This window comes from Amphiura filiformis, chromosome 10 (genome assembly GCF_039555335.1).
Source record: "Amphiura filiformis chromosome 10, Afil_fr2py, whole genome shotgun sequence".
Taxonomy (NCBI): Eukaryota; Metazoa; Echinodermata; class Ophiuroidea; order Amphilepidida; family Amphiuridae; genus Amphiura; species Amphiura filiformis.
The window spans coordinates 19,979,752-20,051,840 of NC_092637.1; the positions used below are offsets into that span (position 1 = coordinate 19,979,752).

At 38.7% G+C, this 72,089-nt stretch overlaps 2 protein-coding genes across 2 annotated transcripts in view; one reads left to right on the forward strand and one right to left on the reverse strand.

Annotated features, from left to right (window-relative positions):
* The window catches only part of LOC140162623 (histamine N-methyltransferase-like), a 10,915-nt gene extending 3,190 nt beyond the window's left edge, over positions 1–7,725 (reverse strand). Inside the window, exons 1-2 of the mRNA XM_072185894.1 lie at positions 7,374–7,725; positions 925–1,245 (exon numbers count right to left, since the gene is read on the reverse strand). Coding sequence (XP_072041995.1) covers positions 925–1,245; positions 7,374–7,605 — 553 coding nt within the window. The 5' untranslated portion in view covers positions 7,606–7,725. The remainder of the gene's footprint in view (positions 1–924; positions 1,246–7,373) is intronic.
* Positions 7,726–30,999: 23,274 nt separating this feature from the next.
* Positions 31,000–60,393, forward strand: LOC140162624 (biogenesis of lysosome-related organelles complex 1 subunit 1-like). Its single transcript, XM_072185895.1, has 5 exons — positions 31,000–31,187; positions 46,456–46,528; positions 49,705–49,837; positions 53,668–53,752; positions 56,309–60,393. The coding sequence occupies exons 1-5, from the start codon at positions 31,106–31,108 to the stop codon at positions 56,320–56,322; spliced, it is 387 nt and encodes a 128-aa protein (XP_072041996.1). The 5' UTR covers positions 31,000–31,105; the 3' UTR covers positions 56,323–60,393.
* The last annotated feature ends 11,696 nt before the right edge of the window (positions 60,394–72,089 follow it).

Sequence of the window (72,089 nt, forward strand, 5' to 3'; positions counted from 1 at the left end):
CCTGCACATGTGGAGGGAGCGTAACCAAACTGGCCGCGTAGGAGACTAACTCTGAGGCCGCACTCGCTGTCCTAATCCAAATAGTGCGAGATGTTTCGAGTGATAGAGCCTAGAGGTGAAGTTTATGATGTTGTTCCTTTGCAAATTCCCAATGTTTTTCGCGTCCAAATGTATTGGGAACTTTCATAGTGATTGCATATTATCATTTTAGAAGAAAAAAAGAAAAATCTAAAAATTTAAAAAGATCGTACATTAAGGCTTTAACAAAATATAATTCCCGGCACTCCGCCCATATTCAAGGTTAAAGGTCAACACAGTGGTCACATTTCAAAGTTGCTCAAATCTGACCACTCAACTCGAGAGCGGTATATTGCAGGTAGGTTAAACTATACTTTTTCTGAATCCTTGCAATGAGAGGAATAATTTGGTGTGCTTGTTAACTTTGAAATTTGACCACTGTGTTGACCTTTAACCTTGAATATGGCCGGAGTACCGGGAATTATTTTTTGTTAACTTCTTGAATATGTTATAGGACTATAAAAGGAAGCTAAAAAAGATGGTTTGGTAGAGTCCTGGGGGGGGGGGGAGGGGTCATAATTAAAACCAAAACTCGATCGGCACTTGGACCGCCGGTTCCGACCGGCTCCGCCCGGTTGGAGTCAGTTTCTATTGTTTCTAAATAATGGAACGCGGTTCAACCGCCGGTATAACCGATAGTCAACTGGCGGTCGAGTTTTGATTTCATCCCTAGGTGGGTCTGTGCAAAAAGAATAGAAAGTAGGCACCCGACACGCTGAACGCTTTTGGATACCAACAAATTATATCAGCATAATGCATATCGGTAGGCCCTAAGTTTTTCTTCGCCTGAATTTCAGACGGCTTTAATGTACAGCTTGGTCCCAACTCCCGGGGTCTTACTCTTACCCGTAGCAAGTATCATGAATATCACCCCTCCAGGAATCAGTAGTTCTTGCAAGTTTCTGACGGCCTCTTCTGCATCACCCATAAAATACATGGCTTCAACAATGGTGATGAAATGGTACTTCTGCTTTGCCGATCCTGTGGATTCCATATACTGTTGGAAGGTTTGGTTATGCCACTCATAATTGACTCCGCCCAAATCACAACTTTTCGCGACGGCGTCTTGATATTTAGTGATCTGTTCTGTACTAGGTTCAAGGACGGTTGCAGATATTTGAGAGAAGTTGGATTTCAGTATCTTCATCTGTATCCTTTCTTGGTAACCTGTTGAAATAAAATCCCGAAAAACAAAAATACGAGCATTTTAGGTAGAGTATACGGTTATAGCTTTTTGGGTTACTTCCCCAAATATGGCCCCAAATTAAAACCAAAAAACCGCGAAAGAACGCCAACAACCGCCGCTCAATAGGGATATCTAGCTATATTGCACCTCATGGCTGCAAAGAACCACAAACCGCGAAATTTGGATATCCAACTAGATTGCCCCGCAGGGCTAATAAGAACCACACACCGCGTAAAATGGTTATCCAACAAACTTAAGCTATAAATTAGCTCCCGATAGAGGGCAAGGTTTGAAGAATGAGGGAAATAAAACCACAAACCGCGAAAGACCGCCAACAACCGCCGCTAAAAGAGATATCCAACTAGAATAGCCCGCAAGGCTACAACGAACCACAAACCGAAAAATTTGGATATCCAACTAGATTGCCCCCATGCCACAAAGAATCAAACCGCAAAATATGGATATCCAACAAATTAAAACCACAAACCGCAAAAGACCGCCAACAACCGCCGCTCAATAGGAGTATCCAGCTATATTGCCCCTCTGGGCTGCAAAGAACCACAAACTGCGAAATTGGGATATCCAACTAGATTGCCCCGCAGGGCTACAAAGAAACATACACTCCGAAACATGGTTATCCAACAAGCTAAAGCTATAAAGTGGTCCCCGATTGAGGATAGGGCTTGACCAAGTTTTGAAACTTGATCCCATTTTGAACATCAACAGCAAATCGGTGTTTTTATTTTATTTTCAACAAAATACAGCAACAATGCAAGATATAACGTTTTAACAATAGCATCACTGCCATTGCATGCCTACTTGTTATTCGTTTAATTCAATCATTAATCATGAAATTAATATTATGAAACAAAACATACATATAGGATATTGGCTTACCATGCAAGAACAAGATAACAGAATGCTTACATATTAATTCGTCACATTACAGATAAATAACACTTCTGGAATGTTTTAAGTTGATAATATGATCAATTTTAATTGGTACATTTTACAAATGTGACCAAGTTTCAAAAAGTGAGCTGAGGTGGGGTCTTTTTAAACTTGCTGCTTTCTTTACATTGTCAACGTTTTTGGTAGATAAATTGAATACCTGAGTGAAGAAGGGCCCAAATCCATCAAAACTGTTTTTGAGATATTAAGAAAAAACTTAATATTTGGAAAAGTTTGATAGACATACTGTTTTCATTTTCAGGGGATCTTTAATACATGACCATACAGTATTACATATATTCGAAATCATATATGATGTTTCCATGGCAACGGTACAGGTCTTATTACGAGCTGGAGTTGGGGCCTTTTTCCACTGATATACTGCAAGTGCCAGTTCCGTAAGCAGATGTGTTATAAATAGCTACAAAAATTTGGAAATTATCCATTAATTTCACAAGTAGAAGCATGTAACTAATATGTAAACAAGAAAGTTTATTGTAGTGAAAAGCAGATTGCATGGATTAACAAAATTCCTCTTTAACCCAATTTGTGGAAGAAGGGCCCAACTCCATGGAGTTGGGCCTTTCTTCCATGAAAACCATGATTAAGTGTACGTGGAAGTCTATTTAGAGAGTGGATTTTGGCTCATCTTTCACAAATAAGGAAGAACAGTCTGCTGGCAATAAAATGCTTGGTCTAACTCATTTTTGTAAAAAAATGGAGTTGGGCCCTTCTTCCACTCAGTTATTCAATTTATTCTTCACCTATGGTATAATAATGTATAACGTAATTACCGGACGTCCGGACATACATCATGTTTAAACTGACATCGAATTCATTACGCGTCAGTAACAACGAATGGCAGGGATTCCCCGACTGACGAAATATCAAAATCATGAAATCGTAAACAAGCCCACGCAATACAACACATCCATGACAGAATTAAATATTTCCTAAATAAACCTGATAAATTAAATCTACGAGTAGCAAACCTCTTTGCATGACAATTAAATGGGAAATTTGATGACCCAACGCACGGAAGCATTACAATTTAAGGGAGGGGACGCATATATTTGTGCCGGTGCTGTCGTACGAGATCGAATTTACTGAGACATTTGCGCCCGAAGCACGCAAAAAGCAATAAAATGTCAACTTAACAAAAAAGGAAGATGCACAGGGCAATAATTATTGCTTCAGTGTTTCGCCAATTAGGAATTTTAGGAGAGGTAGTGAGAATTCCAGCACAAAATATCTAGTCACGAGTCTTCACTAACATATTATTTCCTATTTTCATAATTTATATTCGTACAGGCTATTGTTATGGTCTGTTAGGTCTGTTCGGGGAAAATCTGTATCTTCAATACGAAAGGTTAAAGTTTTCAATTGATGCACGGCTTTCCCTCCCAGTTACATACGCTGTAAGTACATATCATTAGATTTTCAAAGTTTACTTCGAGGACTGTCAGGGACCTACATATCAAAAATTAAAAATTATCAATTCTTAATCATTTGACATAAAAATTTGTATTATATCGCGAATTAAAAAAAATGATGTGCTCTCATGTCCCACAAAATAAACTGTGCAAGCGTTGCTATCCGTTCCCTTAAATATCTTCTATTATGTTAGAATATTTTGCAGTAAGTTGCGGTAAATCCTTTTAACATGTAATCCGACGTTTTGACTTTTCGTATTGAAGATATACATTTCCCCCAAAAGACCTAAAAATTGTAGGTTTTGGGAAAAAATGTGTTATCTTTAATACGAAAGATTAAAATTTTCAAATGATGGACGGCTTTTTCTCCCAGCAACATACAGGTACATAATTATCATTTATAAAGTTTACTTCAAGGACTGTTACATATCAAAAATAAAAACAATATCAATTTTTAATAAATTGCTATAAAATTTGCACTATACGGCGAATTTCAAAAAATCTTTTTTTATATTTTATATCAGAAGGACATTCCTCGTATTCAGAATGAAATTCGATATGTCTGATGTGCTCTCATGTCCCACAAAAATACTATGCAAACGTTGCTATCCGTTCCCTTAAATAACATTATGTTAGAATATTTTGCAGTAACTTTTCAAAAGTATTAAAAAACGTTTTATACCCTTTTAATATATAATCCGACGTTTAAAGTTTTCTCACAATCTTTCTTTTGCGAATATTGTCAAAAACGTTCTGTGTTTGCTAATGGACTGTAGAAAATAAATATCTCAAAGCTAAGTCAAATATAATTTATTCTTCACCTATGCTATAATAATAGAGAGCTTGCGAAATGACGTTACTTTAACTTTAACTTTCACGTCTAGAGGATGAGGATTATGTATTCAAAACCACCTTGGTTTTGAATACATAATCCTCTATAATCCTCTAGACGTTAAAGTTAAAGTTAAAGTAACGTCATTTCGCAAGCTCTAATGTTACGTAATCACTGGACGTCCGGACATACATCATGTTTAAACTGACATCGAATTCATTACGCGTCAGTAACAACGAATGGCAGGGATTCCCCGACTGACGAAATATCAAAATCATGAAATCGTAAACAAACTTATACGCAATACAACACATCCATGACAGAATTAAATATTTCCTAAATAAACCTGATAAATTAAATCTACGAGTTGCAACCCTCTTTGCATGACAATTAGATGGGAAATCTGATGGCCCAACGCGGAAGCATTACTATTTAAGGGCTGGGGTATGAACGTTTGGACAGTATTTATTTTGGGACATCAGAGCACATCAGACATATCGAATTGCATTCTGAATACGAAGAATGTCATTCTGATATCAAATAATTTTGATTTTTTGAAATTCGCAATTTAATACACATTTTATGGCAAATCATTAAAATTGATATTTTTGATATTTAACAGTACTTGAAGTAAACTTAATAAATCTGATGATTTATACTTAAAGTGTATGTAGGTGGGATGAAAAGCCGATCAATTGAAAATTTTGACCTTTCGTATTGAAGATATGGATTTTTTCCCAAAACACCAAAACAAATTAGGTCTTTTTGGAAAAAAATCCATATCTTCAATATGAAAGGTCAAAATTTTCAATTGACCGTCGGCTTTTCCTCCCTGCTACATACACTTTAAGAATATATCATTAGATTTATATAATTTACTTCGAGGACTGTTATATATCAAAAATTTGAAAATATCAAATTTTTATAATTTGTCATAAAATTTGTATTATATTGTGATTTTCAAAAATGAAAATTATTTGATATCAGAAAGACATGCTTCGTATTCAGAATGCAATTCGATAGGTCCGAGGTGCTCTCATGTCCCACAAAAATACTGTCGAAACGCAATAAACGCTCATTTTAGATCCCTTAAGGAAGGGGACGCATATATTTGTGCCGGTGCTGTCGTACGAGATCGGATTTACTGAGACATTTGAGGACGCAAAAAGCAACAAAATGTCAACTTCAGCAAAAAGGAAGATGCACAGGGCAATTATTGCTTCAGTGTTTCGCCAATTAGGAATTTTAGGAGAGGCGTCCCTGTGAGAATTCCAGCACAAAATATCACGTGTCTTCGCTAACATTAATAATATTTCCGATTTTCATAATGTATATGAACAGATGTCAATGTTTTAAGAGAGAAGAGTGTGAATTTACGTTACCATATGTTTACAAACCTACAGCACATGTTTTGGGGAAAACCCTTTAAGAGCTTTAAGAGGCCGACATTCCTGATTGGTTTACATGTGAATTGATTATTTTCAGGTGCTGATTGACCCGGGTGATTGGCTACTCTTTATCACACGTGATATCAAGATAAATCAAAGGAAATAAATGTGCAGTTCCGTCACACAGCCTCTTGCTGGCTTCCTCTGTCAGTTACGGTGGTGATGATGTCGGGGTGGGCGGGGAGGGGTGGCAGGGGTCACTCTCACACAAATGTGCTACCCACCCGTGTCCGACAACTTCGCACTGAGACAAATTTTGACTTAGTGGTTTTGAGACTTTAATTTTTGACCACTGTACAACTTAAAAATTAATAACTCCGCAACCACAGGTCGTACATGCGCAAAATTTATATTTCTGTAAGCCGTACGACCAGGCGGGTAATTTGATATGCTTTTGAGTGAAATCGGAGCATGTTTAATTTTTTACCCCTATTTAACCATATGGATGGGGTTATTTCGGGGGGTCATTTTGAGCGAAGTGAAATAGGCTCAAAATAACGCTCGTTAACCCCAATTATTTGGATTCATTCAAACAGTCTTAATTTACAAATACCTAGGATACCAACTTTTACTCATAAATGCTTTAACAACAATTTTATACGAGGGTCATTCAAAAAATTCTACCTCCATCGTCCCATCTCTGTTATCTTACACGCCAGGAAAAGGAAATCACTCATGATTATACTCTTAAATCTTGGCTACAAAATAAAAAATTATTTGATGAAAATGTGATCTTTGGTTGTGAAGATGTGTTGGTTAAAACGAATACCATTTGGTACATCGGAAATGGTTGAAAAACTGAAGCCAAAAGTTTAGTATGCATCATCTTGTACATTTGGATAATCTCCATAAAAATGTTTTTAAGATGTGGTTGTCCAACTGCTTACTCGGGATAAATATTTTGTTCCTATTTGAGTTCCCTGATATGCCTTCGGACTTCAAAACAATATAAAACATGTTTTATATGAGAAGAAAACATCATAGGGTCCCGGGTGAATTTACTGTGTCGAGAGGAGCGTTGGACCGGGCGCAGGATATTATGCATTGGAATAGCGAGGTGACCCATTAGAGCTTGGTGGAAGACTGAGATTCTTGTAGTCATCGTACGTTCTTCGAGAGGCTCCCAATCAAGCTTGTCTTTCACGCTACTATACTTTCATAATCGGCCATTGCAAATCTTGCGGCCCGATTTTGCACCGCTTCAAGCTTCTGAATGAGTTCCTTTGTATTTGGATCCCACAGTCCTCCATCCCTGGACGAATTTTGTAGCCTAGAATTAAGAGTATAATCATGGGTGATTTCCATATCCTGGCATGTGACGACAACAGAGATGTGACGATGGAGGTAGAACTTTTTGAATGACCCTCGTAAATGATACAATAAGGCCAACATTAAGCTCTCTTAGTCTAGCTTATGCATGCAAACAAACATACAAACATACATACCTTCACCACTACCAACACCAAGTACTTGCAACGGCTGGTCCTTAATTTGATCACCAAGCCTTTCAGACAAAATCTTCACTATCTTCAATTCAAAATTGTCCTCAATCCATTTTTCGATTAATTCGTTTCGGTTTGAATGTTGCCAATACGTACTTAAAGCGGACCAATAGTGGTCTAAGCTGAGGTGGTTTGGTTGTGGTACTTTGATTCGTTGGGAAGTTGGTAACGACATGTCGTTTAAGTAATTTTAATCTTAGCGAGTGTGTGTATTGCTTGAGATCGTGATCGTGAATGTGATAAAACAATGAAAAACACGTTCATAAACCTCATAAGGTTGCGTCATCTTAGTGAAATCGAAGATGAACATGATGAAATCATGCATTGCATGATCAGACATGTTGGATGTCCAAAGAGAAAAATATGCTTTTTGATATATGATTTCCCAATTGAAACGGGGATTTCCCTTTACACCACATGCCCGGTTACAATGGTCATATTGTGCAAATAAAATTTGAACTAAACCACATATCCAGGATCTGTGACTAAACTAAACAATATGCATTTAGCGCTGCATATACCTATTCGAAAATGTACAGAAAATCTCCCCAAGTTGCGCAATCGGCATTTCGTGATCAGACATGCCTGATGTACATAGAGCAAACATGTTTGAGTTTGACATGTGATTTCCCAATTCAAACTCCCCGTAACATATCAATTTCTAAGCGCTCTTTATTCAATGAATTAACAACTGTATGACAAAACAAGCGAAAATAGTAACTTTTTGCACAAGATTTGCAATTTAAAGAGAATTGGCTATTGGTTATTGCAATGAATCTAGTATATATACACAATATAAGTGTACTCTTTCATTTAATGACATAAAATTTGCAAAATATTGTAAGGATCAACCGGGGTTTTGACTTTTAAAACCTATGATCTTACCACATTCTCCTTGCTATAAACATTGAATTGCGTCATCTGTTGATGTAATGAAAAAGAGTTTTTAGCGGGAAGTGTTAGCTTAATTCGTTCGATACAAAAACTTTTCTGATTGGATGAAGGAAACTATCGGGGTTTTGACAAAACCAATCATAGATGCCGTATTTTCCACTAGTCACCAGCTAGAAGCTCACAAATCAGCTCCTATGATGCTATGCACTCCCGGTATGCACTCAACCGTGTAGTGTAAACACAGCTTGATTGTGTAGAGACAATGCATTGCCAGACTCACAGTGATTGGATAAATTTGTGTACTAGCTTGTACTCAGGTATATCGAGGTGGAAACTGTGCATAGATGCATTTATAAGAGTATTGTTTTGTAGCCAAACCTTTCGAGTCTGAAGAACGAGGGAAATTACGGGGAAAATATTAAACGGAATAAAAACAATGTTGTTCAAGGTTGCCCGGTAGGGTTACAAAGAAACAATAGTGCTAAAAATAGCGATCAAGCTTAAACTATAAATTAGGCCCCCTTCAATCAAGGGCAGGATCTGAAGAATGAGTGAATTTACAGGGAAAATAATAAACGGAATAAAAACAATATTGTTCACGGTTGCCCAACAGGGCTACAAAGAATAGCGCTCAACAAGTAGTAACAATAGCGATCAAGCTTAAACTATAAATTAGCCCCCGATTGAGGGCAGGCTTTGAAGAATAAGGGAAATTACGACATGTCTGAAGAATGAGGGAAATTGGGTAAAATATTTAACGGAATAAAATGCATAATCATAAAATTTATTTATGATTTATACTGTTAGAAAACTGCTGTATTTCATCGTTGGAGATCATTTGAATACCTGAGTGGAAGAAGGGCCGAACTCCAATTTTTTTAATTAAAATGAGTTAGACCCAGCATTTTATTGCCAGCAGACTGTTGTGAAAGATGAGCCAAAATCCACTCTATAAATAGTCTTCCACGTACACTTAATCATGGTTTTCATGGAAGAAAGGCCCAACTCCACGGAGTTGGACCCTTCTTTCACAAATATTGGATTAAAGAGGAATTTTGTTCATCCATGAAATCTGCTTTTCACTACAATAACTTTCTTCCTAACATATTTACATGCTTCTACTTGTGCAATTAATGGATAATTACCAAATTTCTGTAGCTATTTATAACACATTTGCTTACGGAACTGGCACTTTCAGTACCGGTATATTAGTGGAAGAAGGGCCCAACTCCAGCTCGTATTAAGACCTGTACCGTTGCTATGGAAACATCATATATAATTTTGAATGTTTGTAATATTGTATATTCATGTATTAAAGGTCCCCTGAAGATGAAAACATTCTGTCTATAAAACGTTTCCAAATATTAAGTTTTTTCTTAATATCTCAAAAACAGCTTTGATGGAGTTGGGCCCTTCTTCCACTCAGGTATTCATTTGTAATCTGACCAACACCACTCCAATCCACTGGTCGCCACAGTCAAGATTCGTCAACTCAAATTTCTCGGCCATATACTGCATCTTGAAGACGGCGAGCCTGTGAAGAATATACCCAAATTATATTCCACCACATGGGCAGAGGAAACCGGGATGGCCGCACACACTAGTACTTGCAGTATGTCCAGCACCTTCTGGGAGATGCTGAAGGGATGCTGAAGCCAAACAAAATTGTTTCGCTTGCCCAAGATCGCAATAGTTGGAGAAAGCTTATAGTCGCCTGCTCCGCAGCCGACTGATGATGATGATGATGCAATACGGCAGCTTAGTTGGGAGTGAGACCAGGTTGGATACTATTACACTATGCTTAGGCCAAAATAAAAGCATGTTTGTTTCCTGTACCAGGTCAAAAAAAGTCAAATGCGAAATGCGGTTTTTTTATTTATTTTTTAAAACCCTTTTTTTTTGCTGCAAATTGAAATTTACACACACATACACACAAAATCATATTTTTTCATATTCAAGAACAGAATTTGTAAATGTTTACTCCAGTGGTGCGATTTTTTTCCGTTTGGGTTTTTTTTTCTTTGTAAGTGAAAATTTTTTTCTAATGCCTAAAATAAGTCGTCAAAAACGTAATGCGCGCTACAGGAAACAAACTTTGTTTTTGTTTTTTTGGCCTTATACTATGCTTTACATACTCATGACATGTATTAGGAAATTGTGACTGAGAGTGAAAGAAAGAAATGGAAGAAAGAAACGTGGCACTGTTGACATGGTTGAGGACGGTGCAGTGCCAGTTTGTTTTCTTTTTTTTGGCCTTTATTATAATTTCGGACAAAAATGAGGAAATTATTCCAGAGATTGGAACGAACTTTGAGACAGAAGCTTGGCACACAGCCACAGGGCTGGTGATGAAGTTGAACATTGCACATATTTCATGGAAAATTGCGAAATATTTGGGAAATCAAATATTTGTAGGTTTAAGTACATATTGTTTTATATCATGCACCAATATGTATTTATTCATGCACCAATATGTAAGCTTTTAAAGCTGAGGGTTTGGTCATGGCAGTTTCATTTCTTGGAAAGTTGGTGACGCCATGTCGTTTAGTATTTAAATCTAAATAAGCGAGTGCGTTCACTACTTTCGTATGTAGCACTATTAGCCCAGTCAAATTATGAAATGACCCACCACTAATTGCAACAGCCTCCAATTCACATGCATTCATCTCCCAAAAGCTCAAACTAAAACATAATTATCAAAGGTCCCGGTAAATCCACGCCTATTTTGGAGTTGCATGAATCCAAAATGGCTGCTTAAAAACAGGGGTGAAATTTAAAAAAAAGTTGGTAAGTAGTAAGAGGGTCTTTTACGACATTCCCGATGGCCTTTAGAGACATTTCGGATAGCTACGGCATTTAGAGACATAACCGCTATCTACGGCGCGGAGTTTTTCGAAATTCCGTAAATCAAATTGTAAGACCTTTTACATGTTTTAAAAGGTAGTTTTATGCAACTTAGGTTTATTATACGAATATTAACATGTATAATTATGTATCAGACTTTTTGGTTGTTGTTAGGTATGATAATGATATGTTTGCTTTTATTTGTCACGGCTTGTGTGTTGCAATGTCTGACGTCTGTTTTCAGTTTGATGGTGTCAATACATTAGTTTTAGTTTCGTATTTTGTAATTCTACCCGCATGCGAAGCATGGACGGTATATTCCCATCCTATGGTTTCTTATACCCGCATGCGAAGCATGAACGGGTATATTGCCATTCTATGGTTTCTTCTCCTTCTCCTTTTCCTCCATCAAACACATCATTCTGTCAAGGCTAGCGCTAAAACTACAAAGTCCACAGGGCCCATATGTGGTACACTTATGGGCCCTACCCCGTAGATTTATCCTTTGCCCATCTTGGCCCCAGAGGTCAAGGTCACGGCCCCAGGGGCCCAAATGTAAAAATACAAAGTATGCCGTTTCTCATCAAATGAAGCAGCCTCAGGGCCCTGAGTTGGTACACTGATAGCCCCAGGGTACTCTATATATACAAGTATACATGAGCCCCATATGTCATATATTATGGGCCCCAGGGCCCCAAATGTTAAAATAAGGGCAACAGATTGACAGGGCTAGCGCTAAAACTACAAGGGCCCCAGGGCCCATATGTGGTACACTTATGGGCCCTACCCCGTAGATTTATCCTTTGCACATCTTGGCCCCAGAGGTCAAAGGTCACGGGCCCCAGGGGCCCAAATGTAAAAAAATACAAAGCATGCTGTTTCTCATTAAATGAAGCAGCCTCAGGGCCCTGAGTTGGTATACTGATAGATCCAGGGGTACTCTATATACAAGTATACATGAGCCCCACATGTCATATATTATTATGGGCCCCAGGGCCCCAAATGTTAAAATAAGGGGCAACAGATTGACAAGGCTAGCTAAAACACTACAAGGGCACTAGGGCTCATATGTGGCACATGTATGGGCCCTAAGTTGTAAATGTGCCTTTTGCCCATTTTGGCCCCAGATGGTTTAGGCTAGGGCCCCAGAGGCCCAAATGTTAAAACAAAGGGCCCGTCGTTTCTCAGCAAATAAAGTAGCTACAGGGTTTAGATTTGGTACACTAATAGGTCTTCAGCATTATATTATTATATGTATACATGAACCCCACGTGTCACATAATATGGGCCCCAGGGCCTCAAACGCTAAAACATAGGGCCGGCCGTTACTCAGTAAATAAAGCAGCTACAATGTCCAGCTTGAGTCTGCTGATAGCACTTGAGAATTATATTTCAACATATGCACATGAGCCCCATAAGTCAAATATTATGGGCCCCAGGCCAAATGTTAAAGCAAAGGGCCGGCCGTTTTTCATCAAATAAAGCAGCTCTAAAGCTCAGAGTTTGTACACAGATTGCACCTGAGAAATATTGTTATATGTACATACGAGACCCATATGTCACAAAATATGGGCCCCAGGGCCCCAAACGCTAACACATAGGGCCGGCCGTTACTCAGTAAATAAAGCAGCTACAGTGCCCAGCTTAAGTCTACTGATAGCACTTGAGAATTATACTTCAACATGTGTACATGAGCCTCATAAGTCAAATATTATGGGCCCAGGGCCCCAAATGTTAAAAAAGGGTCGTCCGTTTATCATCAAATAAAGCAGCTTCAGGGCTCAGAGTTTGTACACAGATTACACCTGAGAATTATATTGTTAATAACACCCACCCCACCCCATTCACAGAAACAATAGCGTAATTATAATAATATAGATGACAGAAACGTTAAGGCTGTTCCAGTTAAATTACATACCCATTGGCTGTTCTATTTAATTTACATACTCCCTCTGAACTGGCCACAAAATAGGCTGTTCCATTTAATTTACATACTCCCTCTGAAATGGCTGTTCCATTTAATTTACATACTACTTCTGGAATAGCTTTCCCTTAATCAAATTGCATTATTATAGATGATGATAATTGGAAATACCACGTGTGAAGCGTTAAGGCTGTTCCATTCAAATAACATACCTTTGGCTGTTCCATTTAATTTACATACTCCCTCTGAAATGATTCCAAAATAGCTGTTCCATTTAATTTACATACTCCCTCTGGAATAGCTTTCCCCTAATCAAATTGCATATTGTGAATTTCAATCTATCAAATTGCATAGCTTCACTGTGAATTAGAGAGACTGACAACAGCAACCTAAGTCCTCAGCAAATAAGGACTGTAAGTTTGTGTAAATCGATAACATGCGGGTATAGCCGTATTTGTGTACAAATATATAGCCTTCTAGTTCTCCTCCTTCTCCTTTTCCTCCTCCATCAAACACATCATTCTGTCAAGGCTAGCGCTAAAACTACAAGGGCCCCAGGGCCCATATGTGGTACACTTATGGGGCCTACCCCGTAGATTTATCCTTTGCACATCTTGGCCCCAGAGGTCAAAGGTCACGGGCCCCAGGGGCCCAAATGTATAAATACAAAGTATGCTGTTTCTCATCAAATGAAGCAGCCTCAGGGCCCTGAGTTGGTACACTGATAGCTCCAGGGGTACTCTATATATACAAGTATACATGAACCCCATATGTCATATATTATGGGCCCCAGGGCCCCAAATGTTAAAATAAGGGCAACAGATTGACAAAGCTAGCGCTAAAACTACAAGGGCCCCAGGGCCCATATGTGGTACACTTATGGGCCTTACCCCGTAGATTTATCTTTTGCACATCTTGGCCCCAGAGGTCAAAGGTCACGGGCCCCAGGGGCCAAATGTATAAATACAAAGCATGTTGTTTCTCATCAAATGAAGCAGCCTCATGCCCCTGAGTTAGTACACTGATAGCTCCAGGGGTACTCTATATATATATAAGTATACATGAGCCCCATATGTCATATATTATGGGCCCCAGGGCCCCCAATGTTAAAATAAGGGGCAACAGATTGACAAAGCTAGTGCTAAAACTACAAGGGCCCTAGGGCACATATGTGTTACACTTATGGGCCCTACCCCGTAGATTTATCCTTTGCACATCTTGGCCCCAGAGGTCAAAGGTCACGGGCGCGGTCCAAATGTAAAAATACAAAGCATGCTGTTTCTCATCAAATTAAGCAGCCTCAGGGCCCAGAGTTAGTACACTGATAGCTCCAGGGGTATATATACAAGTATACATGCGCCCCATATGTCATATATTATGGGCCCCAGGACCCCAAATGTTAAAATAAGGGGCAACAGATTGACAAGGCTAGCTACATGTATAAAACTACAAGGACACTAGGGCTCATATGTGGCACATGTATGGGCCCTAAGTTGTAAATGTGCCTTTTGCCCATTTTGGCCCCAGATGGTTTAGGCTAGGGGCCCAAGAGGCCCAAATGTTAAAACAAAGGGCCGGTCGTTTCTCAGCAAATAAAGAAGATACATGGTTTAGATTTGGTACACTAATAGGTCTTCAGCATTATATTGTTATATGTATACATGAACCCCATGTGTCACATAATATGGGCCCCAGGGCCTCAAACGCTAAAACATAGGGCCGGCCGTTACTCAGTAAATAAAGCAGCTACAATGTCCAGCTTGAGTCTGCTGATAGCACTTGAGAATTATATTTCAACATATGCACATGAGCCCGATAAGTCAAATATTATGGGCCCCGTGGCCCCAAATGTTAAAGCAAAGGGCCGGCCGTTTTTCATCAAATAAAGCAGCTTCAGGGCTCAGAGTTTGTACACAGATTACACCTGAGAATTATATTGTTAATAACACCCACCCCACCCCATTCACAGACAATAGCGTAATTATAATAATATAGATGACAGAAACGTTAAGGCTGTTCCAGTTAAATTACATACCCATTGGCTGTTCTATTTAATTTACATACTCCTTCTGAACTGGCCACAAAATAGGCTGTTCCATTTAATTTACATACTCCCTCTGAAATGGCTGTTCCATTTAATTTACATACTACTTCTGGAATAGCTTTCCCTTAATCAAATTGCATATTGTGAATTTCAATAGCGTATTAGGCCTATAATAATTATAGATGATGATAAATACAAAGCATGTTGTTTCTCATCAAATGAAGCAGCCTCATGCCCCTGAGTTAGTACACTGATAGCTCCAGGGGTACTCTATATATATATAAGTATACATGAGCCCCATATGTCATATATTATGGGCCCCAGGGCCCCAAATGTTAAAATAAGGGGCAACAGATTGACAAAGCTAGTGCTAAAACTACAAGGGCCCTAGGGCACATATGTGTTACACTTATGGGCCCTACCCCGTAGATTTATCCTTTGCACATCTTGGCCCCAGAGGTCAAAGGTCACGGGCGCGGTCCAAATGTAAAAATACAAAGCATGCTGTTTCTCATCAAATTAAGCAGCCTCAGGGCCCAGAGTTAGTACACTGATAGCTCCAGGGGTATATATACAAGTATACATGCGCCCCATATGTCATATATTATGGGCCCCAGGACCCCAAATGTTAAAATAAGGGGCAACAGATTGACAAGGCTAGCTACATGTATAAAACTACAAGGACACTAGGGCTCATATGTGGCACATGTATGGGCCCTAAGTTGTAAATGTGCCTTTTGCCCATTTTGGCCCCAGATGGTTTAGGCTAGGGGCCCAAGAGGCCCAAATGTTAAAACAAAGGGCCGGTCGTTTCTCAGCAAATAAAGAAGATACATGGTTTAGATTTGGTACACTAATAGGTCTTCAGCATTATATTGTTATATGTATACATGAACCCCATGTGTCACATAATATGGGCCCCAGGGCCTCAAACGCTAAAACATAGGGCCGGCCGTTACTCAGTAAATAAAGCAGCTACAATGTCCAGCTTGAGTCTGCTGATAGCACTTGAGAATTATATTTCAACATATGCACATGAGCCCGATAAGTCAAATATTATGGGCCCCATGGCCCCAAATGTTAAAGCAAAGGGCCGGCCGTTTTTCATCAAATAAAGCAGCTTCAGGGCTCAGAGTTTGTACACAGATTACACCTGAGAATTATATTGTTAATAACACCCACCCCACCCCATTCACAGACAATAGCGTAATTATAATAATATAGATGACAGAAACGTTAAGGCTGTTCCAGTTAAATTACATACCCATTGGCTGTTCTATTTAATTTACATACTCCCCTGAACTGGCCACAAAATAGGCTGTTCCATTTAATTTACATACTCCCTCTGAAATGGCTGTTCCATTTAATTTACATACTACTTCTGGAATAGCTTTCCCTTAATCAAATTGCATATTGTGAATTTCAATAGCGTATTAGGCCTATAATAATTATAGATGATGATAAATACAAAGCATGTTGTTTCTCATCAAATGAAGCAGCCTCATGCCCCTGAGTTAGTACACTGATAGCTCCACGACGCTCTTCCGATCTTACCCATGAGCCCCATATGTCATATATTATGGGCCCCAGGGCCCCAAATGTTAAAATAAGGGGCAACAGATTGACAAAGCTAGTGCTAAAACTACAAGGGCCCTAGGGCACATATGTGTTACACTTATGGGCCCTACCCCGTAGATTTATCCTTTGCACATCTTGGCCCCAGAGGTCAAAGGTCACGGGCGCGGTCCAAATGTAAAAATACAAAGCATGCTGTTTCTCATCAAATTAAGCAGCCTCAGGGCCCAGAGTTAGTACACTGATAGCTCTAGGGGTATATATAGGCTACAAGTATACATGCGCCCCATATGTCATATATTATGGGCCCCAGGACCCCAAATGTTAAAATAAGGGGCAACAGATTGACAAGGCTAGCTACATGTATAAAACTACAAGGACACTAGGGCTCATATGTGGCACATGTATGGGCCCTAAGTTGTAAATGTGCCTTTTGCCCATTTTGGCCCCAGATGGTTTAGGCTAGGGGCCCAAGAGGCCCAAATGTTAAAACAAAGGGCCGGTCGTTTCTCAGCAAATAAAGAAGATACATGGTTTAGATTTGGTACACTAATAGGTCTTCAGCATTATATTGTTATATGTATACATGAACCCCATGTGTCACATAATATGGGCCCCAGGGCCTCAAACGCTAAAACATAGGGCCGGCCGTTACTCAGTAAATAAAGCAGCTACAATGTCCAGCTTGAGTCTGCTGATAGCACTTGAGAATTATATTTCAACATATGCACATGAGCCCGATAAGTCAAATATTATGGGCCCCATGGCCCCAAATGTTAAAGCAAAGGGCCGGCCGTTTTTCATCAAATAAAGCAGCTTCAGGGCTCAGAGTTTGTACACAGATTACACCTGAGAATTATATTGTTAAGGTGGCTGTGTACTCTCAGATATGCATGTAGTAAAAGTGCAATAACTTTGTAATTATTCGCGCAAGATATATAAAAGTATACATTTTTATGAAGGCAAGACATCAATAAATCTTAATATAAATACAGATTTGGGGTAAAAACAACAATTATGAAGAAAATCACAAAAAGTGAGTTTTTGGCAATATTTGTTAGGTACATCATAACAAAAAACACTCTTTCCAAAATATTTTATTTTGTTTTTAGCTCAATCTTGAGGCTCCATTCCAAAAACGGTTTTTTTATTTTTTTTGTATTGGTCTTATTTTTTGAGATATTTACCATATAAGGCATCAAAATGAACTTTTAAAATTCACAAACGCTTATTTGCACAAAATGATGCCTAAAATCATAAATAGACCAAAATATAAAAAAATGAGAAAACCGTTTCTTGAGTCAATCATGCTTTTTACGATGATCATATTTGCTTACCTATAGATGCTGTATTTATTGAGTTATCGTGTACCTAAATCGTCATTTTACCGAGAAAATGAACATTGAAAGAATGGCCGTTGAAGTTTAAAGTGGTCACATTATGCACTTTCATCGAATCTTACAGGAGAATGCGGCAGTTTTCGTTTTTCTACCTTATATAACGTGAACATCGGGTAAATCCACAGCCCCTTGAGAAGTTTGAGCGAAATCCATTCATAACTTGATATTTAAATCGGGGAAAGAACTTGAAAAAACCCACATTTTATCAGCTAAAACGGAGCCATTTGACCGCTAGGTTTCTGTGAAATCAGTGCTTCCGTGGTGCTTCCATAAGATGCGCCGCGCATGTAGATACGCGTTGCGTATGCGTAGCGTATTTGTGCGTTAACAAATTGCGCGATACGCAACGCGATGCGCGGTTGCGCGCGTGTACCCTGCTGGTACAACAAAGATTTTCTTTCCTTTTCAATTTCAAATACGAGTGGAATAGTGAAATAAAACAAAATGAGGACAAACAGGTAGGCCTACGAGTATGTGGGTTATAGTTAGTCACAGTAAGAAAATGAAAACGGGAATAAAATAGGCTAAAGAAGGAAAGAATAATAAAATCTAATAAAATTAGATGATTTAAATAAAAAAAGCTATTAAACTGAGGACTAAATAAATAACATGAAAACGGGAAATCACAAGCTAAAGAAGCTAAAATGGAAACTTAGGCTTAACGAGGGTCAGACTCATATAAATGAAATTTACCTTTTCAATGATTCTACCTGTTCAGTAATTCCTTCCGTTTTAGTGAACGCTCCCATTTACTCACCTAGCGGGGACCCGCGCGTAGCGCGGGTGTCCCGCTAGTCTTACTATAAATAGGGAAATGTTGTATCTATCTATCTATCTATGTATCTATGTATCATGGAAAGGCTCCGTCAGTTTCGATCCAAATGTCGCCAAATTCATACGGGAGATCGATGAATATACGGGAACGTGTTTAAACTTTATTTGGTTGAAAACGGTCAAGAATTGGCCTCAAAATCAGTGAAAATGTGGTCCGTTGCTATCCAAGGTAAACAAAAAAAGCAGTCAGTTACTAAGCTAGGCCTGCGCGTCGCACGGGCGTATCTAATGCCAAGTCGCTCGCGTAGCGCAGCGATACCGCGCGGGTAACGCAGCACTACGCCATGACACGCGTAAACGACGCAGAGTCACGTAATGAATGATATTACGGGTGAACGACCGTAGCGTAATAAATACGGGAAACAGATGTGTGTTAAAAAGTACAAACAACATGAAGAGGTAGGCCTACTATAAATAAAAAAAGAAAACAAAATGAGGACAAACAGGCTGTACGAGTATGTGGGTTATACTTAGTCACAAAATGAAACCGGGAATAAAATAGGCTAAAGAAGGAAAGAAAGAAACTCTTCAGGAAATGTAAGGAGAAAAAAGCTATATAATAAAATCAGGAAGTTTAAATAAAAAAGCTATTAAACTGAGGACAGAATTAAATAAATAACATGAAAACGGGAAATCACAAGCTATGCAGCAAATAAAATAGAAGCTAAAATGGAAATGTAAGAAGGACAGACTTAGAAAATAACGGGAACGGGGTTGAATAAAAAAAAAAAACATGGTAACGGAAAATCAGAAGCTTAGCAGCAGATTTTTTTTTTAAATGGAACAAAATTGGCCCATGTAGAAAAAACTAAAAAGAAAGAAAGAAGTTAAAATGGAAACGTAGGCTTAAAGAGGGTCAGGTTCAGATAAATAAAATTTACCTTTTCAATGATTCTACCTGTTCAGTAATTCCCCCTGTTTTAGTGAACGCTCCCATTTACTCATCTAGCGGGGACCCGCGCGTAGCGCGGGTGTCCCGCTAGTTATAATAATATAGATGACAGAAACGTTAAGGCTGTTCCAGTTAAATTACATACCCATTGGCTGTTCTATTTAATTTACATACTCCCTCTGAACTGGCCACAAAATAGGCTGTTCCATTTAATTTACATACTCCCTCTGAAATGGCTGTTCCATTTAATTTACATACTACTTCTGGAATAGCTTTCCCTTAATCAAATTGCATATTGTGAATTTCAATAGCGTATTAGGCCTATAATAATTATAGATGATGATAATTGGAAATACCATGTGTGAAGCGTTAAGGCTGTTCCATTCAAATAACATACCTTTGGCTGTTCCATTTAATTTACATACTCCCTCTGAAATGATCCCAAAATAGCTGTTCCATTTAATTTACATACTCCCTCTGAAATGGCTGTTCCATTTAATTTACATACTCCCTCTGGAATAGCTTTCCCCTAATCAAATTGCATATTGTGAATCTCAATCTATCAAATTGCATAGCTTCAATGTGAATTAGAGAGACTGACAACAGCAACCTAAGTCCTCAGCAAATAAGTACTGTAAGTTTGTGTAAACCGATAACATGCGGGTATAGCCGTATTTGTGTACAAATATATAGCCTTCTAGTTTCATTTACTGTGTTTAGCTGTGCTTGTCAGGGGTTATAGGCCTGGCAAGTCCGTGTAGTGAGAATTTCCTAGCATTTATACCATATTCAAAATCATCTCGACACCTAGCTGCTTTCTGATATTTGCGATTCTAATTTATACACAGGCCTAAATATAATCTATTCTTGTGATTGTATGATTATATTGTAGTATGTGCTTTTATTGTTCATGTACCAATCTCACTTTACTTTTAAATAAAGACTCAGATTTTGTTAACTTAATCAAACAGTGTGTTATTGTTGTGTTGTGAATTCGTGATCGTGTGAATTTGGGTAAAAGGTGATTTTGGCTCGGAGTTATTACGGCTCGTAACACATGTCACAGCAAGTTTGTTTGAGTCATGAGTTTTCTGTAAGTCAGAGTCTGCATAGCGTGTCAAATCCGAAATTTGAACTTGGATGTGAGAATATATAATATAAGGTTTGAAAATAAAATCTGTGATTTTACAATATATCATATAATAGGAGGAACCTAAAGCAGATACCCCTCGTAACGCAATATGGAAAACATCATGGAAAATATTATACATGTTAGAGTTACTTTGATATCAAGAGCACATCACATTCAGTATCGAAGTAATATACATCGTCTCCTTGGTCACTCTTCTCGATACGCGTGTTAAGTTTAAGATAATTCATGACCTGGTTGAAGACTTCTTCAGATACTGATTCCTTAAAATCCTTTGTGTTAGTTACCACGTCAAGCAGATGATTGGCGACAAGTGTGTCCGCTTCAGTAAAACATGGTGTTAAATCGACTGATCGGCTCAAGGACCATTGCGTATATGCAATCTGGTTCTTGATGAGGACTGCTTTGACATCTGAGGAGTTGGTCGTATTGTTTGTCCTTGCTGCTTGGGATTTACTGGTTCTTGAAGTTTGATCACTTGGAGTTTGCTCACCGGCTGTTGGAGTTTGCTCTTCCAAAAGGTATGGAAAGGTCTTCCTAAGTTTGCCAATGCCTGTGTGTTCTACAAAAAGACAGATGAAGAAGGCCATTATCCGTTACCTATTATCATGATATGGCAAAACTAGCCCAGCACTGGTGGAAGTTTGCTGTGTAAATCATAATTAGATTACCATTTTTAGTCAAATAGATTGAAATTCAAATCCATTAGAGTGACCAAATTGTAAGCATTCTGTGAAAAGAATTCGCAAGATTTACTTCTAAATACAGTCAAGAGTCCCCCGGGGGTCACTCCCATTGTGGCCTGTACACCATCCGCGATAATCAACTTTTGAAAAGCACCCTAAACAAGGATTTAACCCTTGGCTAAAACAATACCCTAAACAGGTGTTTTCACACCCTAAACAAGGATTTTATTCCTTGCATCAAATTTCATACCCTAAATTTCATTTCCGCGTATTAGCAATTGCAATTTTGATAGGCCTTTTTTCCAATATTTCATGTTTTTGACACCCTAAACGCGTTACGCGCGTATCGTGCATACTCACGAAAAACTACCCTTTTTACGCGTTTTCATTATCGCGGATGGTGTACAGGCCACAATGGGAGTGACCCCCGGGAGAGTCCCGCAGTTACATCCCCCGTACAATGTTTGTAGACCCTACCCATAGACTATACCCTACCATACCACGAGGCATTAACCCCGGGTCTTACCTGTAAAAAGTACCGTGAATATCACCCCTCCAGGGATCATTAGTTCATACAAGTTTTGGATGGCTTCCTCTACTTCACCCACAAAATAAATGGCTTCAATAATGCTGATGAAGTGGTAACGCTGCTTTGCTCCTGATGATCTCATATACTCTTGGAAGGTTTTGATCTGCCAATCATAATCGACTCCGCCCAAATCACAACATTTACTGACAGCGTCTTGGTATTTGGTGATCTGTTCTATAATAGGTTCAATGACGGTTGCAGAAATTTGAGAGAAGTTGGATTTCAGTATCTTCATCTGTAACATTTCTTGGTAACCTGTTGAAATCAAATCCGGAATAAAATTGAGCTTTTAGGTAGCTATATTTTAGTATATTTTATTATATTGTCAACTTGACCTTCAGGTCACATTGTCCCGAGCAAATTGTATGCAAATTTACATAATATAGAAGCTTATAGACATCAAAATTTCATAAACAATTAAAACAGTAATTTGCACATGTTGTCTAGCTCGGCAAAAACGCTTTTAAAAGATAATTTTAGTAGTATGAGTGACAAGTAAACAAACATACCTTCACCACTACCAACGCCAAGTATTCGCAATGGCTGGTGACCAATTTTATCACCAAGTCGTTCAGATAAATTCTTCACGACATATGATTCAAAATTGTCCTCGATCCATTTTGCAATTACTTTGTTTCGGTTTGAATGTTGCGAAAATGTATTTCTAGTCGACCAATAGTGGTCCAAGTTGAGGCTGTTTGGTTGTGACGCCATGTCGTTTTATTAAAAAACACACTGAACGTTTTACATGTACAGAGCTAGATAGAGCTATAACATACATTGTACATGTTTGACCTTTCACCTTACCTGTCAAGCACACGCCTTTCAAGTTCAAAGTCGACAGACCGTTACCATATGGTTACTGACAACCCACATAATATTGTACGGGATCGTTCAATATTTACGCGGGGCTGAGTAAATGGGAAAAATGATTTAAAACAATCAAGAAAATCCGCGCCCCCTCACTCAGCCGCATTCGCTCAAAATTGTCGGATTCCCCTTGTTTTCTTCTCTTTTTTTCTATTTAAAATTTAACGTCCAGCTGGCCAGCTTTTGATTCACGTCCATCATGGTTCAAATCCCTGCGTTGGAGCAATTGGCTCGCCAACTTTAACATAGCCAAGGATTTGACCCGCATACTTCAACCTCTGACTGGCAAGACTAGACCCCGGGGACTAGACATCAGGACTCGCGTGACTTTAATAGTTTTGTCTCGACTGTGACCCTCAAGCACTGAGATGCTAGTATCTTTTGATGTAGAATCCTTATTCACATCCATTCCTGTGAAGGAAGCTATCGGTATCACCATGTACCGACTAAAAGACGACCCAACTTAATAGTTGACAGGACTTCAGTCCACGTTTCTGACATTAGGCGCAAGTTGGAGTTTTGTTTGAACAAAACTTACTACTTCATGTTTGAAGAGGACCTATCATGACCTTCAAACTGATGGCCTGACGATGGGTTCTCCCATCTCCCCATCAGTCACTGACCTGTTCATGGAGTCTTTTGAACGGGAAGCTCTGCTGACCGCTCCTAATAATCCACCTCGGATTTGGAAACGCTATGTTGATGACACATTCTGTGCTATCGAACGTGAATACGTAGCGTCTTTTCTGAGCCGCCTCAGCAATCTTTGTAAGGATGTTATCAAATTCACTTATGAGGAAGAGACCAATGACCAGCTTGCTTTCCTCGACATTCTCGTTAAGAGAAAGCCTGACTAGTCCTTCAAGAATGACTCTCGGCTGACAGAGGAAGAGACCAATGACCAGCTTGCTTTCCTCGACATTCTCGTTAAGAGAAAGCCTGACTAGTCCTTCAAGAATGACTCTCGGCTGACAGCGAGGCAAAGCTTAGCGCTACTCGGCCTTTGGCCTCGTTATTCGGTGAATTCGCCAACCCCCCCCCTACATAGCCGAGGTCATTCTTGAAGGACTAAGCCTGACCTCTCACTTGATACTACCGTCTTCAGGAAGAAAACTCACACTGACCAGTGACTAGTATACCTTGACTAGCACCATCCAGAATCAGCCAAACGTTCAGTGCTGCGATCACTGTTCCAAAGCTGACAATGTTTCGTCGAACATTGAAGAGAAACAACACGAGAAGACTCACATCCGACAAGCTTTGAAGCTTAACAAGTACCCTTCTAAGTTTGTTCATGACTTTACATCCCGACCTGCCAGGACTGACGAACCTATATAGGCCTTTGCTACTCTCATCTCGCCGTTCGTAGCTGGGACCTCTGAAGTTTTACCAAGTTCTTCAGAAGAAAAACCTCCGCATTATACTTCAAAACGACCAATACCAGTAGATAGGACAACTTTGATGGAACGATCTGTTAGGTAGCTCCTAATCCAGGTGGGCAGCTTACCGGATACTCCTTTTACCATGAGCCTCGAGCAAAGGCCATTATGCCAGACCTTGTCAAATGCTCCTTTGATGTCAGGGAGCTTCCGGGGCAATCAAAATTTCGAAAAAATGAAGGCCCAATTGACAAATGATTGAAGCCATGGTGGGCGATTTTTACACTATTTTAGTTAAAAAGTTATGAAATATTATAGGCCTCAAAATGAAGGCTCAATTGAACCCATTCGTGGACTATTATTCACATTATGCTTAAGCAATTTAAGCAAGTTCAAGCAATGCCTAAAATGATCACAGGCCTTCATTATTAGGCCTATAGGCCCCTAGGCCCTAGGCCTAGACCTATATACTTCCGATCGATCGGACCCGACTTCTCTTTCTCTCCTTTCCTCTCTTTTTGGGGGAGAGGATGGGCTCGCTCCTTAATCCGCGCCTGGCACAGTTCCTAATGGACCATTCACAACCGGTGGGGGGGAGGATGCAAAAACGGGGGGGGCTCTATCTAATTTTTAGAAGGGCCTTTTCTTGTATAGAACATGAGTTTACAATATTTTCTGTGGGGTTGACGTTCGATCATTTTTCATGGCCAACGGGATTTTAGGTTCAGCAGGGGGCCCTGAAAAAAAATATGCGAATTTTCATTTTTACATCAGGCCCCCTGTTATAAGTGTTTGTTCACTTATGAGGAAGAGACCAATGACCAGCTTGCTTTCCTCGACATTCTCGTTAAGAGAAAGCCTGACTAGTCCTTCAAGAATGACTCTCGGCTGACAGCGAGGCAAAGCTTAGCGCTACTCGGCCTTTGGCCTCGTTATTCGGTGAATTCGCCAACCCCCCCCTACATAGCCGAGGTCATTCTTGAAGGACTAAGCCTGACCTCTCACTTGATACTACCGTCTTCAGGAAGAAAACTCACACTGACCAGTGACTAGTATACCTTGACTAGCACCATCCAGAATCAGCCAAACGTTCAGTGCTGCGATCACTGTTCCAAAGCTGACAATGTTTCGTCGAACATTGAAGAGAAACAACACGAGAAGACTCACATCCGACAAGCTTTGAAGCTTAACAAGTACCCTTCTAAGTTTGTTCATGACTTTACATCCCGACCTGCCAGGACTGACGAACCTATATAGGCCTTTGCTACTCTCATCTCGCCGTTCGTAGCTGGGACCTCTGAAGTTTTACCAAGTTCTTCAGAAGAAAAACCTCCGCATTATACTTCAAAACGACCAATACCAGTAGATAGGACAACTTTGATGGAACGATCTGTTAGGTAGCTCCTAATCCAGGTGGGCAGCTTACCGGATACTCCTTTTACCATGAGCCTCGAGCAAAGGCCATTATGCCAGACCTTGTCAAATGCTCCTTTGATGTCAGGGAGCTTCCGGGGCAATCAGGTGCACTTCGTTGCCTCTGTCCAGGGAGTTGGACCCAGGGCCGTTCCGACCATTAGGCCAGGTAAGGCGGTCGCCTAGGGCGGCAAACGTAGAGGGGCGCAAAAAAAGGGCGCAAAAAGAAAAAACGGGAATTTAGAAAGAAAAAATGACAGGCCGAAGGGGCGCCGAATTGATCAATTCAGGATCGATTCTGCGCCCCTCCAAGTGATGAATGTCAAAATTTTCGCATTTCGCACAAAATCATTTGCAATATCAATTTAAGACCGATATTCAATATCATTACAACCCAAATGAATTATTGGTAAGCCCTATTTGTGCCTTTTGCTCGCTCCGCGCGCAATTGTTTCAAGAATGGGGTGGGGGGGGGTGGGGGGGGAGGGGGGGCATTATGTATCCTTGGCCCTGGGCGCCACAAACCCGCCACTGAAAAAAGATGAGATTTCAAGGGGGTAACCCCCTTAACACTTTTTTGGTATGCTCTGGTGGGGCGGCAGGGAGAGGCTTTGCCTAGGGCGGCAAAATCCCTAGGAACGGCCCTGGTTGGACCACCTTTGAGTCAGAATGGTTAAGATGTCAGCTGTGCTGTGGTGTGGCCTAAATCCAAACTGGCTATCGGAAATCAATAATCAATTAGCACGTACCTTCAAATTCAGAACTAACCTTGTCTCTGATTAATTTCATAACCAGGCAGGTTTGGTTCACCTCAGAAAAACTGCTCTGGTGGGGCTTGCTCTTTAAACATAATAGTGTCGGGTGTCTGAGGGATGTTCCCATTAAAATTTCGAAAAAATGAAGGCCCAATTGACAAATGATTGAAGCCATGGTGGGCGATTTTTACACTATTTTAGTTAAAAAGTTATGAAATATTATAGGCCTCAAAATGAAGGCTCAATTGAACCCATTCGTGGACTATTATTCACATTATGCTTAAGCAATTTAAGCAAGTTCAAGCAATGCCTAAAATGATCACAGGCCTTCATTATTAGGCCTATAGGCCCCTAGGCCTAGACCTATATACTTCCGATCGATCGGACCCGACTTCTCTTTCTCTCTTTCTCTCTTTTTTGGGGAGAGGATGGGCTCGCCTTAATCCGCGCCTGGCACAGTTCCTAATGGACCATTCACAACCGGTGGGGGAGGATGCAAAAACGGGGGGGCTCTATCTAATTTTTTAGAAGGGCCTTTTCTTGTATAGAACATGAGTTTACAATATTTTCTGTGGGGTTGACGTTCGATCATTTTTCATGGCCAACGGGATTTTAGGTTCAGCAGGGGGCCCTGAAAAAAAATATGCGAATTTTCATTTTTACATCAGGCCCCCTGTTATAAGTGTTTGTGAACGGTCCCTAACTTCCAAAAGAGTCCTGGGAGTTTGAACTGAAAGGAAAAGCTAGGAAACTTTCAACTCGGGATAAATTCGCATCGGGCCTTGAAGACAAACCGTTCAAACCCAAGGGAACGTCCATTATATATGAGCCTTATGGAAGTCGCCACTTGACTTCCGTGGTATCAAAAGCCACAAGTACTTGAGTACATTCACCCACGGTCAGCTGACATTTAGCAGAATTTAAAAATAAATAAAAATACATTTATTAGGTCTATAAATGAAAATGAATCATGATATTATGATTTAAAAATAAATAAGAAATACAGGAATCATTATAGTAGGCCTACTAGAGATTTATCATGTAAAATAATAAACAAAGTCGTCATTTTAATAAATCATGACAAACTTATAAAATTAAAATCTTAAAAATCTTAAAATTAAAAAAATTGTGCCTGAAGTGCAACCAGGGACCAACTTTCAACCAACTTTTATGAACTTTTATGCTGTTAGTCTGCCCTCACTCTTCAACTGATGATGACGTTTATAAATTTGCATATTCATCAGAGACGAGAGTGCCGCCATAGATGAACTCCTGGATGGGGCAGCTTTAATTAGCATGAGGCCGCATTGATATGTAAATAGCGTATTGTTATTTAAATTTGCGCCCAGACGTATTGAGGGCGACAGTCATGTTATCCAGACGGAGAATGGCTGCATATGCCGGGCATGTCAATTTGCTGAGTGAAGGCTGATAAGGGACGCACCATTAGATTCTCAGGGGGGGGGGCATGGGAGTTTGGGTCAGGCAGAATTTTTTTTCGCCGCCGAAGGCGGCGGAATTTTTTTTTCGCCTCCAAGAGCACCAAATTTTTTTTTTAGCCGCCTTCGGCGGCGAAGTTTTTTTTTTCAATTTTAATGTACATTTTATACAAAGTTGGGTGGGGAAATTTTTTTTTACTCATCAGTGAGGCAAAATTTTTTTTTTCTTCTCACAAGTGGGCAAAGTTTTTTTTTTTTCTCACTAGTGGGCAAAGTTTTTTTTTTCAAAAACTCCCATGCCCCCCTGGAAATCTAATGGTGCGCCCCTAATTACCTTTCTGTATAGGTAATAAGCTAGTATATTTCGTGTACCAGTTGGTTATAACAAAAAAATTAGTATCATATTAAATATATTAAATGTATAAACTTTGAAATTTACATGAATTTGAAGAGCAGAGCTTCGAAATGTAGCTAAGTCAGGTGATGTGAAATTCTGCTGCGTGACCCCCTCTGCGTGGTAGAATTATGTTCATAAAATATTGAATTTAACAGATATCGTGGGTAGCCAACCACGATTTATCAGCATTTAAAATATATGTTAATTAACAAAGATAAATAATAAAGAGTACAAATGGCAATTAACTAGTAAACAAGCCTGAAATCTTAAAATGTTGCCACGTGATTTCCCGAACACATGATATGTTAACATGTGACCACTATTCAGATTTACCGTAAATATTTGGAGTATGCTTGCACATCATGCACATACACTGTGCATTTCTTTACTTCCGTATAAAATCAATAATTCATGCTGGGAGCCAAGTAACATTGTCTGCTCAGAGCAGATTGGTATTTTATTTTACTTGAGAGCATAATAGAAATACATAAAAACGAATAAGGCGCCATGATGGAAGGTCAGGTCGGGTATCAAAGGTTATTCATAACTTAAATAGGCCTACTACTTGTATTTCCCACCTTGCCTCTGTCACATGTTTCCTTCATATTATTGACAGCAAGTCCTAATTTTGACTTTGCTATTGCAAAATGTCATTTCATATCAAATTAGTAGACTTTCTTTGAAAAAACATATCACTGGTGCCTGATGGGAATACCCGTCCGCCATTGGTTGGTTGGTTGGTTGGTTGGTAGGATTTTCCGCCTTTAATACAGGCGCACCACAGTATACAGCTGTGTCTGTTTCAAAATGCAAATGTCCATTTAACATGAAGACACGTAAAAGTGCAAAAAAACGTCCCGCCACCATCAGCATTGATCAGTCTTCTATCACAATAATAACTTGTCCATTCAAACACGTATCCACAAAGACAACAATTGTCAAAAGTTCATTTTCCCGTCACCGCGAAAAAATATACAAAAGTGCTCAATAGTGCTCAAAAAATGCCACACAAAATTTAAAGCATGCAAATATATATAAACATGCTGGGAAAAAAAATGCCACAATGCCAAAACTAGTTAAGGGTAGCCCACAGATTTTAAATGTTTTAAAATATATGGGTAGCCTTAAACTGAGACTAGTTAGGTATACTAGTCACATGCCTTAACCAATGTAGATGTTCAGAAGCGATGCTCTCTTCGCATGTAGACTGAAACATAAGCGTCTGGTCATAGGTTCAATGTCATCACTCAGTGTGCTCAGTTGAGGAGAAATGGCATCATCAACAAGTGATTTGTGCGTACAGTCAAGAATGATCTGAAGTAGGGTCTGCTCATCACTCAATATGGCATCTACAATATCATCCTTGTATATCTTGTGGAGGTAGATCTTGATCTTCTTCATATGTACATCTCGACTGCCATCAAGATTCTTGCATCGAAGGATGAAGTGATGCCTGTCCTCTGGTTCTTCACCACAAACTGTACATGTTAGGTCGACTTGGAACTGATTAAACCTTGCACGGTTTGCTTGTAGTACGTAGGTACCAGTAAGAAGTCTAGCCTTTACAGCAGCCATTTCAACTTCCCTTGTGTTTGCTGAGAGGGTTCGCCATACAGGATGGATTGTGCCAATTTCCAGGGCGTCAATATTGAGATATTTCAGAGACGTTTTGGTAGAGGCTTCTTTTCTGGTTTCTTGATCCCAGTAAAAATCGACTGCATCTGTGACTCTGGTTTTCCATTCCATCTTCTTAGGTGGGGCAACCAGCAGCTCATAAGCGGATGGAAGATCATATTTCAGCAGAAGCTGCTTAATATGTACGAACCAGCTCCTACTTTTCTCTGTCTTCACAGCAAGCTGTCTTTGAGCTAGATCCAATTCAATGGAGCCTTCACTGCGGAGGATGTTTCCAAAATGGTTGAGAGTTGCCTGATGGACAACAGCAAGGATAGGTTTTGCTCCCAGAAGCCCGTACACAGCCTGATTACAAGGGGTAGGTTTTTCTGGTAGAAATTGAAGTTGTCTAAGCGTCTTCCTCTGAAAAGCGTCGAGTTTGGACAGATCTGATAACTTGTAGGAAGAAACCTCGAGTCCATACAACATCCTAGGAATTACATATGTCATCCATAAATGATGTGATATTTGTGGTGCAAGGCCATTTTTGCCATGCATGCCAGCGCCCATAAGTGCATTTCATTAAACTGGATCGTTTTCGCCTGTTTTGCGCCCAGATGTATTGGGGCGCGCTATACTCTCATTGAACAGGCAAAGTTCGCAAAACTAACAACGTTGTTATTTGCCAAACTCAATTAACATGATCCAAGGGGTCGAACATGAATTATTCATAACGAGCTATAACGGATCGATAACTGGCCTCACTTTCTAGCTAGTAAACCAGCTGAATTTTTCATAGATTTTGCGTTGCTAATAGAACAACCGTGAATTTAGTGTCACCCCCTTGGTGCCGCGTGAGTACCGTGAATGAATATAAGCTTTGTTATCATCAGCTGATAATTTTCCAGGGCGTGATTTTAGACCAAGGCAGAAACTACCTGTTATTGGTCCCATTTTACATCCATTTTTCACATTAATGTTTAGGAAAAGAGATAAAATGTTGTCTTCCATGTTGAAAGAGCATCAGGAGAAACAGGCTGCACGTAGAGTACTACAAGGTAAATATAAATGATTCCATTTTGATTTTGTTATGTCTGATACACACACATCATTTATTTAAGTTGACATGCACAATCACATCACAAACAATCATGCAATAGCTCGAGATACGGTACTCTAGCTAAAATACAGCATGTACAGATTTACATTTACTATCTTACATTATCTTGCTGTATTTCAGCTAGAGCGCCAGCCGTCAATCTTCCGGGTTTTTTAGGAGAACAATACTATTACGTAAGCATGCATGGGCGGCATCAGGGACAGACTTAGGTTTCAGTTTTCTACTGGCCCTCCGGGCCAGTGAAACGGCAAATCTACTGGCCCTGCAATAAATTTACTGGCCCAACTTTTTCAATATGTTCTACTGCAAAAAGTGCAAATAAAGAAGCATGTTCCCATGCCCGTAACCAGGGGGCAGGTGGTGAACACCCCCTCGCCAAATGCCCAAAAAAGTAGCTAGCAAAAAAAAATAGAGGTTTTCAGTCCTTGTTAGACATGTCCACATTGCTTATTATAGAGGGCGACATTCAATCCAAAAAGTGTGGACCACAGTAGCTCACAGTCAATGGCTTAACTGTGTAATCCCCATAGGGAAATACAAAAATTTGAAATTTGGACACCAGAAACTTGACGACGTAGTCTAAAAAGTGCTGGTACTTTATCCTTGATACAGAAGTCAGCATGCAGTGAAAGTTAGATTTCATAAAATAAAATCGCCTTTGTTTAAAATGGATCATCGTGGTAAAAAATGATGCATTACATGCATTTTTTGTACAGTAAGTCATTGTAAGGCATTGTGAATGATGGTCGCAGAAAAGTGCAGTTTTTTAAAAACAGACATTTGCCCATAACTTCGCTAGTTTTTGACCTACAGACATGGTTGTCCCCTCATTTTTTAAGTTAAATAATCACCTTTTTAAACAAAATAATTTCCATATGAAATATCCTATTTGAAAATTTTGTGAACATGCCTATCCTTGTCGGTCAAAAAAGGTCCAAATTTTGAACAAAAGTCCACTTTTTAAAAAATCCTGGTTACGGACGTACCTGCACGTTCCAATGCGACATTTAAAGTTGGAGACTACCACTACCAGTTACCAAACTTGACACATGTTACTTGTGTGTTAACATTATTTTATTCTATGCCACCGCACCATGGACCCTAAAAATCTTTTTCCAGGATCTATGGTGCCACTTTCATTCATTTCAAGCAAACCTGAACATTTTTAATTGTTTTGTACTGAGCGTACTCAATATAGAGAGACTAGTCACTACCACAAGTTCAGTCAGTCCTTCCTTAATTAATAAATCTACTTTCCAAAAGTTCACAAAAGAAAAGGTTCAATGCGGTATTTGCGATATCGCTACCATCATCAGATAGAGCATGAAAGAGCTTGGAAATAGGCACATCACCGAAAAAACGGGCGTATATTTCCAACTTGCTTGCAACGCAAGGATAAGAACTTGAAATGGACAAAAAATCATTAAATAAAAATATAAATTACACACAGGTGACAAGTGGGGCAGAAACTGTCCAATTGTGTCCATCGCTGATTATATCAAGTTGCCTCATATATGAGTTATAACAGGATCAAAAATCTAGTGGCCCGCCGGGCCAGTATTGTTGGAAGTTTACTGGCCCGAGGCAAAATCAACTGGCCCCGGCCCACCGGGCCACTGCTTAAATCCGTCCCTGGGCGGCATCATGGACAGGATCTTTGCAGCAAATATCACAATTAGACATGAGGCAGCTTTTTATCTTCCCATTATTTGCACATAAAAATCATGGCTCCCGCATGCATTTTGTATCTAATTACAATTAAAGAGGGGAAATGGAATGTTTTATGGTTTCACATCAAATTTTAGTGATTGACAAGTGTTGTACAATAACTATTGCTTTAGAAATTAATAGCTGCCATATATACCAACATGTTATTTGTATACATTTGCCATTATTTGCACATGAAAGTCATGGCTTCCGCATGTATTTTGTATCTAATTACACTTAAGAGTGCAAGTGGAATGTTTTATGGTTCACATCATATTTTTAGTGATTGACAAGTGTTGTACAATAACTATTGCTTAAGAAATTAATAGCTGCCATATACCAACATGTTATTTTATTACATTTGCGGTTAATTCCATGCAATTTATATTTACCTTTTTAATTTTACAAGTCTAGTGCAAAGCCACACCGATGTTCATTACAAAGTTTGACATGAACATGTCTGTCATCCTAAATGAGACTATTTACATGTAGATTGTCATTACTAAACCGGACACTGCTTTTTGCCATCGGAAGTTAATGAAGAAACAAGAAAGGAGAGAAGATGAACAAAGAAGTCACTTGGTACCCCTGGGATTTGAACCTTAGTACCCTAGCATGCCAAGCACATCATCATTGGCCGGTAGCCACAGGGGTTGCACTGGCTCGGCCATACTTTAGGATGATTGCATCATCGCATCACCTGGGATTCATGCATGCACCATGGTATTTTGTGGTATTTATGGGTGTTAGGGTTAATAAAATCCAGTGTTTATAGGTCTACAAAAGCAAGTCTGCTAGTTTGCTCTTTCGCAGATTTGGCTTCTTCTTCTGTCTTGTTCCACAACTTGTAAGATATTTTGATAATGTTAGGACTCAGATTGGGCTGCAGAGCATGGTGTCAGCTCAGCTCAGACTTCTTATATCAGCAGCCCATTCTGAGGAACATTATCAAAACATCTTACAAGTTATACGAGTGGATATTCATACGTAGTGGTAGATAAAATGATTAAAGAGTTTAACTTCAACACTACACTATTTTTCGCTCACCTGGAACGTTTTCACTAGTTCGACTAGCGTCTTCAGCAGATGGTGATGCTGTGATGGTATCTTGTCTACGATCGGGATAACCTTCACTGATGACGTCATATGATTGACAGAATGACGTCTTCTCAGAACCCGGACTCGGAGACGGCCAACAAAGGTTTTGTCACTCTGCCTTACATAGAAGGCCTTTCTGAGAAGTTACGCAGAGCGTTTAGGACTGCGGGAGTTTCTACCAATTTCAAACCACAGAATACACTCAGGAGTGCTTTAGTAGCCCCTAAAGACAAGACAGAACCCATTAAGCAATCTGGTATTGTGTATGAGATCACCTGCGCTGATTGTGATGCTAGTTACATCGGTGAATCTGCCAGGAAGTTAGAGAAAAGAATTAGTGAACACAAATCCACTGCCGGCAGTTCCAAATCAGCGGTCAGGGAGCACGTAGTCAGATCAAAAGGACACCAGATTGACTGGGAAAATGTGAAAGTGCTTTAACAGGAACAAAAGAATATTCCCGCAGAGTTCTGGAAGCTATACACATAAGAACTCAGAAACCGAGACTGAATCGTGACAAAGGACTCGAAATAGACCCAATTTGGGACAACCTACTGATGCCCAGGGGGGGGCGCCGCTACATCGTAACATCCTATGACGTCATTCTGTCAATCATATGACGTCATCAGTGAAGGTTATCCCGATCGTAGACAAGATACCATCACAGCATCACCATCTGCTGAAGACGCTAGTCGAACTAGTGAAAACGTTCCAGGTGAGCGAAAAAATAGTGTAGTGTTGAAGTTAAACTCTTTAATCATCTTACAAGTTGTGGAACAAGACAGAAGAAAGAAGCCAAATCTGCGAAAGTGCAAACTGCAACTTTAATGGAACTGGCATAAGACTGGATTTTCATTAACAATGACAATCTACATGTTAATAGTCTCCTTTATGATGACAGACATGTTCATGTTCCCAAAAAAGCTTTGTACTAGACTAAACGGGTAAATTGCATGGAATTAACCGCAAATGTATTACAATAACATGCTGGTATAAATGGCAGCTATTAATTTCTTAATCTTAAGCAATAGTTATTGTACAAACAACAAGTTTGTCAATAACTAAAATATGATGTGAAACCATAAAACATTCCACTTCTATTAAAAGTGTAATAAGATACAAATGCATGCGGAAGCCATGACTTTTATGGCTGTTATATTAAAATAACATGTTGGTATATGGCAGCTATTAATTTCTGAAGCAATATTTATTGTACAACACTTGTCAATCACTAAAAATATGATGTGAAACCATAAAACATTCCATTTCCCCTCTTTAAGTGTAATTAGATGGCTCAAAATATGCTAAGGTGTCATATTATAGCCATATATTTTGACATCTTTTTTTAAAAATAATAATTATAGAAATGGAATATTTGCTAGTTTAGTGGCAAGTTTAGGTAGTAAAGACATAGCATACACAATTTAAAATCCTTTCACTCTAAATAATAAAAAAAATAAAAAATAGCTGTAAAAATGCCTATTTTTACACTTTTATTTGTAACATGCCAAGAGACGCCTTTTTTCAACAGCTTTTAATTTTTTTTTATGGATCCTTATAGAAATTCATGTGACCTGTTTCCCAAAATGGTGCAGTAAACCAATCAAAAAAAAACAGAAAGAGGCATTATGAATTATAAGTTAACAGATCAAGAAAAGGATTTAAAAGTTTGCCTTTATGTATGTTACTATTGTCTGTCAAACTTTTGATTGATTTTGAAGTCCCTCAGTTTTTTATAAACAAAGACTTGAAGCATAAACTAAAGGGTAAATCTATTGTAAATAACTTCATTTCTCCATATTATAATCAATTTGTAAGTGGCTGCCATCTTTTTTGAACATATAACAATTTTAAAATTTTTCTTGAAATGTCTGTCAAAATATAACATACGCAAGACGGTGCTGTAATTCCTGCTAAACTAGGGTGATACAGCTAATTATGCTACATGACATAGCATTTAGCTCCACCTAGCTTTGTGGCACTATCACTTTGTGAGGAGAAGCTTTTTGATGACACAATCCATTGTTAAGTGTTGTCTGTCAAACATTTGTACGCAAGTAACATACGCAAGATTTGTATGTGTCTGTCAAAAGTAACATACGCAATTTGTTTAAAAAAATTAAAAATCACTTGATGTTCACATTATGATGATAGTTTAGAGTTTATAAATGTGTTTTAAAACATGTGATTTATAAACTGCATGTGATCTTTATTCAATTTCCCATCTTGAACTACTGTTTTTGCCAAATTATTATTCTGTATGTTACATTTGACAGACATCTTATGTATGTTATGGCTTGACAGACACACATATTTTATTTATAACAATTTATCCTCCTTATTGTAATATTTGGACACATTTTTTCCACAATCAGTTGCTGTAGGTCCTACACCTAAATAACCACAAAATACCTTATGTAATACTTTATAAATTTTTATTTGACTGCAGAAAATCATCAAAATTGTGTCTGTCAAATATAACGTGCGCAAGGGCTAGAAAATTAAATTTGTGAAGTAAATGGTCTATAACTTATCTTTCTTTTAGTGTATTATGAACGATATATGTGCATACTATAATTTAAACCTGGTTGGAGACCAAAAGAAAAGAGCTGGAAAAATAATTGTGTGTTACACTTTTATGACACCTTAGCTTATTTTGAGCCAGATACAAAATGCATGCGGGAGCTATAATTTTTATGTGCAAATAATGGGAAGATAAAAAGCTGCCTCATGTGTAATTGTTGTATTTGCTGCAAAGAACCCGTCTAACTTTGAGGTCCCGTGGACCCAGAAGACGACATCCGATTGAATTTAAATTTGGTGGAGATTAATATTTTAGCAAGTGGCACACTTTGACCAAGTTAGAAGAAAATCCGTTGGCATAGGGGGCGTTTGATGCACCCTAGCCCTCAACCGTCCTACCCTAAATCCTGAAAAATCAGGGTCGCAATTTTTTGTTTTTGTTTTTTGAATGATGATTTTTACAGATTTGTTCAAAAACTCAATGTTTTTCACTTAAAATTAATATGTTATTGTAAGACTAGTCTTTAATTGTTGTCTAACAGGTATCCAGAAGTCAAAATTGACAAATGTCCCCTAATTGAACAAGCATTATTTAATATTTGAGGTGATTTAAAAAAAAAAAAAAAAATAATAATCCGACCGTCCTACCCTAATTTCCCATTTTTCCACTTGAGGGCAACACAACAATATTTTTTTTTTTCATCAGTTTGCAATGACAAGTCAACCTTTGGTTGCAAATCAGGAGATGGATTGATTTGCCCAGCACTGGATTTTCTCAAATCTTTAATCACCGACGCAGTTGGCAGTTATCAAAACATCTTTGATCAAGCAAGGTTGCAGAATTAAACGGACTCATAATATGGTCAGAATTTGTACTTCAGCGCCTGTGTTTCCGGTTCAAAGTAAGCAAACACTTCAGCTAAATGTAAGATACATACATGTAAATGTTAGCCAAGCTAAATTGAAGCCAAACTGGACAATCTAAAAAATAGTTTTGCTGCGTTTTAAATCTGAAGACGCTACGATGACCAGTGATCGATTTTCGTATATTTTTTTGTGTAGCAAAGAATGCTACTCACTTTCAGATTTGAGTAGCAATTCCAAAATTGTGAGTAGCATTTTGCAACATGCTAATCCTGAATGTTCCATTTTCAGTTCAAGTCAGTTGCCAGTGATCGATTTTCGTATATTTTTATGTGTAGCAAAAAATGCTACTCACTTTCAGATTTGAGTAGCAATTACAAAAATGTGAGTAGCATTTTGCTACGCTAATCCAGGTTTAATCGAACACTGACGTCGATGACTGACCGTGTTATACTAGCAATCTCTATCTTCTATCCACACATTAACTATCGTGTCGTCGTGGATAGTAGATAGATTTCTCGATCAATACTTATTGCAATTTGCCTCCACACATTACGTACGGTACCGGGTAATCAACACAAAGCTTTTGTGAGGATTAGTGAGTGGATAAGAAATTGACAGCGGAGGATACAAAGGACATGCCGATTGTTAGTTGTCAATCATGAATTGCCGCAACGTTTTAGTATTTTACTGCATGGCATTCCGCAAGCACCAAGACAAATTATGCCGTATTTTTCCAAAGATCATCTCATATGAAGTAAGCTGAATGCGATCTGTACTTTTGTTACATTCCGATCGCTTTTGATCACCTATTATCGGCGAATTTGCTTGAAAACACATGAGTTCATGTTGTGTAAACATAGTTCCAGTAACTGTAACTCGTCGTACCTAGGTCCGTATATGTCATTATGTTTATGATAAAGACTGAAGTCTTGCTGGCAGGACTAGTGTAAACATAATAAGCATAGACACAAATGAAATTACGATGCTATACAATGCAATGCGCAACAGATCTACATACAAAGAAATAACATGGCCCGGTTATATGCAGAATTAGACCACGTCTGCATCACAATGAAGTTGAACATGCACACACATGACACAATTTAACAATACCAGTTGTACTTGTAGCTGAGACTAGTATACCTGAAACTTAAGGTATACTAGTCTCAGACTCAGAAATTTATTTCGAACAGATCATTGGGGTTCATTAAGCGAAATTTGCATTCATGCACACAAGACATTAAAGATATCTGGCATACCGCTCGCGCTCTCTATAGCAGGCCCTCGAAATCCGTGGTAACGCGGCCCCGCCGTTCCCAGAAAAAAAATTGGAGGTCACAGAAAAAAAAAAAAAAAATCCATTTTTTCCCTACGTTTTTTTGAAATGTTTTCCTACCCACCAACCCACCAACCTTACTGCATGTATTCAAACCACCCAAGCCCAACTAACCTTTAACATAACCCAAAACCCTTGCCCTTATCCCCAAAAGGGAGTTAGTGTAGAAATTAATTTCACCTGAAAATGACAGAAAATCTGACCTATTATTTAATGTTTTAATTACTTTAAATTTGCCTCATTTCAATTTTCATGGAAATTGTTATTTTTAGTGCTAACAAAATAAAAGACAAACCTTTCACACAATTTTGGAAATTTGAAAAAAAATCTAAAATTCTGAAAATACAAAAAAAAATACATTTAAGTGCAAAAGCTTTTTTCTTCTGGGTAAGAACTTTTTTCTTACATGCAACAGCTTTTTTATTGCAGGGTAAAAATTCGATAAATAGGTCATCATATACAAAATGCATGCATGGACCTATTTATCAAATTTCTAACCTGCAAGAAAAAGGCTGTTGCATGCAAGAACAAAATTCTTACCCAAAAGAAAAAAGCTTATGCACTTAAATGTATTTTTTTTTGTATTTTCAGAATTTTAGATTTTTTTTTCAAATTTCCAAAATTGTGTGAAAGGTTTGTCTTTTTGAGATGGGTTACAGTTTGTGTAAGGCCAGGAAAAACATGTTATTAAAATTTATGCTATAATTACTTGACCAAGTCGGAAATGATTCAATGAACATGATGAATCCCACAAAATAATTCTGAAGATGAGGAAGTCCAACACTCAACTCTTGTTCATTGTTGTATTGTAGAGCATAAAATGTAGCGTATTTTACATTACTCTTATCATACAATGCATTCTTCATGCACATTAGCACCCCCCATGGGGCCCCCTCCCACATACCCAAAGAGGGGGGTGTCAAAAATTTTATGAATCATCGTTTTTATATTGTGCATTATATATCAATTTCAGCCATGTAGGCCATGTCATTAGGCAAAGAAAAAACTTAGAATGCCTCTCATGTACAAAAGTATAGGAAACTGAACATTTAAAACCACTTTTTTAGGATGAAGGAAGCATTTTTTTTCAAAAACGTCTGAAACAGGCCAAAAATTATTTTGGGGTACTAAATCTGCTAAAATCGCCTGGGCTCGAAGCCCTGGGGGCTCTGCCCCTCGACCCCATGAGGAGCTCTGCCTCCTCGACCCACATGGATAATATTTTAAGCGTTTTTTTTGTCAAAGCCCATGCAATCTCATGCCTGAATTAGAGCCTCAGAATGGTGATTTCTTACTTTAAAAAGTCTAAAAATCCATGAGCTTTTTAGACTTTTTGAGCCCCTGGACCCCAAGGCGCGCTCGCGAATTTCACAGAAATTTTAAAGCAACATAGTTTAAGTTCCCAGACAGGAAATATTTTTCCTATGCCCTGCTCTATAGTAGGAATTCTAATTGAATGAACGCAGCTTTCAATAGCTGTACTCGATCCAACCGCGATTGTATATCGCGTATTTCAAACTACAACGGGAACGCACGACCTTGGATACAATGCTAACCAATCACGAGTGCGTTGGCATGGTTGGATTCACTTCCGCGTTACTCACGCACAGTCGCACACGCTGGCGTACATCGCACAGTGTACGCAAATGTTTGTCACGCTTTTGAAAGCTGCGTTCATTCAATTAGAATTTCAACTATAGTTAGGCCATCACTTGAAGTTGAATATTGCTCAGCGGTCTGGGACCCGTATACCACAGAACTCATACATCAGGTGGAGGAAGTTCAAAGGAGAGTGGCCCGCTTTGTAAAAAATGACTACGACAGATACAGCACAGCAGTGTCACCACCATGATCCAACAACTTCAATGGGGAACTCTAGCCAGAAGGAGAAACATCACCCGTCTAGCCACATTCCAGAAATCGCTACAGGGTTACCTTTCCATACCAGTGCGAACACTACTGCGCCCGGTACAGCGCTCCACCAGGAGATCTCATTCACAATCATTCATCGAACTTCAACCATCAAAAGATTGCTTCAAGTATTCATTTATTCCAAGAACCGTCATAGACTGGAACAATCTACCACAAGAAATACCGTAATCAATATCCAAGAACCCGTCTCACACTTAATTTCATCCCTGGTGACATGTTTTCATATCATGTGGTGAAAAATGATTACAAATGTGTAATTTGCAATCATTTTTGGAGCAACGATTTCTTCGAACCGACGGCTAAAGTGTGTATGTGAATGCACATTAAACACATACACAGCACCTGTTGGAACTCCCGGTCGGAGCTGGGAGTTTCAAAATATTGGTCAACTGAACTTGGCTTATGCGTTCTACATGTACTTGCTAGATACAGCGGATTAAAAAAATTCCATTTGGTTGACATAAATTGAACAAAATTTTCAATAAGACGCTTGTATGTTTTAGGCAATAACTTAATAATTAGGCCCACAGTAATAGTAAATACGGTAATGTAACTTTTTCTAACTGAACTATACACAATAATAGTGTCAAAATTGCCCACCAAATGGCTTCAATTGGGCCTTCATTTTGCCCAGTTTCTGGCAAAATTTAAAAGCAATAATTTATACAATAACAGTGAAAACTTAACCATGAATTGAGCCCTCATTTTCAAACTAAAATTTTACATTTGGTCCACCAAATGGCTTCAATTAGGTCTTCATATTGTAAAGGTTTCTCACTTTCCTCAGACACCCCCCCTGCGTCGCGCAAATGCTGCGGGATGTCCGCTTCGTGGCCATATTGTATTTGTTTGCGCCCCCGGTCTACGAATTCCTGGATACGCGCCTGTAGTATTATGTAGTATTATGTAGTATATGACCTGTTATCGAAAATTTTGTTTGATAAACGTCAACAAAAGGTAATTTTTCTCACGAGCAGAACGCACATGTGCAAAATGGCAGCTCTAATGCTAGTTTCATACTTTCATGTCGCTTGCCACTCACTGCACTGATCGACATACATCCAATAACACCACCTTTTCGTAGCTACGTCACATTATACAGGGCTGTCAACTTTTTGGAATTGCTTGGCGTGAGACAGAGGCCGGGACAGAGGCGAACCGGGATTTTCCGACTCCAATGTTCATTTTGCACCAATATTATTTGAGCCACGGCGCTCGAGAATGTGAAATTATTCATGACGATGCGTGAGATTTTACTAATTTTCCAGCTTTTTGCGTGAGATTTACTACCTAGGCGTGAGATTATACTACTTTGGCGTGAGACCGTGAGAAAGTGCCCCAATGTGTGAGACTCACGGCCAATGCGTGAGAGTTGATAGCCCTGCATTATAGCTCATTCATATCATTACATATTCACAATCACCTTTCGGCATTTGCGGTGTGACGAACAGACTCTTACTCCGGTACATGTATTGTACCAAGCTCACACTGTCCTCACTTTTACGATCGAAGTAGCGCCTCTCTTATTTAGTAGTCTCAGTTCCAACGTGTATGTCAGGATGTACTTTATGATAGTCTCCTATGCAGCCAGTTTGTGTCGGTGTGACAATCATCAATCACAGCAAACACATGATAGCCACATACAGTCTGGCCTGAGACTAATTTTATGAATGAATCTTACCCATGGGCGATGGAGTTCTTAGACCCGCCATTTTGCAATATACCGGGTGTCCCAAAAAAAGGTTACATGTGGATATTTGAAAATAATCTAAGTTAATGTTAACAAATTTAAATATCCTTTTCATGACATAATCTATGTACCCTCTACCAGCACCCCAGTGAATATCAAGTTCACAACGTACGTACTTAGCCCGCATTCCAGGCATTCCTAACCAAGCTCTTTACGTGACATAATGTAACACGAGGTTCATTATACCACCGTTACAGCCACCGTGCATTTGGCGGGGCACTTGAGTATGCCCAGCCATAGCATGGCAGATGCGGTATTTTAATCTGGTAAACAAAGAATAAAACTTGTTCAGTTATATTTCATGAGTTCAGTCAGAAATGTAAAAACAAACAGCAACCATTTCAAGTCAACAAAATCCATGCAAGCAAGGTCTAAATTGTTAATCATTTCACTATGTTGATGACAGGAGATACAGCGAACTGCTTTTACCAAAAAAATGTGTCCTTCTCTAATGACCATCTTCCTTTATTTGTTACCACCAAGAGTCTAGAAGCTTTAAAACTGATTTATTTTCAGTAATTTTCAATAATGTTCCTTTTGTGCAATACGTTCAAAAATGAAAAATAAGAGAAACATACAAAGTAACAAAGAAAACAATTTCAAAACAAAGGTGTGTTTGTGTTCAACTATCGTTGTGCGATATTTTGTTGGTTAGCCACTCTTGACACCCCTGTCATCACGCGCTCATAAGTTAAGTTGCTTTTAAGATACGGAACTGAAACTTATCAAACAGTTACAAGAAAGATAAATAAATAATATTTGAAAAAATGAGATTGTTATGTTATGCCATCACAAAATGCGGTTCATGTTCTACATACATGTATAACCTTTTTATGGGACACCTTGTATGTGCGTTCGTTCTGCTTGCTGTAGATATAGCGGGTGAGGAAAATTAATTTTGTTGACGTTTATCAAATTTTTGATTACGGGTCATACTAGGATTTCAATTTTTTATATGAAGTTACATGTTGTTTTGAGGAATAACAAAGCTTTTTTCGGGAAGTTTTGAGTTTATTTGGACTGGTGGTACTGGTGTAGGATCACAAGGTGAGTGGATTCGGGATGAGGTTTTCAACGATAGTAGGATACCCCGGTAGGATACGAGACGTAGGCTAAAAAGATCATGTACGCAGGACCAAATTTCGCAGCTGCCGTGATCCTGCATTTTCATACTTAGTTTTTGTCTCGTCTGAATGTTCAGGGAGAGACTTAGTAATCACTATGGTGTGTGTGTGTCCGTCATGGGGGGTGTAAAAGTGCGTGTGTGTTTAGGAAAAAGCTTGTGAACGCGCTTATCTTGAGAACCGTAAGTGCTATGATGATGAAACTTTATAGGGGGTAGCATGACCAAAGGGTGTCGACCTGATTAGATTTTGAGGGCAAAATATGGTAATTAAGTACCTAATTTGCATAATTTATGCGTAATAAGCAAAATACCTTGTGAACAGATTATCTGGAGATCCGTATGGGGTACAGTGGCGTAACTTGGTGGGGAGTAAGCGTGGCCAGATGTTCTCGACCTGATTAGATTTTCAGCGCAAAATATGCTAATTAAGTACCTAATTTGCATAATTTATGCGTATTTGATGCGTATCAAGCAAAAAAACCCTTGTGAACAGCTTATCTGGAGATCCGTATGGGGTACAGTGACGTAACTTGGTGGGGAGTAGCGTGGCCAGATGTTCTCGACCTGATTAGATTTTCAGCGCAAAATATGCTAATTAAGTACCTAATTTGCATAATTTATGCGTATTTGATGCGTATCAAGCAAAAACCCTTGTGAACAGCTTATCTGGAGATCCGTATGGGGTACAGTGACGTAACTTGGTGAGGAGTAGCGGGGCCAGAGGTTCTCGACCTGATTAGATTTTGAGCGTAAAATATGGTAATTAAGTACCTAATTTGCATAATATATGCATAATAAGCAAAATACCTTGTGAACAGATTATCTGGAGATCCGTATGGGGTAGTGACGTAACTTGGTGGGGAGTTGCGTGGCCAGAGGTACTCGACCTGATTAGATTTTCATGAGGTCAAAGGTCACATACAAGGTCAAAGGTCAACTGAGGTCACCAAATCTTTTAATAATTAATTTTCAACTGTGCATCACATAGCCCAATAACAGCTTGATCGGTCATGTAATTAAGGAAATATGACGACTTTAAGATAGTCGCTTTCTTGTAAAGTATAGCAAAGTAGCACTTTCAATGAGTGATAACTCGTAAAGGAAGCATCTTTCTGTTTTGATTTATTTGATGAAATAGTTCTTTGGTATTGCCAAATTTGATTTTTCAGCGCAACATACTTTATCCAATTTCGTGAGGTCAAAGGTCACATACAAGGTCAAAGGTCAACTGAGGTCACCAAATCTTTTAATAATTAATTTTCAACTGCATCACATATCCCAATAACAGCTTGATCGGTCATGTAATTAAGGAAATATGACGACTTTAAGATAGTCGCTTTCCATGTAAAGTATAGCAAAGTAGCACTTTCAATGAGTGATAACTCGTAAAGGAAGCATCTTTCTGTTTTGATTTATTACTTTGATGAAATAGTTCTTTGGTTTTGCCAAATTTTTGGAAGGTCATTACGGGGTCATCCGAGGTCACTCAGGGGTCATCTGAGGTCAAGTTATTAAAAACTCGTATGGGCATGAAACTTGATGGGTACAGTCAACATTTCAAGGCAAATTTTTGGAAGTTCATTTTGGGGTCACCAGGGGTCATCTGAGGTCAAATTAGTAAAAACTGTCGTATGGGCATGAAACTTGGTGGGTACAGTCATCATTTAAAGCCAAATTTTTGGAAGGTCATTTTGGGGTCATCTGAGGTCAAATTAGTAAAAACTGTTGGATGGACATGAAACTTGGTGGGTACAGTCAACATTTAAAGTCAAATTTTTGGAAGGTCATTTCGGGGTCATCTGAGGTCAAATTAGTAAAAACTGTTGGATGGACTGAAACTTGGATGGAAGGTCATTTTGAGGTTACCAGGGTCATCTGAGGTCAAATTAGTAAAAACTGTCGGATGGGCATGAAACTTGGTGGGTACAGTCAACATTTAAAGCCAAATTTTTGGAAGGTCATTTTGGGGTCACCAGGGGTCATCTGAGGTCAAATTAGTAAGAACTGTTGTATGGTCATGAAACTTGGTGGGTACAGTTACCATCGGCCAGATAATCGTGCCCAGCCGATAACCGCCAAATTCATTTACCTCTCTACCAACAGTTATCGCAAAAGCAGGCGGTCACAAAAGCAGGCGAGACTCGTGGTTCGAGAACTGCCTTGTTAAAAATCAATAAGAATTTTTTTTTACTGAAAAAATAATTACCGGTAGTTACGGTTTATGTACATTTTTGGGTCAAAATCACGATTTTTTGATATTTGGTTTTGCAGGCTTCTGACAAACCTGAGATGAATTACAATCACCTTTGTGTAAATTGCAAAAGCATGGTTATTTTTCTAATTTTGAGCATGTAACACGTTTTGCTCTTAATTCATGGCGCATGACCTTGGGCTAAAAAAAGAATGAGCTATGTCTCATAGCCAATGGCAGTTTCAAAAATGAACTTTTTTCCAAATTTGTCTCAGAATTTCATGATATTACGGCAAAAAACTATTAAAAAAATTAATTTGCCATTTCAGCTGACATGGACGCGCTAAGAAAAACGAACGAGCGTGTGGGCGTTAAGACAACAATTTTTTTGGCCTTATACATGTATGTATTACTCCCGCAGTCAAAGATGTGTGTTGAATAATGTACATATGCACTTTGATTCTAGCCATAGGCCTAAAAAATTGGGTAGATTAGTCGGCATATCTTATAGAAAAAAAGTCTAGTCTAGGGTTGGGCCTATTTTTAGGGTTGGTTGGGTTACGCCAATCAAACAATTTTTTCAGGCCTAATTTTACAAGATGTGATTAATATCAGCCAGAAGATTGTGATAATATGGGATAATATTCAAGTATTCCTAATTGTTTTTTCATTTCAGAAAAGCGAAGACGAGAGGCAGTGGCTGCAGCTACAGCAGTAACAAGGGCATTAGTTGAGAACTTGAATACGAGGTAAATGGATCTATCATATTCGTCCCATTAACCGCCCAGGGCGCTTAATGAAATCATTTTGGGTGGGTGTTTATTTTTTTACATTGTTTAGCCCAACTAGATGAAAAAAGGCCAAAATATTCATCTATTATCATCAGTGTGTCATAAGGGACCGTTCACAAACACTTGTTGGGGGGGCCTGATGCAAAAAGGGGGCCCTGAAATTTTTACCCTCATGCGGGGGGGCTGAAAAAATGACCACAAATTTTCTTTCAAAAATGAAACAATTGATAGGCAGGAAATCATTTAATTTCAGCTAATTATGTAAATATTTTGGACTATTTTCTAAACTGCCTACACATGGTCATGAGTGACGGGATCAAGGAGAACAGCTCAGGTTAAAGTCACAGTATTGAGAACCTGTTTCAACAAACCTAATGAAGATTTCTTTCAAAAATGAAACCATTGATAGGCAGGAAATCATTTAATTTCAGCTATTATGTAAAAATTTTGGACTAGTTATTTTCTAAACTGCCTATTCATGACTATCAGGAGTGAAGGAGAACTAAGGTTAAAGTCATGGTCATTAATTTTATTGGAAGAAACAGGTGCTCAAATGTGAGGGGGGGGGGGGCTGAAAAACAATATTTTCATCAACATGTCTGATTATGTTGATGTTGATTTGTTGATGTTCTATTTTTGCATGTTTGATGCAAAGCGCCCTCACATCCTTATTTTGGCGTAAAATGGCCATTTTAAGAAAACAACAAAGTGCTCCAATTACATACAGATCAACACTAACTTTAACAGAATCAGACATACCGGTAATGATTGTTGATGAAAATATTGATTTTCATACCCCAACAGACCCCCCTGTCCAAATACTTGAAAGGTGTCAAAATGCTCAGATCAAATGAGATCATACTGCATCAAACAAGCTGGTTCCTAAGAAATGCGAAACATCACAAATTTACATAACATACATTTTTCAAATTATGAATTATGCCGTAACATTGTAAATTTTACCTTGAAATTTTGAATATTAACCCTAGTTATGAATTTTACCTTAGATTATTGAGGTACCATTGGGTGATTGAGGATTCCCCCCTCAATATTTTTGGAATAAATTTTACCTTAAAATTGTGAATATTACCTTAAATTATGAATTTTACCTTAAATTATTGAGGACCCTAGGGTACTTGGGCCCCCATCAAATTTAGGATTGCCCAAACCACAAGTTGCTATTAACCCCGAGTTTGTAGCAATGCACTCTTGATTTGCAATAATTAAAATCCATACACCCTCTATCATGTCTATGGGAGACTAAACCTAACAATCTTCCACACAGGGAGTGTGCATTTCAAATGGGGGTGCCTAAATGGGTGACTCCATTTGAAATCTACACCCCCTGTGGGAGCATGGAAATAATAGTATCCTCATGTTGGGAGATTTAAAGGAATAGGGGTTGTATGGATTTAAACTGGAATAGCCCATCTTTGCCATCAGGCAGATGCATTCATTTGAAGGTTTGTGGACTTTAATGTAGGCCTATATCTATTGAACAGGAGTACAATGGTGCCTGTTTGCGCTCCCTGATTACATTTTTCCTAAGGGAGGCACCATTAGATATTGATGGGGGGGGGGCCTTGGTGAAGCAAATTGTTTTTTAACACCTCAACAAGACATGTTTTTACTCCTTGCTGAGACCCAATATTTTTTTTCACTACAGAGACATTTTGTCTCTATTTTCAACAATTTGTTTTTGGATTTGTGAAATAAATTTTAAATTTTGATTCCAGTGTAAGCCAATATTTCTAACATTGTTACGTTTTGTAATTACCTACATTTTGTGTGCTGTGAAATAATCATTAAATTTAGGTTAAAATGCATTCATATGATGGTGAGTTATTCATATATGTAGCGGGAAAATTTTTCAAAGGAGATCCGTCTCAGGATACAAGTACGGTACTTTCTTCAAAACAGACTCATGTGTAACTTCTCACTAAAACAAATATTCCTCCCATTCATACCCACGTACAATGTATGACTCCCATCAGTGTGGCATAGATTTCTTTAAAAAATATTTTGTTTGAAAAATCTGTGAAGTCGAGTGAATCAAGTGTTTTCACTCACAGAATAAGTTTTCATCAACAAATGTGCACAAAATACTTACCAGTTTGAAGCTAAAATATCATGATGAAAAATGGAAAGTAGGAGAAAATTTGCTATTTAAAAGCTAGTAAAAAATTGCCAAATATGAGGTTAATTTTTCTTCACTGACTGTGACAATTTTTTTCACCCGGTTTTTGACACCATATATCTTTTTTTTTTGTGGTCTGTGGTAGAGCAAAATATACATATTTTTTTTTATCTGAGCAAATGTTTTTTTCTTCAAAACAAAAAACTACCCAGCCCCCTCCTTTGTTATCTAATGGTGCGTCCCTAAGCAGATGCGCATTTTCTCTTGGTGTGGACCTTGAATGTACAATACTGTTAAAACAAGAACACAATGGTGGCTGCTTGGATCCTTGGGATGATTGTCTCAAAACAAGTGGTAATTTCCCTGTTTTGTTTAGGTATCAACCATTTCAAGGGTTTCTGAGCTGAGCTGAATTGTCAGTAATCGCTGGCCCACTTAAGCTGAAGATGCTGACACCACCTACTATTTCCATGCACCACCACAAGCACTAGGATCCACAACATGCTCACACATCAGGGCACAGTTCTTTAACCCCAATACATTTGTACATTCATTGAATGACCTTTGAAAATTGGGGACAAAAATTCATACTCTGTAACTTGAGGTCAAATTTTGCACTGTGGTTGTTTAATTGAGGTTATTGAACTATGTCATTGGGATGAGGCCATTGTGGTCCAGGCCTGCAATTTCTATTATGATGATAATTAGCTATATTTGCCAAGATTTCACCTTTTATCATGCATAAGGTGTTTTTTTTTGTAGTTTATGAGACAGGAAGGATCCTGTTCAATCATTGATTCCTTTGTGCTCATAGTGAAAGGAGCTGCCATGGGCGGTGGCCAAATTATTGTAGTGGCCCTGCATGGCATGGCAACTTTGGGCATGCAACACTGCTGGTAGATTCCTTTGCGTGTGGCTTCAGAGGAGGCATTGCAAAGTATTTAGTCAAAGTGAAAGATTTTGATGAATTTCTCTTTCTACTTTCATTGGATTACAGAGTGGCGATGGCCTATGACAATGAGAAAAAGCTGGATGCAGAAGCTAAGCAGCTGCAAGCCAACGCTGCACAGTTTGCTAAACAAAGTATGCAGTGGTTACAACTTGTGGAAAACTTCAATGGTGCTCTCAAGGTGAGTGTTTATGTATATGGTTGCGTATGTGTGTGATGGGGGGGGGGCAGGGGTGTGATTATGTGTGAGCGCAAAGCAGGAGTAATCGGGCACAATCTGACCCTTGTGAGCTTAGCGAGTGCAGAGCTAGTTGTACATGTAGTAATTACAAAGGACAAAGGACCTACAAAAGTATATGATATTTGAATTCTTCTACATGCTCGCTATGAATTGAGCAATGCAGCTGTTGCTAAAGCTCACATATTCCTCGCATCACCACAAATTAACTAATTCACTGGCAAGCGTTTACTCAGTAGAAACACGCTGTATTACTCGAAATTGACCATTGAGAATCGCAAGAATCTATTCTCCAGAACTGGATCATGTGAGATTTTCATATATTTTTTTAGCCTACATGTATACTAGACGTTCGCTTTTCGTATCTCTTTCCTTGTTGGAAAGGTATAACGTTGATGAGATAGGAACATGTACCGAACATCCGGGACCTACTCTGCCGTGTTTGGCTGAGTAACTGTACATGAACACGGTCTTTTGTGCCTATGTAAATTAGTCATTGTGTAAAGCTGTGTTTATACCCATAGGTTACTCATCATCAGACTGAATCATTGTCGTTAACTGCACAAGTTATGTGTGCAATTCTAGAGAACGTTGACCGACAGAGGGTGTCAATATAGGCCTACGTGTCGCTTTTGAAAAACAGCGCTTCATGCGCATGCTCAGCAGGCAAATACGACGGCGATTTAGTACACTGATCATGCGTGCGATTCAGATTTCTGCAAAAGCGATTGAGTATAAATGCATCTTTAGAAATGACTGGCGATTGTGTGTTCTCAATTGGGTTTTATCATGTTAATTAGTGACCTGACACATATTTGTATTGGTTCGATCAAGCATTGATATTTTGTACTGGATCGCTCAAGCATCTCCAACAAATTTTTCAATCGTAAGTGCCTCTGGCCCTAGTGGAAGTAAAAACGGATACTATGGCCAGAGTTCTAGGGCTAATGTATACCCACAAAATCCAGTTCTGGAGAATAGATTCTTGGATTCTCATTGTTTTCAATTTCGGGTAATACAGCGTGTTTCTACTGAGCAAACGCTTGCCAGTGAATTAGTTAATTTGCGGTGATGTGAGGAATATGTGGTAACCACCCCAGTAGAAATAAATCTCAATGCGGGTTGATGTGAGTGAACTTCGCCATTAACCATCAACCATCTTTGGATGTGGTTAATAGCATGTGTAGGGTTGCCAAAAGATTTCAGCCCGAATCGCGGGTCAAATAATCGAAAAGTCGGCCAATTTTTCTCTTTACCATTGGTTTCTATGGGACAGGAAACTATCGTAAGTCGCGGGAGCAAATGTTGAAAAGTCGCCTAAATTTTTTCTTAACCATTGGTTTCTATGGGACAGGAAATTGTCAGAAGTCGCGGGGAAAATCTTCAAAAGTTGCCCAATTGGGCTACCAAATCGCAGGTTTGGCAACCCTGAGCATGTGAATACGTGGTAACATTCTCAGTAGAAACAGGTCAGGTGACAATTGGAAGTTCTAAAGCCTATAAATAGTATTACCAATACCATGGAGGTATGGTATTACAATACAGCGCAGGCATTCAAAATATTTTCTGGACTTCCAGCCTTCCCCACTAAATACAATGTATATGAGTTAGTGAATCGTTGCCCTGCATTTACAGCACAGTAGAAACGACCTAGTATGAAGGTGATATGAAAAAATTAAATGCGGGTGAAGTTGCTCGAGAACTCTAGCCAAGAATTTGCTCACCGATAGCTTCACATTCTAGGCTAGAGACCTTTGCATTCAAAATCTAGTCGGATTCGCTGAAGCATGACACCGTGTAAAGCAATGGAAGGTCAGAAGTAAACACAGCCGATCACCAGGGGTAGCACTAGGTTTTAAAACCAGGGGTTCTCAGAACCCCTGAACCCCCTGAAAGTGTTAAAAATATGCGCTCAAATCCTAAAATGAGGGGTTCTCTAATCTGTCAAGTATTGAATGTACCGTTTTAATATATCAGTATCAGATTTTGTGATTTTGGTTACAATGAAAAATGATGTGTTACCTGTACCATAGTTAAGCAAGGCCCGGCAAAAAAACACAATCTCACGCTTTTCATGCCGCGATTCTCGCTATTATTAACCAACTATCGCACTTTTTAAGAAAGTTCCCAAGCAGTGTACTTTAATAAAAGTGTTGCTTTATGCCATAAAAGTTCGCCGAATTCCATAAAACGCAGTTCAACTTCGGCCATGTCGGCAAAGTGCAGAATTCAACACCATTGCAAGCACATGGAAGCTATGCTTTACTCAATAAAAATGACATTTCATTGCAAATGAGTTCAAGTTTAGGTCAAATATCATGATATTTACTGAATTCCTGGAGTATTTTGACTATAAAACATAATTCAAGGGCAAATTTTTGTCATTTTTTTCTTCTCACGGCCGATATCATTGCGTCAGATTTCACCGATGACATATCTCTACACACCACCTGCCAAGCATTTCTTTCCGATCCCTAGAATTAGAAATTACCAACTCACGTACGTGTCATCATTCAGTACTGCAATAACTCATCAGCAGTGATTCTAGACAATATCGCAATCTGAGTAAATATGTCGGCGGTGTGTATTTTATTTCTATTTTTAATTTATGTTACAATGATACGGCGACTTCACTTGAACATTTATGTTACATTGCATTTTATGTTACATAATTTCTGGACGGGCCGTAAATATTGGAGATCGAAGCTTTTATTTTCTTTCACATGTTTTCATTTTTCTGCGCGCATGTAAACCCCTGAACTGGTATGCAAAAATGAATATATGCGCTCAAACTTCAAAATATGCGCTGTACGCGCAGAAACGCAGGTTAGCGCGACCCCTGCCGATCACGACAGGCGATTGCATCAAAAATGTTGCTAAAATTACACTTCAGCAAAATTTTAAACTGTCCAAAATACGCACATCTTGCTCAAAAGATATAGTTGACTCATCGAAATAACTTTCATTCAAATTTCAACATTAACAGAATAAATAACCTCCGGTGTAAAAAATTGAACCGCTGTCCGACCGAAAAACCATAGTAAAGTACTCTAGCATCGAATGCGTAACTATCGTGTGCAAATTCGAAGCTCGAGTTCTCGAGCAAGGGTGAAGGTGAATGGTAATGCAAGGTGCTAACAGGGTCAGTCTTTGTTAAGTCTACAAGGCGACTATAATTATCATTATTGTTGTTCAGTACTTATTCGTCATGAGGTATTTCATTATTGCTACAACCTATATAGGGATCATGCTCAGAACATGTAAACATCTCAAAAAAAGTAACTAACCCCCCTTAAATAATGGCCATTATTCAAGAAGGGGTATTGTATTACAAATCTGTAAAATACGTCGGAAGCAGAATTAATTTCAGAGCATTTTGTACACAAGTCAACGAACTAAAGAAAAAAAACGTCCCGTTATGGCATTTTTTTTCTGAAGGCTAAGTGACTGTAAAATACCAGTCACCAAAAGCTTGGAAAAATATGGCAAAAAGTTGATGATTTTTTTGCAAACATATTTTGAAAATGGTCTGAATTAAAAAAAAAATTCTGTCAAAATCAGTACATTTTGACCCCAAAATGGCTGATTTTACATGATTTTACACCTGAGAACCAAGGGAGAACAGTGCCAGTGCATTGATTGGTCACCCCAGGATAAATAAGAAATTAAATAAATTTTAGCAAAATTAAAACATTTTTGTTTGTAGCCAAACCTTGAATAATTGTCAACCGTTAAACTAAAGAGCAAGTTGTAAATTGTTTCTTCCATTCCAGGAACTGGGCGATGTAGAGAACTGGTCTAAAAGTATCGAGACAGACATGCACACTATAGCCAGCGCATTAGAATATGCATACAAAGGTAAGGATAATTGAAGGGTACATATAGTCAGGGTTGGCATGATTTCAAATCACGATTTAAATTGCCATATATAAGAAATGTGGGGGATGAGGCTGTGGATCACAAATTGCCATTTTAAGCATACAACACCCTGGACAGCTGCAGTAAGAAGGTTTTATTTAATAATAGATAATAAAAAGTGACCTATAATCCTCTTTTTTTAGAAATTTTTACTAAATAATAAATTATAAAATGTGACCTATATAATCCTTTCTTTAGGTGTCCAATTGGAAACTCCATTCCCATTGTTAGCCTAATATAGGGCTGCTAAGAATACGCAATTGCGTTATTTGCGCCGCAATTTGCGTATTTTGGCTCCAATTGCGTTTTTTGACATTTTGGAAAAAATCTATAAAAAAATTTTTAATTTGGTTTTTTTGCGATTTTTAAATTTTTTTTCGCGGATTTGGAGAGTCCCTGGACCTAACATCAAGTGCTACCATCATTAAAAAAAAATTACAAAAAAAAAAAAAATTGGAAAAAAGATACAAAAAAAATTACAGTTTGTATCAAATGGGACCAATTTGTAACTTGTGTTCACTTCAAAATCTATCTAAGATATAGACTTGTGTACAAGACCAATGCATTTTTATATCTTCAATAGACTGTGCAGTGAACAAAAGTTACAAATCGGTCCCATTTGGATACAAACTTGTAATTTTTTTGTATCTTTTTTCCAATTTTCTTTTAATCAACCACACATGATTGCAGTACCTCACTCTAGGTCAAGGGACTCTCTAAATCCGCAAAAATTTTTTTTTAAATGCAATTTTTTATTTTTTTTTTTTTTTTATTTTCTTTATTTTTTATTTTTTTATTTTTTTCAAATTTTTTTCAATGATGGTAGCACTTGATGTTAGGCCCAGGGACTCTCCAAATCCGCGAGAAAAAAAATTAAAATCAAAAAAAAAAAAAAAAAAAAAAAAAAAAATTTTTTTTTTTTTTTTTTTTTTTAGATTTTGCGTTTTTAGCGGGAAATCACAAGTTTTTGCGTTTTTTGGAAAATCGGGGTGCGTTTTTTGGCCTCCAAAATCGCGTATTCTTAGCAGGCCTAGCCTAATATATTATTATTAGCCTTATTTAGCACCAAACAGGTGGTTTGTTTGTTAACTTTGTGTGGGCAAATTCTACTAGTAATGGGCTGTTCCAGTTGAAATCCTTACAGTTACACCCCTTGGATATGGGAAACTAATGATCCATTCCCATTATTAGCCTAATATATTATTATTAGCCTTAAGGGCTGGGGTATGAACGTTTGGACAGTATTTATTTTGGGACATTAGAGCACATCAGACATATCGAATTGCATTCTGAATACGAAGAATGTCATTCTGATATCAAATAATTTTGATTTTTGAAATTGCAATTTAATACACATTTTATGGCAAATCATTAAAATTGATATTTTTGATATTTAACAGTACTTGAAGTAAAATTTATAAATCTGATGATTTATACTTAAAGTGTATGTAGGTGGGATGAAAAGTTTACGATCAATTGAAAATTTCGACCTTTTCAGATTGAAGATATGGATTTTTTCCCCAAAACACCAAAAAAAAATTAGGTCTTTTTGGGAAAAATCCATATCTTCAATATGAAAGGTCAAAATTTTCAATTGATCGTCGGCTTTTCCTCCCTGCTACATACACTTTAAGAATATATCATTAGATTTATATAATTTACTTCGAGGACTGTATATATCAAAAATTTGAAAATATCAAATTTTTATAATTTGTCATAAAATTTGTATTATATTGTGATTTTCAAAAATGAAAATTATTTGATATCAGAAAGACATGCTTCAGATTCAGAATGCAATTCGATAGGTCTGAGGTGCTCTCATGTCCCACAAAAATTACTGTCGAACGCAATAAACGCTCATTTTAGATCCCTTAAGGGATCTGGAATTTTTCAATTGATCGTTGGCTTTTCATCTCACCTACATACACTTTAAGTATAAATCATCAGATTTATAAAGTTTACTTCGAGTACTGTTAAAGATCAAAAATATCAATTTTTAATCATTTGCCATAAAATGTGTATTACATTGCAAATTTCAAAAAAATCAAAAATTATTTGATATCAGTTATGTCAAAAACACATCACACCATTAGATTAACTCAAATAATTCCTTATTGGGCTATTCCAGTTGAAGTCCACACTCCCCCTGTGGAAGATTTTGGAAATATCTTCCACAGGGGGAATATGTTTTTCAAATGTAATTGTCAGAGTTCATCATTTTGAAATCGATACTCCCTCTGTATGGCTTTAGCTATATCTTCGACAACTGGAGTGAGTATTTCAAATGGAAGTTACCCAATTGTCTATTCTAATCTAAACTTATACTCCCTCTGTGGAAGACTAAATCTTCCACAGGGGTAGTGTGGATTTAAAATGGAATAGCACATTGTGTCTGCTGGCCTGAGCAATTTGCTAGCATACAAATGTTGGTTCTGAATGTGACTGTCTTGTTTCTGCAGACGTGTTAATTTTTTGGTTTTTGTCGTTTATTTTCAGATACTGGTACATAGTCTGCCAACAAGGAACATTGGGACACAAAATAAGTTACATTTTGTTTTGATATTCTGTGCAATTTATAAAAAAAAGAAAAGAATGGAGATTGATGGAAAGAGAATATAAACAACTTTTTATATGCCAAAGTTAAACTGAATAACAGTACTGACGATGGTGTGGAAGGATTCGCACCAAGGTCCAACAATCTTCAGTCAATGTCCAAGTCGCTAAATGCTATTGCAAAATTAGATTTAATGCGCCAAAACTGAGCTCTTCCTGCTTATTCTGACTCTTCTCTTTAGTGTCATGAGTGGATTGTTACTGAATGAAGCTGTGATTGGACAGTGTTTGAACAAAGATCATGTTGCCAGTAAATAGACAATTTGATTGGCTTGCACCATCAAAATTAGGGACACTAATCGCATGCACGTATCCGTTTGATGACAATTGGCAATATTGGCAGTGATTTTGGTGAGCGTCAATTTCCGGTACACTTCCAAAAAGTAGAAGTTACAGTCGCAACTTTGACATGAGAGCAAATTCTGTGTGCCATTCGATGTCAGTCAGGCATCAGGCATCAAGTCTACATACAATGATCGCGAACCACCATCTTGGAGCCGACAACGCACCCAGTGGCAGAGCTTTGTTTCGCAAGGTGAAGTAGTGCAGCATTTTGAATGGAACAATGTATTAAAGCAAATGTAGGTTTTAATGGAACAGAACATCTCATGGGAACTCGCTGATCAATGATACATGTAGTACTCACTGAAGAACTTGCTGATGATAGTACTCGCTTATGAACTGATGACATGTATATAAATGTTGCATGAAGAAAACTGTGATAGCATCAATAATTGGAAAGATGCTCCCATGACTAGCAAGGGACCTTTCCAGTAATACCTGCTATCAAGATCAAGACATATATTTAAAAGTATTACTCCAGTGACAACCAGCGAGGGATATGTCCATCGATGCGTTCTATCAAAGAGGGAGCTTTCGCGTTAAAAGAAGATCGGGAATGTCTGACAGGTTTGGTATCATCATCACCCTGTGCTAACTCATAATCTACTAACAGAAACTGATAATTTATCCGTTATTTTGGCCTCATCCCAGTGGTATAGTTCAATAACCTCAATTAAACAATCATAGTGCAAAATTTGATGTCAAGGTGCAGAGTATGAGTTTTGTACTCAAATTTTTAAAAGTCCTTCAATGAATGTACAAATGTATTGGGCCATTTGGGTTTAAGAACTGTGCCCTGATAGATGAGCAAGTTCTGGATCCTAGTGATATAACTGATTATAATGAATTAAATGTAGTTAAAAATTTGTTTTTTATCATGGTACTTTTGATCTGTTTTGACATCCCAGCAAATACATAACGTTTTAACAGGTTATATTTTGGGTTATGGTTTTGGTAAAACTGTTTCAATAAGTCAGATTAAATGTCGGGTTATATAAAGGTCATGAAAATGTTTTTAAAATGTTTTGTATGAAAACACACTAAAACAACATTTTAAAAATGTTATTGCAAAATATTTTTTGCCAAATATTTCGTCAACAATTAGTATTATGTTAGAAAATTTTGCAGTAAGTTTTCAAAAAATGTTTTTGATTGTTATGAAAATGTTTTATACCCTTTATATACCCTGCATATAACCCGGCATTTAAACATTTTCTGACAACCTTTTTCAACCTTTGTCGAAAACGAGTTGTGTTTGCTGGGACTATATAAACTTATCAAACAATAATTTCTCAACGGATAAAATTTCACATGTGTAGTACATGTACAGGCTTTCTCATTGAAAGTGCTTCCTATAGTATTGTTCACCAATTTTGTATCTCTGATAACTTTGTAAACAATTTTGCTAGGTTTAAAACCATTACTTGAGAATGAGACAAACCAATACACCAGGCTGTGATGTTGATGCAACTGATGCATAAACATGTTGAGTGTTTTTGTAGTAAAAATGGTCAACTATAATGTTTGAAAACTAATCTATGCGATGCATTCAAAGACACTGCACATGTTTTTATTTAGTGCATTTTGTTTTTGTGAGCAATTTCACTGCTTAATTTTTGTTGTTACAATATAAGCTGCCAGCTCCCGGCCAGATGTTGAAAATTGGAAATGCAAGAATTACTGTGTTTATTACATTGGGCAGGAAAAACCTTGTCATTGGCCCCTAAACATGTTGAAAGGAAAACCTAGCTGTAACCTCATTGCAGGTTCAAGGGCCACAGGTACATTGGAGGTCTTTCCTGCCCAACGACGACATGTAGCTTACATGTACCTTGCTTACCTTAATTAAAAAAGAAGCTGCTCAATTTTGAACTGGGAATTCAATTCACTTTAAAAAGTAACATGATCAAACATAACTACTATAGATTATCAGGGAAATCCCCAGAAAAATTACATTTTAATAGCAAACCTGTTAGTTTCATCAAACCAAATTGGCTTAGTTAGAAAAAAATACTAGTCATGTTTATACTCACATGAAAAGAATTACATGTAAGGGTTTACATAATTTACTGTAAATTTTATACAGGGGCATGTGTGCACTGGCAATAAAACTGTCTGAAATGTATACAACATACATAGAATGTTCATGCATTCCTTAAGTATCTTTGTATCAGCAATGGGATTCCATGTACAGGAAAGGATACAATGTGGTTACCGTACATGCTCCTTTCTGCGAGTTTCTTTGGTGGCTGCTTCCTAACTAATGTTTGGAGTACATTTGTAATACCAGGGAAATCGAGTCCCGCTCGAAATTTGTGATACCAGCTGCTCATAACTGAAGGACAAGCCTTATCCTGACTTATCTTTCTTAGGTGTGTAGCCAACTTTTCCGGTCAGCAGTGTGGCAAAATAAAAATTTCAACCCAGTGTTGGTAACTTTTTGTCCTGATTTTGGTAACATTGTTCCGGTTTTGGTAAACGAGGTTATTTTGTATTTTGTCAACAAATGGGTCAATTGTTTTCAATTTTGGGGAAATTTGACCGATGAAGTGGGCCTGCGGATATAAAATGTGTTTAATTTACTTTAACTTTGTGAATATGAGTCCCACTTTCAAAATTTGTTGGGCGCTTCCCTCCTTTTAGATTTTTTTCAAAGGACACTCCGTTAGTGCCCCCACTGGCTGTGCCTCTGATCTCATACACCCTCACCCTCTTCTCTCCCCCTCCCTTCTCCCACCGGGGCATGTGCCTGACTATCAGACTTTTTGTACCCGCTGATCAAAGATATTGGAACACAATATCTATGCCCTAATGAAAAGCAGCATTCCTCTCTAACTTCTTAATATATTTGTTTTCCAGGTGTCACTGACTCTGTGTAAAGCTCTTTTGCCCCGTCTTAACCATGCACCACACTGTGATCAATAACGGGACATCGAAGGAACAGTCCCCTGGCAAGTCTGCCCCGGATTCTGGCGTTAAAGATAAAAAGCATCCACGTATCTCAGCCATGTTGCTTGGGAATGTGACATGGCAAAGTCGAGCTCTTATATAATTTGACGGAAAATTACTAATGATGATGCGAAAAATCAGCCTTTCCACACAGTGAATATACAAAACTTTACAGAACTTAAACTCTGGTGCATAAACGCTGTAGTCTGTATACACAGACGCCATATTGTTGATTGAACGATCCAATCATGTCAGACCGGCGACCAACATCAAAATGATGATGTCACACCTGCTGTTCATTTGATAATATGCTTCGCTCGCAAAGCATCATGGGAGTTGCACTCTTCACTGCTGTTCCCATGCACTAACCACTTATGAAGCTGCCCATCACTACTGGGTCTTACATAGAATACTTGAACAAGTAAATCGGTCACCGATGTAACAACTCCCAGTATTACCACTTACTCACTGCAATGGCTACTGTTAAGCCTATTTTGAAGGACACCTTTAAATCAGTGTGTGTCTGGTCAGTTTGCAGTGAATAGTTTGCCTGCAAAGTTCATTGGGCCCGTGGTAAGTTGATAAGTTTGGTCCTTGTTGTTCTAGTAGCTACAAAGATGCCAGAGTTCAATGTCAAACAAAGCTGTGCTTTAACTTGTTTGATCCCTGGTGATACTTGTACCTGGGTACCCGCCTGTAAATTACATAGGATTCCCGGGCATAAAATTACCCATAAGTCACAGCCATATACGCCATATACGCCAGCGAAGTGGTTACATAACTCCTTGGTAACTGGATCACGTACCTTTTGGAATTGTTAGTACATGCCATAGGTTTTGTGTTGCGATCATTTCGATCGTGGTGCAGAACTCAAAAGCATGATCCAGTTAACAGTGATAATTGGATTACACGTAACACTTCGCTGGCGAATTCCCAACCTTATCCTTAATCTCCACTGAAGGTGTTAGCTGCACTCTTTAATTTAAGAGTCAAAAAAGAAAAACAAGTTTGTGTCTGATGTCCATGTCAATTCATCACTGCCTGTGATTAGATAGAATTGCGTAATTAGGGAAGGCGCCACCCTATTCATGTGATGCTAACCAATCACAGGCTGTTGGCAGTGTAATTGACAGGACATTCAGACTCGAACTAGTTTTTCTTTCTTGATTCCAGTTATATAGCTGCTCAACACACAAAATCGGCTCAAAATAAATGTGAAAAATCTGATGTGACTCCATGGTCTCACTGAGTTTTGGGGACATGCTTTTAAATTGTCATTTCTTCCTTATCCAGAGGTATTAAGCTTGTGAGCTTTATAGAGCCTGTCCCGCTGGTATTGGATCTTGCTTGTTTTTAATTGATGATTTTAGTTCCACCATGGCTACTGCTGGTGAAAATTCTGCCATGATTACATCGGCAATTTTCTGATATGCAACCAAGTTCAGCTTGTCTTCCCTTCTAATTTCATACGATTATCTCCTTCCACTTTATGATGAAATATGGAACCATTTTGCTGGTCCATATGATGGAGCTTCCTCTGTTCTTGGTCATAATTATATGTAACGGTGAAATCAGTACACAGACTTGTACTCCATTTTATATTTCACACGTTGGTTGTTCTTTATTGATGCGGTTGTGATTACAACAAAACAAAACGAAACCCTGTAAAACAGATCAAACAAATGAATACAATTTAAGCACCTATGCTCTAAACTAAGTCGTAGTGATATACTTCCCGATGTTAAACATCACAAAGACCTAAATCAATATTGTTGCGAACCCTTATTTTGGGGTATCACGATGATTATTGATTAATAGACAGAAATACGACAACTAAGAGCAAGACATAAATTGATGATTCACTTAAGGTTTTATTAACGACAGCGTATATGATCATGAACATGCTGCGAATAAACTCAGAATGCAACTCCATTATCGAACTTACAGATCCGTAACAGCGTCTCCAACTGTTCCATCTTCAGGGATGCACACTCCCCAATGTGCAAATGGTGAATCTGGCAAATAACAATCTGCAATGTTGTACTATATGACATAAAATGAGTCTTCTGCAAGTGATCAACCTCTGTAGTGGACGAGAGGGGACCGGACAGTCAACCCTCATATAGCTGCTCCAGACCAGTACCATACCGTACCGGCCAACAGCTTTTGGCAACTGCTCATCTATCAGTTCCATCATCTATGAATCCACATAGAAAAGTCCTCATTTTAATACGCAAGCGTATCTTTCACATATCCAACTTTGAGAAAACGGGAGACTCCTTGCGGGTATACTTTGTATGCATTCCCCTCCAGTTTTTGATGTTATTACAATGTATGTACAGTGTACATATAACATTCATGACATTTGTCTTTTATGCCAAAGAGTGTTGCCATGGTGAGTGCTGACCCTCGTATTCCTGGCGTGTGTCGTCACTGGTCACCGTGGGCCCAAATGTATTTATAAGAAGTTACATGATAAAACTTAGATGACCCTGCTACATTGTTCTGTAAAACTAATGTAGCAGGGTTATCTAAGTTTTATCATGTATTAAGCTCCCTTCTTTCTGTTGAGCACTTTACCATGTCCATGGTTTCAACCTTTCTTGGATTATTATTTATAAGATGTTATAAAAACATTAAATGTTAAGTCAATCCTTAAACTCATATTGTCATCAGCGCAATCTGCATCATTCTCCTCCACATGATAGTACTCCTCTTCATCTTCCGTGTCCATCAGTTCAGTTAGTGTCTACATACCGTGGAGCATTACATTTGGGACATGAGGTACACTGAGACAAGTCAGTTTCATCAGCGTGATTCCTATATAATATACAATCATTCCAGCACATGTCTACCCTTACAGTGGAATGAGGTATGGAGAAAGTTGATGCCTTGCCTCTTCATATCGACTTGGATAAATTGTTTTGTTGAGGAAGTGTGGCATGATGAGTATAGAGTTCTTTGGAGAGAGCTGCTTTGGTCATTCTGTGACTTTTTACAAAGCAAAGTGATGATACAACAGTGTGTCCTAGACAGTGATATATTGGATCCATTGTAAAGTTTTTTAGTTGTTATTCTGTCCTTGTCAAAGCAGGCGCGACACCGACCGGTGTCTTGCCGGATTGCTATGAATTTACATCTTGCATGCACCTGAACATGGCAGCATGGCATCCAAGTTGGATGTATCGGATTTGTTGTATGATTGTACTTGAGCGGCATTGTCGTCTAAGTATTTGTTGTGACATGCCGCTCACTCCCGCAAAGTGAATACCCGAGAGTCCAGGTTTATAGAGAATACTACACAGAGGCAGTCTGAAATGGATGACAAAATACAGAGTTCACCTGTCCCAGCCCTACAATAAGTACCTGAGGTGAGACATGGAAGGTAATCAGAGCATGATGATTTTAGTTCGGTCATGGCTACTGCTAGTTAAAATTCTGCCATGATTACATCAGCAATTTTCTGATATGCAACCAAGTTCAGCTTATCCTAATTTCTTTCATACGATCATCATCTCCTCCCACTTTATGATGTGTGTATGAAACCATTTTGCTGGTCCATATGATGGAGCTTCCTCCATTCTTGGTCATAATTATGTAACGGTGAAATCAGTACACAGACTTGTACTCCATTTTATATTTCACTTGTTGGTTGTTCTTTATCGATGCGGTTGTGATTACAACAAAACAAAACAAAATCCTGTAAAACAGATCAAACAAATGAATACAATTTAAGCACCTATGCTCTAAACAAAGTCGTAGTGATATATTTCCCGATGTTAAACATCACAAAGACCTAAATCAATATTGTTGCGAACCCTTATTTTGGGGTATCACGATGATTATTGATTAATAGACCGAAATACGACAACTAAGAGCAAGACATAAATTGATGATTCACTTAAGGTTTTATTAACGACAGCGTATAATGATCATGAACATGCTGCGAATAAACTCAGAATGCAACTCCATTATCGAACTTACAGATCCGTAACAGCGTCTCCAACTGTTCCATCTTCAGGGATGCACACTCCCCAATGTGCAAATGGTGAATCTGGCAAATAACAATCTGCAATGTGATGACATAAAATGAGTCTTCTGACAGTGATCAACCTCTGTAGTGGACGAGAGGGGACCGGACAGTCAACCCTCATATAGCTGCTCCAGACCAGTACCATACTGTACCGGCCAACAGCTTTTGGCAACTGCTCTATCAGTTCCATCATCTATGAATCCACATAGAAACATCCTCATTTTAATACGCGAGCATATCTTTCACATATCCAACTTGAACTTGATTATTCCTCTCAAACTTTGAGAAAACGGGAGACTCCTTGCGGGTATACTTTGTATGCATTCCCCTCCAGTTTTTGATGTTATTACAATGTATGTACAGTGTACATATAACATTCATGACATTTGTCTTTTATGCCAAAGAGTGTTGCCATGGTGAGTGCTGACCCTCTTATTCCTGGCGTGTGTCGTCACTGGTCACCGTGGGCCCAAATGTATTTATAAGATGTTACATGATAAAACTTAGATGACCCTGCTACATTGTTCTGTAAAACTAATGTAGCAGGGTCATCTAAGTTTTATCATGTATTAAGCTCCCTTCTTTCTGTTGAGCACATTACCATGTCCATGGTTTCAACCTTTCTTGGATTATTTATAAGATGTTATAAAAACATTAAATGTAAAGTCAATCCTTAAACTCATTTGTCTGTTTGATTGTCATCAGCGCAATCCACATCATTCTCCTCCACATGATACTCCTCTTCATCTTCGGTGTCCATCTGTTCAGGTAGTGTCTACATACCGTGGAGCATTACATTTGGGACATGAGGTACACTGAGACAAGTTGGTTTCATCAGCGTGCTTCCCATATAATATACAATCATTCCAGCACATGTCTACCCTTACCAGTAGAATTAGGTATGGAGAAAGTTGGTGCCTTGCCTCTACATATTGACTTCGATGAAATGTTTTGTTGAGGAAGTGTGGCATGATGAGAATAGAGTTCATTGGAGAGAGCTGCTTTGGTCATTCTGTGACTTTTTACAAAGCAAAGTGATGATACAACAGTGTGTCCTAGACAGTGATACTGGATCCATTGTAAAGTTTTTTAGTTGCAATTCTGTCCTTGTCAAAGCAGGCGCGACACCGACTGGTGTCTTGCTGGATTGCTATGAATTTACATCTCGCATGCACCTGAACATGGCAGCATGGCATCCAAGTTGGATGTGTAGGATTGTTGTATGATTGTACTTGAGCGGCATTGTCGTCCAAGTATTTGTTGTGACATGCCGCACACTCCCGACAAGTGAATACCCGCAAGTCTGGGTTTTAATAGAGAACACTACACAGAACATGAAACCCTGTGGAATGGCAGTCTGAAATGGATGACAAAATACAGAGTTCACCTGTCCCAGCCCTACAATAAGTACCTGAGGTGAGACATGGAAGGTAATCAGAGCATGATGATTTTAGTTCTGTCATGGCTACTGCTAGTTAAAATTCTGCCATGATTACATCAACAATTTTCTGATATGCAACCAAGTTCAGCTTGTCTTCCCTTCTAATATCTTTCTTATGATCATCTCCTCCCACTTTATGATGAAATATGAAACCATTTCGCTGGTCCATATGATGGAGTTTCCTCCTTTCTTGGTCATACAAAAATGTAGTTAAAACTAAAGTCAACAAGAAGTAAAAGTAGTTAATTTAAAGAAAAAATGTGTGAGAAATTACTGTTGAATTCTCTTCTAGTTCCACCAGACCTTCGGCTTGAACACCATTTCGGGGCAGTATGTAAATCATTGTTGGCCACGGTTCATCTTCTTCGAGGTATGTCTTATACGGTTTTCGTGTTTCATTACCTGTAAACATGGTAAACAAAACATGATTACATGTACAAGGTAAATACAGCGGTATATGGTGTTGACTCTATGCATGTGGAACATACATATATGTACAATTTTCCCCACAAGTTGATGATAAATTTTTCTTCACAAGGGAGTGCAGTAATCATCAACTTGACATTCTGTGTACTGTGCATACACAGACAGAATGTGTCCCCCTACATGATCATCCTACTGTTATATTGTGTTTTGGCCTCAGATCACAAAAGTAAGAGATGCTTGTCTTTTACTCTGGGTTTGCTTTTTTGAATTCAATATACAGTTCTTGTATTCATTAGATGCAAGCATGTGGATTCGAATGTCACTTTATCATACAGATTTATAAGATCTCGTGCATGACACATAGAATGCATCCTCTAAGCCAAAGGTGGCTTTTCCCAGTGTCCGACGGCCACACAAATTGGGCTTCTTGCAAATGTTTCCCTGACCTTCTGTAGGTGGACAGCTGGAAGTAATGCATGAAATTAAGGACATCCCTGATGCAGCAATGGCAAAGCTCTTTGCATTCTTTAAATTAGGCTTTCTGCAACATACCATGTCCCATACAGTACCATATAATGGTTCCTCACATCTTCCTTATGCTTTAGGTGCATGTTTTTATGTGCTGGAGCATGCGATATTTGTGTGAGAATCCGTCCCGACAATAGCAGCAAATAAACTGCTTCCTGCAATAGACCGGTACCATGTCCCATACAGCACCACACAATGGTTCCTCACATCTTCCATTTGCTTTAGGTGGTTTTAATGTGCTGGAGCATGCGATATTTGTGTCGGAAGCTGTCCTGACAATATAGCAAATAAACTCGCTATATTTCCAGTTGCAGTGGTCACTAAAAAACATTTATGGTTCCTCGCATCTTCCATTTGCTTTAGGTGGTTTTTATGTGCTGGAGCATGCGATATTTGTGTGAGAATCCGTCCTGACAATAACAGCAAATAAACTCACTATATTTCCAATTGCAGTGGTCACTAAAATAGTGTGTGTCTTTGGCCACAACTTTGCTGAAGCATCCTGGGTATGGGCACTCTAACACGGTGATTGTCCAAGTTGAAGTTCTGAAGGCGGTTGTAGCGATGTCATTTAGAGTAATTGACGAGTGATGTGTATTGAATGGCTCAAATAGCGCCCGCCGGATCGGCAAAGACCTTGGCGATGTAGTGAATGCTGCTTCTATGCTCGTATACGCTTTGTCCGTAAAGATCTGATGGTATTTTTGTGCCACAGAATCCAGCATCCTTTCCACGAGCTGCGGCATTGTTTCCTTGGCGGAAGTCGTACAGTCGAAGGTCACTGTATACCCTGTGCGATTTTCGCAGACCGAGAAAATTTTGAAGCCGTACTTGGACGGTTTTGTCGGCATGCAAATTCTTCTTACCGCTGACTTCACACCCTTGTATGCGACCATTGCCTCGTCCAGGGCGATTTCCCGTGACAAGTTGTATGTCGACTGACAGCAGGACAACATCTTGTCCCAGATGGGCTGGACAAGATACATGGGATGCTTCCTCATGTGACAGAAGCGGTGTTGTCGCTGCTTCAGTGTTTTTGTCGGCCATAGTGTTGGTAAGTTGTCGGGTCAGCAGATTTTGCTGTTTCATTACCTGTAAATATGTTAAACAAAACATGATTACAAGGTAGTCATACGTATATACAGTGGTATTAAACATAAACATAAATCAATGGGTAATATCCACATGTGAAGGAGGACGAATTTCCAAGAGCATAATGAAACTAGGTGTTAGATAAGCATGAAGTGTAAAATTTTTAATTCACAGTGGTACTTTGGCAAGAAAAGGTGGAGGTGCAAGTACATTGTATGTCAAGTATATTAAACTTTGCTGTGCCTGTGTATATCAAGTCATGTTTGCTTTCTTAAAGCTGTCATTTTGCAGAGCATCATTAAGCTGAAAGCAACACTTATAACATAAAAACCTATGATCCAAATTATGTCGGACAAATATGTGACAATTAATCCACCACAAAAGGTCCCAGGTCATGCATAACGGGACCAATCAGGGTCCCACTGTGGTAGGCGGCTCATTTCAACTTCAAATCGAAGGAAAGAAGATGACTCGCCAATTCACATTTAGATTTTCTCTTCCCCCGTGCCCGTGGTAAAATTCTGCCTCATTGGCAATGGCAAGTTCACCGGCCGGGACCTGATTGTTCAGATCTGCATTTACGGCAGCGAGCGGCTCAAATTGATGAGGCCTGTTGCCTCGAACTGCGAGTATTCCAGCCCGCGCCATCTCATCTTCTACATCTTCTTCGTTTCTGCTGGGTTCTGGAGTACCGCAATCTCCTTCTAAATACTCATTCTCTAACACTTCACTTGACATTCTTTAAATATGTATATAAACTTGTATAAGAGTAAATAAAATGGAAATAAAACGAATAGATGCTGCAAGAAGTTTGTTTGTTTCATCCGCTAGCGGCACGTAAACAACTGTAGGAGTGTTGTACATCCGGGTATTTGAAGAAATGAGTAACACTTGTATACGTCATAATTTCCCAGCCCAAAATCGATGTGTTTCGTGGGTTGAGCAGCCAGACCTAGGTTGACACGGCCTGGGAACAATTTTCTAAAAATTATTTCTGTTTATCAGAACGTTATTCACTGCGAATTTCGGTATTTTCGTGATTATTTTATGATCAAGAACTTTCTCTAGCTTGTTTCTTGAGCAGTAAGTTGCTTTTCATGCTTTTTCTGTGTCCAAGTTTTTATATGCTTCCCTAGTACCATCGACATCATCATGTTGAAGATTTCACAGTTCGATTTATATGTAAATTCTGTGTATCGCCAGATGGCGAGGCTTGAAGAACACTACTTGAGTGTGTCCCTGATAAATAGCTGCCTGGCCCTCACAGCTTCCATGCGGGTACATCATATTCATTGCATGTGAAGCAGGCAATGGCCACAAGTATATCCGGAATATTGGCGTTTGTGGAGTGCCAGGATATCTTGTGGCCTACAATCGCAGCCGAGGTATAATCCCATGTCCAACAAGGAGTGTGGAGGTATGCTTCCTCCACCCGCCTCCCCTCTGTTGTCTTGATGCAGTCCAGAGAGATTGAGAGAATCCAGTTATTCCAAGACTTGCTAAGGCAGCCCCAACCCCTGGGTGTGTCCAAACTAACTTTCTATAGGATAATCGTTGATCATCTCATTATGATAATGTGCTGCTTAGCTGCTCGGGCAGCACCACTCAGACGACGCGGACGCATCGTTATTAATCGGTGATGAACAACAGTGAAACATGATTGAATCCCTAATTCACCTAGTTCTATATCATTAGACAAACTAATAATTTTCACTGGGATTTTGCGGGGGATTTTGTTGTTAGTATAGGTTTGACTTTAAAACTCTGTGCCATTAAAAGGGGTAAATCTATCTCGCCTGTAATAATGAATCGTATTCTGAGAATTTCTCCCTAGAATGATCTAATGTATCTAGTTGAAACAGCATGAAATTTAGTTTCACTATTAGTTGGTAGGACCATAGATTCGGATAGGCGAACTTCACAGCTTTTTGAGCGGAGTTCGTCTTTACTTAAAGAGGTACTTTTTCCCCATTGAACATTACATACCCTCTTGAAGTGTAAGCCTATTTAATAAATCCATATGGTTTCATCTGCGGGTTGGCAATTAAACGTGTGCGTTATTTGGGACCCCCCTAGATTTATAACCAATGTGACCGCTCCTAACAATTTAACAGGATTACCTGACAGTGACCAATTTAATATGTGAGGGTTTAATATGTAATGGTGTATGCTTTGTCAGGGTGGCTAGCGTGTTGCTACATACCATTGCAAGCTAGCCCCTGTCCCTGAATCTATAAAAGTTTGAATTTGCATATTGTTAACTGTGGTCATAACGGTCTGAGTAGATTGGCTAGATACCACTGAGACTAATTTAATGCCATTATATTGAAGTGTTGGAAGGGTCATTGCTAATATTATGAGACACTGAATGAAATGATGTAGGCGACGACTGTCTATAGTACGTCTCCTGTCCTCGCCCGTCACGCAGCTCATTAATGAGGCGCTGCGTCGTCTCGTTCTGACGACGCATTTCCGTCACTAATGCCTGTGCCCCAGGAGTGTTGGTAGAGAGTTTCTCAGCTCTGCCAACACCGTTTCCAACATCTTTTCAGTTGGGTTTGGCGCGTCTATTGGCTCCGTTTGAGCTAAGACTGGGGTCGGAGGTTGTGCCCCAGGCCAGCCGATGAAGCATATATGTCGACCATTGGCATGTCAGATGCCTGATACTCCTTCATGGCGCGTTCTGCGTTTTTGCAGACGCGGATAGCGGCCTCAAGAGTATGAACGTCCGTCTCTTGACATTTACCCCTCAAAAAGGGTGAGATACCCGCTATGAAACGGCGTAATATCTCAGATTCTCTTTGTTGGGGGGTATATGTGGGGAAGGCTTGGATCACTAATGAGCGTAGTTCACTCTCAAACACCTCTACGTTTTCCCCAGAATGGCGTGGATGCGCCGTTAACGAGCCCTGGAATACACGCAAGAAGTCCTGACTATTAAATACTGTGCTGAGCCGCACTTTACACAGTTGATATCGTTTTTCGTGTCTTGCGGGAGGCTGCGGTACACTTTATATGCATTTCCTGCTTGTTTTGGGGGCAAAATTGAAACTAATCGTCTATTCAAATCTGCCGCGATAGGCCTAATGGTATCTTCAATACGACTGAACCAGTCGATGATATTATCATATTGTTCACCCAAAAATTGTGGAATGTCTAGCGTGATTTGGAATTGATTATGTACCGCCATGCTTAAATCGTTATTATTGTTTTGTTGTGAGTTAAACTGGATTGCACTGCTCAATTGTGAATTATTCTGCTGGTTAACGCAAGTATTTAGTGGTATAAAGCCATGAAACCTTGCTTGACTTAACAATATTGTTGTCAAAATAACTACCCACTTGTGCCTAAACTATTGTCCACAACAATGTTTGTAGTAGTTTCACTATCAAAAATTAACTAAACATATAGCCTAGTCGGTAAACCCGTTATCCACTTATGTATTAACCAGAGCTAATATAACTGTGCTTACAATAACAAGCGTTTTAGGACGAACGGTCGAGAAGACAAAAGGAGAGGGGAATATTTTTCTCACAGAACAAAATAGGACCAAAAGAGTGTAAATAGCAACTTAGTTGCCGACCCCCCTTTTACCAGCCTTAATTCTGGCTTAGCTCGCAAGCGCTTACAAATGGTGAAAACATTACAATATAAATGTAAAATACAATATCAATTAATGCTATTATAAAACAAGACATTATTGAACACAATGACTTAAACAGGATTGTGTACTTGGATCACTTTGTGAACAAAATGTAACGCTGTACTAAAATGACAATACCCTTCTTCCCGACAATTCATAACCAACTTGATAATTATATGAATCATATGAATTGGTATCGTGTTGTAAAAAAAATGTAATATTTCTCGTGCACTGGTCAGTATATTCGGGTTTATAACATTGGTTGTAATTTTGATCAACATGCAACCACTATGGCCGAACGAATATAAGCCTGTCCACAGGTTACTTCACAACAATGAGCAGCTAAGTTTTAGAAAGCGGCCAACGGATGAAAGAAAGCCTGTCAAATTGAACTTGCATGGAACAACGGTTAGCTGCTTGGAAATGGTAACAAATGTTATAGACTCAATTACACCTAACCTGCATGTAACTCAAAATTCAACAGGAGCGTTGAGCAATAATTGAGCTGGATTTTGATTATGTGAGGAAACCTGGATCGAAATACTGCGTGGTGCGTAAAGTGCTGGCCACGGCTGGGAATGCAATATACTAAAATATCTGTGAACACTCATGAGGAGATCAAATTCACACTTAGTCTGTTGGGTAACGGATTACAAAAACAATATAACATAGCAAACAACATTAACAAAAGTATATAAACCGAACAATCTCACCATCCCTTGACTCGTCTCCAGAGTGAAAGATGTACTCCGAGTATCTGCTGCCACTGTAGATTCGGAAAATACTGTGGAGAGTCCTGTGTTTTGCGAATAGTTGAAATCAGAAAGCCAGTGTTCATATCAAGAAACGCTGAAGTTCAATTCGTTAAACATCAGATGCAATAGTAGATGAAAAAAATATTTCGCGAAGAATCCTGTTTGCGAATATATGGGGCCAAAAAGTCAGCGTTCGTAATGAAGAAAATGCAAAAGTTCAATTCAGTGAGCATCAGCTCCAAGTGCAAATTGAATTAACAGCGCGAAGAATCTTGTTTGCGAATAGATGGGACTAGAAAGTCATCGTTCACAATCAACAAAAAAACCCCGCAAAAGTTCACTCCGGTGTGCATCAGATCCCATAGTAGATGAAAAAAATATGTCGCGAAGAATCCTGCTTGAGAGTAGATGGGGCCAAAAAGTCAGTGTTCGTAATAAAGAAAACGCAAAAGTTC

Bases quoted from the DNA above. Each gene is read 5' to 3' on its own strand.
- LOC140162624 (XM_072185895.1), top strand. From the start codon at position 31,106: ATGTTTAGGAAAAGAGATAAAATGTTGTCTTCCATGTTGAAAGAGCAT. The intron at 31,188-46,455 runs GTAAATATAAAT...TTTTCATTTCAG, and splicing joins TGCACGTAGAGTACTACAAG to AAAAGCGAAGACGAGAGGCA. The intron at 49,838-53,667 runs GTGAGTGTTTAT...CTTCCATTCCAG, and splicing joins ACTTCAATGGTGCTCTCAAG to GAACTGGGCGATGTAGAGAA.